General features: G+C 46.0%; 1 protein-coding gene across 1 annotated transcript; it reads right to left on the reverse strand.

Annotated features, from left to right (window-relative positions):
- Window positions 1-238: 238 nt before the first annotated feature.
- LOC145861696 (cytosolic phospholipase A2 gamma-like) lies at window positions 239-25349 on the reverse strand. Its single transcript, XM_082964576.1, has 16 exons — window positions 25255-25349; window positions 24564-24574; window positions 24142-24275; window positions 22583-22777; window positions 12196-12303; window positions 11798-11940; window positions 11126-11614; window positions 10865-10884; window positions 10625-10765; window positions 10447-10524; window positions 8594-8776; window positions 7937-8104; window positions 5531-5602; window positions 3577-3743; window positions 3020-3194; window positions 239-819 (listed from the first exon to the last, which is right to left on the reverse strand). Exons 1-16 carry the CDS (start codon window positions 25347-25349, stop codon window positions 587-589), a joined length of 2412 nt encoding a protein of 803 aa, XP_082820702.1. The 3' UTR covers window positions 239-586.
- Between the last annotated feature and the right edge of the window lie 46740 nt (window positions 25350-72089).

Genomic DNA, 72089 nt, shown 5'->3' on the forward strand with positions numbered 1-72089 from the left:
CTCTCCAGGAACAGTATCAAAAGGAAAAGTATAAATCATTTCAAATTCCTTATATTAAGCAACCCAGACGGCACCATTTTATTTTTCACAGATAGCCAGGGGCACACGGCAACACTCAGACATCAAACAAAGGATGTTTAGTGAGTCCTAATCAAAAAAGGGACAATCGCGCTCTCTCAGAAGCAGACAAACAAAGTGTGATGTGTCCGAACTCAAAAAGATGTCACATAAAACGTACTTAATTTGATAATATTTTTTTATTATTTTCACTGCATTAGGGATAACGTACACAGACGTTGCAACTTTCTCATGTGTGTAGGTACAAATCCTTTTAATTCAAGACAGCATTTGTAGGGAACACAGGTGAGCAACCCATGCAGGTGCTTCTAATCAGTCTGCCAGATCAGAGGCAGTAGGGAGGAACAAGATTGTCCTCTTGATAAGTGCGTGAATTAGACTTTTTCTGTTCTGCTAAGCGTTCAAAATGTAACAAGCTAATTTCAGCAGTCAGAGAAAATGTATGGAGTAAAAAGCATATTATTTTCTTTAGGAATGTCGTGAAGTAGAAGTCGTCAAGTAGAAGTCGTCAAATATTAGTAGTAAAGTACAGATACTTTACACCACTGATAAAAACTATTGAGCCACTGACTTGCGATTCTTTCTGCGTTGGACAGCCATAATGATCTGCTCCCAGGATCCTGTCTCTGTTGTTCCTCATGTTGGCCTGGGCCTTCTTCAGGAGGTGTTCGATCATAGGCGCACCGTAGTGCTGGTGCAACGTTGTGTACTTCTCACTCTCCTTCTTAATCTCCTCCTCGCCTAGGAAGAGAACAATGTACATGTCTTACATAACAAGTTACTAGCTAGACTTTGGGTTTGTTTGTAAATTCAATCTGGAGTGTCAGGGCGTTGTCAGCTTGTCCGTTCGTAAATTCAGAGCGTTTCGCTCTCAGAACAATTTAATTACGCTTTTTTGCCAACGTTTACTGACACCGGCCACATTCAATGGGTGTTGAGCCTTCAGAAATATATTTATTCTGTGCTCTGGCATAGTCAGATGAGAGTGCTCTGAAATCGGAGTACATAGCCAGAGTGAATGTACGAACACACCTGAAAAACTATACCACTTAGCTAAGTTTTTGAATGACGTGAATAATCAAGTCAACAAACATTGGGCAGTTAGTAGATGTCATAAAGTAAGCATACTGCATGTTTAATGTATTAGTAGCCAACTAACATTACAGTGGGTAGTTAACATACCCAGTACAAAGTGCTGTAATGAGATGCTATTCGGTTTGTAAGGTTAGCGTAGCTAACAAAATGTAACTTATGAAAAGTCATGACTTTATTACATTGCTGAACATTTTCTTAAGGACACACCTCAAATATGTCCACTCCTCCCATCTGAGTGCAAGCCAGCTGATGCTAGCAAGTGGTTGCAAAGCAACATTCATTTCTGGTAGACATGCGAAGCACTAGTACACTCAACTGAAAGGAAACCGTTCGTTTACAGTATGCTAAATTGAACTAATAGTTTATACACGTTAAGTATGTAGTATACAGTATGTTAGTATGGGTATTCGAACACAGCTTCTGTGTTTTTATATATATATATACAGTTTTCAGGTAAATTCGTAAGTGGCTGAATCTCACCGGATAAATCATCTGAGGGAGGGAAACAGCGCCCCTCTGTGTCAGTATGTGTAACTCATGCATCTGATGCTGTCTGGACCGAAAGAGTATAACATGTTGCAGCAGTAGATTTTGATTGAGTGATGCCAGCAAGCATTTTGGACTTCCTTAATCATGGTTTTAAATCATTAGCCTATCAGTATTGAGCTGATCTCAACTGTGGGTTATCCTAGTGCAGCAAAACGCACCCCAAGGGAGGCCAGTTTGGATTCACACCAATCAAATCCTTTCCTAAGCAAAATGTCATTTTCAGAAAACGTCTGTTTCTGGTCTGCTTGTGTTCGTGTGCTGCAGTAGCTAGCTTGCTAAATCGTCCCTTTCCTAAGCCATGGATGGAGATGGGGTTTTGACATAATTCTCTCTACAGGCCAAGGATTATGATGCTGATTCTGATGTAACCATAAATGAAAATGTTGTGCCACTGGCTTGACATGATTGAAGTTCAATAGTCTTGTTTTTGCAAATATTGCCACACGAGGGCGAGGCGTGCAAGCTGGTGACAGAACAAGGGGGAGTTCTTATAGAACGCCAGGAAGAAAAGCCTCTACATGTTGCTTATGAGTGCATTTCACAGTACTTTAGGATTATAATTGGATTTTAAGGTTTGTATGAATGTCCTGCTATTTCAATGATCGTTAGCATTCTAGATAACTGCTGCATCCAAAAGTTATTTTGCAAAGATCACAACCAAATATAATCTTAGCTACTGTTCAAGCAAGAATCAAAACATAATTTTAAGTGAATGAGAACCCCAAAATGTTATTTTGAAGTAATAAAAACAAATCTAGGCTATGTTGATTGGGCACAGATGGCGATGGCTTTAGCACTGCCGCCAAGAATCGCGCGCATCTGTAGGGTCTATATGTAGCCTAGCAGGCTAGGAAGTTAGGCAAGCAAGAATTTTATCTAGGTAGCCTATGACAACAAACACTAAAAGTGTACTGTTTGACAAAACCATAGACCGTTTTGGCAACATGAAAGAGGATGGTATTGGCGGTCAACTAGTCTACAAATAGGGTGAGTCAACATTTTTTGTTTTACTTGCTCACATACAGAAATTAATACCATGGACATCCACGTGATATTTAGCAACATTGGACTGAATTGTTTTTGGTATCTTTAAGTTTGTTTAGATTTACCATTGTGTTTTGTGTGGACCCCAGAAAGAGTAGCTGTAGCCAATGGGGTTCCTGATTAAAAATACTAAATACTAGTGACACCATAAAAAGCAGATAAACAAGACAGACATGACACGGTCACAATAGGGCGTAGTCAGAGAGACAAGTATAAAAGACAGATACTGACTACTATGATGACTACCACAGACCTTTGCAGTTCTGCAGGTTGAACAGGGGCATGTGCATGATGGTGGGCTGTTTAGGGCGTCGCCCCTCAAAAACGTAGCAGTCCTGAGGATGGTCTTTCTCCTTCCTCATACTCTCCTTCACTGGGGGAAAGGGGAGCTTCAGCTCATCCGCGTACTGTTTGGCACTAAACACCGTCTGTGAGGAGCATGATCAGTAGTAGGGTTATGTCAATGTCCTTCTCCAAACCAGCCCTTAGTCCCTAATTTATAGGCACTACTTCCTACTCCCTAGGCCAGGGGTGTGACTCATTCCACGGAGGGCCAAGTGGCTGCAGGTTTTTCAATTAAGACCTAGACAACCAGGTTAGGTGACTTCCTTACTAATTAGTGACCATTCATCAATCAAGTACAAGGCTGGAGCAAAAACCCACAGACACTCCCTCCGTGGAATGAGTTTGACACGTGCCCTAGTCACTACTCCCTAGAGAGTGAGCAAGAGAGGGGGTCAATACTACCTAGGCACTTCATGTTCTTCCGAAAAGCTTGAATAGGAATAAGCATTGTGTGAATGCGTTTGCCTCAAAGGGGTCTCCCTCGCTGAAGTCCAAGGAGATGATGAGGTCAACCTCCCTGGATGGGCGCAGGACGGGGGGGTAGGGAGAATTCATCTTTAACCCAGCATCTACCAGGTGAATCTTCTCTTTGGATGCCATGCTGCTCGGAACGTTAGTGTCTGGTGAGATAAAGAGAAAGACAGATGGGATATAGAGCGAGCGGGGGGCGAGAGAGAGAGAGCGAGCGAGCGGGGGGCGAGAGAGAGAGAGCGAGCGGGGGGCAAGAGAGAGAGAGCGAGCGGGGGGCGAGAGAGAGAGAGCGAGCGGGGGGCGAGAGAGAGAGAGCGAGCGGGGGGCGAGAGAGAGAGAGCGAGCGGGGGGCGAGAGAGAGAGAGCGAGCGGGGGGCGAGAGAGAGAGAGCGAGCGGGGAGCGAGAGAGAGAGAGCGAGCGGGGGGCGAGAGAGAGAGCGAGCGGGGGGAGAGAGAGCGGGGGGAGAGAGAGCGGGGGGAGAGAGAGCGGGGGGGAGAGAGAGCGAGCGGGGGGCGAGAGAGAGAGAGCGAGCGGGGGGCGAGAGAGAGAGCGAGCGGGGGGCGAGAGAGAGAGAGCGAGCGGGGGGAGAGAGAGCGGGGGGAGAGAGCGGGGGGGAGAGAGAGCGGGGGGGGGAGAGCGAGCGCGAGCGGGGGGGAGAGAGCGAGCGCGAGCGGGGGGGAGAGAGCGAGCGCGAGCGGGGGGGAGAGAGCGAGCGCGGGGGGGGGGGAGAGAGCGAGCGCGAGCGGGGGGGGGGGAGAGAGCGAGCGCGAGCGGGGGGGGGGAGAGAGCGAGCGCGAGCGGGGGGGGGGACAGAGCGAGCGCGAGCGGGGGGGGGAGAGAGCGAGCGCGAGCGGGGGGGGAGAGAGCGAGCGCGAGCGGGGGGGGGGAGAGAGCGAGCGCGAGCGGGGGGGGGGGAGAGAGCGAGCGCGAGCGGGGGGGGGAGAGAGCGAGCGCGAGGGGGAGAGAGAGCGAGCGCGAGCGGGGGGGGAGAGAGCGAGCGCGAGCGGGGGGGGGAGAGAGCGAGCGCGAGCGGGGGGGGGAGAGCGCGAGCGGGGGGGAAGAGCGCGAGCGGGGGGGAAGAGAGCGAGCGCGAGCGGGGGGAAGAGAGCGCGAGCGAGCGGGGGGAAGAGAGCGCGAGCGAGCGGGGGGAAGAGAGCGCGAGCGGGGGGGAGAGAGCGAGCGCGAGCGGGGGGGAGAGAGCGAGCGCGAGCGGGGGGGAGAGAGCGAGCGCGAGCGGGGGGGAGAGAGCGAGCGCGAGCGGGGGGGGAGCGAGCGCGAGCGGGGGGGGAGAGAGCGGGGGGGAGAGAGAGCGAGTGCGAGCAGGGGGGAGCGAGAGCAGGGGGGATAGAGAGAGAGCGAACGAGCGGGGGAGAGAGAGAGAGAGAGCGAGCGGGGGGGGCGATAGAGAGAGAGCGAGCGGGGGGGGCGAGAGAGAGAGAGGGAGGGGGGGGGGGGCGATAGAGAGAGCGAGCGGGGGGGATAGAGAGCGAGCGGGGTGGGGATAGAGAGCGAGCAGGGGGGGATAGAGAGCGAGCGAGCGGAGGGGGATAGAGAGAGAGCGAGCGGGGGGGATAGAGAGAGAGCGAGCGGGGGGGATAGAGAGAGCGAGAACCAAGAAAGTTGATATTTTGGAGGGAAACATAAGATCCTGATGACTGATACTAGTTATGTCATCATGTTAGGAAGAGGTCTGATGTTACTGTACCATATAACTTGAAGAGGAAGTTGCATGTGGTTCCCCATTCCCATTTAATGAGCAGAGGGAAAATGTTCTTTACAATCCACCAGTCTGGAGGAGACACACACACCAACTGTCAAACTATTCCTAACTGGTCAAAAAAATCTCAGTGATGGAGTGAGTATGTAGTCAGTTCTGTATCCTTCCTTTACTGGAACACACACAATTGTAATCATACTGGATAGAAAGGTAATGAAAAAAAACATTACTATCAAAGAACCAGGATGACACCATGACCGAGTTCTCCCTTTCTCCAATCGTCACCCTGTACTTCCCTTCATCTGGAGAGAACAAGAGAATAAACATTATCTCATGTCATTATGATGAGTTAGAGAGCGCAACTACATAGTACAATTAGCAGTATTAGGTGTTAATTGTGAGTGGTTAAGGTAAGGTTAAGCATTAACTTCAACAGTTGAGGTATTACAAATAAACTGACCCTAAAAAACAACTTCTCATTTAGACAACAGCGTGGCATTGATATGAGCCAGAAACATTTATTCTACTGTAAAAACCAACAACATAGCATAGTTTGTACCTGAGAATGTCACAACGTAAATGAAGATTGGGTTAATTTCAGTCCTGCGCACAGCTGGCAGCACACAAGTAATGATCAATTCGGAGTGCAGCTGCACGTGAACAAAGAGTAATGGCAGTGGTAAATGTGGTTTGATTTTGGATATCCCTAAGGGACTAGTTAGAGACCATCGGTAAATTACACAATGTACATGAGACAATATGTTAAAATTCTAATAGCTCCAAATTTCAATGACTTCAAAACCTCAAACCAACTATAAATTGTAGAAATTAATATTTAAAGCATTTATTGAGAACTAAAAAGTGTGCATTTGCCACATTTACATTTATTGATGGTCCCTAAGTAGCCCTGGCTATCCAAAGTCAAATCTATTTTGCCACGGTCACACACCACAATAATTGGTGAAATAATTTGGCTAACTCTTCCCACCTGCGATCACACACCCACATCAATTCACACCCGGAAACCAACTCACGTTTGAATTCAGTCATGGCAGCTAGGATTTCTTAATGAACCAAATCTAAAACCAGGCCAAATCAGGAAGTTCAGCCACCCTTTAACTTGGAGTGGTTAGGATTAGTGATGGGGAAACTAAGCTTCCTTAAGCATTGAGGCTTTCCAGCCAATTGTGTCGAGAAAAGGTTCATTACTCGGAGCTTCATTATCCGTTCACAATACACATTAGTGAACACATCTGCTGGTCAGCAATAAATAGCAACGTGTGATTATCAGAGGGTTTTTTCTCCACAGATTTTAGCGAAGCTCTGTGGCACAGCAGTAAATCATTGGCTTCAAATAGGTTCACTGTAATGGATGAAACGGATTGAGAAATCGTGTGTTTGATACCGTTCATGATGCCATTACCAAGCATTACAATAAGCCGTCCTCTGAGTTCTCCCTCCACCAGCCTCCCCTATTGGAGCTGTACTAGATACAGATGTCCACTGTTTATAACTACCTAGTACCATAAACCCTCTTACACTAAGACCATATTACCACATAACCATACTGCATTTTACATCCAGGTCCCCAAACCTTCTGTAAAAAACTCAGCTCCAAGGCATCAGCTCAGTGAACTAACAGGGTCTTGAGTCATGAAGCCAAAGTCAAGTAATAGAAGTGGTACTGTGGAAGTTAGTGTTACCTGAGCAGGTGCAGGGTCTAATGCCTCTAAGAATAAAAGTACTACATAGTGTTACCTGAGCAGGTGCAGGGTCTAATGCCTCTAAGAATCAAAGTACTACATAGTGTTACCTGAGTAGGTGCAGGGTCTAATGCCTCTAAGAATAAAAGTACTACATAGTGTTACCTGAGCAGGTGCAGGGTCTAATGCCTCTAAGAATAAAAGTACTACATAGTGTTACCTGAGCAGGTGCAGGGACTAATGCCTCTAAGAATAAAAGTACTACATAGTGTTACCTGAGCAGGTGCAGGGTCTAATACCTCTAAGAATAAAAGTACTACATAGTGTTACCTGAGCAGGTGCAGGGTCTAATACCTCTAAGAATAAAAGTACTACATAGTGTTACCTGAGCAGGTGCAGGGTCTAATACCTCTAAGAATAAAAGTACTACATAGTGTTACCTGAGCAGGTGCAGGGTCTAATACCTCTAAGAATAAAAGTACTACATGGTGTTACCTGAGCAGGTGCAGGGTCTAATGACTCTAAGTATAAAAGTACTACATAGTGTTACCTGAGCAGGTGCAGGGTCTAATACCTCTAAGAATAAAAGTACTACATAGTGTTACCTGAGCAGGTGCAGGGTCTAATGACTCTAAGTATAAAAGTACTACATAGTGTTACCTACCTATAAAGGGTTCTTCAGTTGTCTCTGTGGGAGAACCCTTTGAATATCCCTTTTGGTTTTGATGTAGAACCCTTTTAGGTTCCATGTAGAGCCTTTTCCACAGAAGGTTATACATGGAACTTAATGGGGTTCGACAGTACATGGACCCCATAAGGGTTCTTCAAAGTGTTCTCCCACACGGACAGCCAAATAACCTTTATATATCTCAGAGTGCAGGCTGTAGTTAAATGGGCTAACATGGTGTTGGAGTAATATAATGGCTTTGTTACCGTTGCAGATGCAGCATTTGTCCTTCCAGTCTTTTATCCAGCTGTCTGAGGTGAGGATGAGCTCCAGACTAATTGTCTCTATGAACTTCTTTCTCTCCACCAGGCTGGTTCTCTTCCAGCTCTCAGAGTCCATGTTCCACAGCATCTCACCCTTACTGCTCACATGACCTAGAGTCATTATGCACATTATCACACAGGTCATGATAATGGTGTTGTTGTGTGTGTGTGTGTGTGTGTGTGTGTGTGTGTGTGTGTGTGTGTGTGTGTGTGTGTGTGTGTGTGTGTGTGTGTGTGTGTGTGTGTGTGTGTGTGTGTGTGTGTGTGTGTGTGTGTGTGTGTGTGTGTGTGTGTGTGTGTGTGTGTGTGTGTGTGTGTGTGTGTGTGTGTGTGTGTGTGTGTGTGTGTGTGTGTGTGTGTGTGTGTGTGTGTGTGTGTGTGTGTGTGTGTGTGTGTGTGTGTGTGTGTGTGTGTGTGTGTGTGTAAGGTCCCGTGTGGCTCAGTTGGTAGAGCATGGTGTTTGCAACGCCAGGGTTGTGGGTTCGATTCCCACGGGGGACCAGTACGGAGAAAAAAAATTTATGCATTCACTACTGTAAGTCGCTCTGGATAAGAGCGTCTGCTAAATGACTAAAATGTAAGTGTGTGTGTCTGTCTCACCATTCAGTAGCTGTCCCAGTGTGGTGATGACTTCCCTTGTCTTCAGTGAATCTGGGTCCTCAGTGTACATGATCAGCTCAGACACACACCTCACCACTTGGGAGGGCACACACTCACACACCTCTACCTTCCTGCTTCCACCAACCATATTCATGTTCTCTTTCAACATCATGCTCTTGTGCCCTGCAGAACAGAACAGGTTGGTCACGTGTAGAAGAGGTGATTTGGAAACACAACCTCCTCTCATGATAAGTAGCCCTGGAGGAGACATGTAAAACTCATGTTGCCCTCGGACCTTGAGGATGTCCTCTTGGCCAATTCTATTCCAGCCATTACAATGAGCCTGACATCCTATAGCCACTCCCACCAGCCTCCTCTGGTCCATTTATCTCCCCACACAGACAGTCCCCCACACAGTAAGCAGTTGTTTTAACCATCCGACTGCCTGTGTCTGAGGAGATGAATGGACCGGAGGAGGCTGGTGGCCGGAGCTATAAGAGGACGGGCTCATTGTATTGGCTGGAACAGAGTAGGTGGAACGGAGTCAAATGTATTGTCTACTATTGTCCTGTAGTTTATTGTCTAATATTGTCCTGCATGTTTATTGTCTAGTATTGTCCTGAGGTTTATTGTCTAGTATAGTCCTGAGGTTAATTGTCTAGTAGTGTCCTGTAGTTTATTGTCTAGTATTGTCCTGTAGTTTATTGTCTAATATTGTCCTGCAGTTTATTGTCTAGTATTGTCCTGTAGTTTATTGTCTAGTATTGTCCTGTAGTTATTGTCTTGTAATGTCCTGTAGTTTATTGTCTAGTATTGTCCGGTAGTTTATTGTCTAGTATTGTTCTGTAGTTTATTGTCCAGTATTGTCTTGAAATGTATGGTCTACTATTGTCCTGTAGTTTGTTGTTTAGTAATGTCCTGTAGTTTATGGTCTAGTAGTGTCCTGTAGTTTATGGTCTAGTATTGTCCTGTAGTTTATTGTTTAGTATTGTCCTGTAGTTTATGGTCTAGTAATGTCCTGTAGTTTATTGTCTAGTATTGTCCTGTAGTTTATGGTCTAGTAATGTCCTGTAGTTTATTGTCTAGTATTGTCCTGTAGTTTATGGTCTAGTATTGTCCTGTAGTTTATTGTCTAGTATTGTCCTGTAGTTTATGGTCTAGTAGTGTCCTGTAGTTTATGGTCTAGTAGTGTCCTGTAGTTTATGGTCTAGTAATGTCCTGTAGTTTATGGTCTAGTATTGTCCTGTAGTTATTGTCTAGTATTGTCCTGTAGTTTATGGTCTAGTATTGTCTTGTAGTTTATTGTCTAGTATTGTCCTGTAGTTTATTGTCTAGTATTGTCCTGTAGTTTATGGTCTAGTATTGTCTTGTAGTTTATTGTCTAGTAATGTCCTGTAGTTTATTGTTTAGTATTGTTCGGTAGTTTATTGTCTACTATTGTTTTGGAGTATTGTTTTACGTTTTTGTTTTTGATTGAAGGTGATTCTCTTCGTTGTTGTTGTTTCTTTGTGTTTCTTTACTGGGTCTGTTCCTGGGTTGTATTGTTGTTATATTCTTTCTTATTGACTTATCTTTTGTATTTTGTCTCTCTATCGTTGTCTTTGATGGGTGTTTTATCATCTGGATGGGTGGGGGGAAGGGGAGGGGTGAAAGACTACCTTAGTGCAAGAAGTTAACCTGATTTTAAGACATTTTCGTCACCTAAAGATATGGTAAAGCAGAAAAAATAAACATTATTTTTCACAAATGAACTCAAAGGGAATCATTGTTTCAATGATCCGAAATACAAATTACAATTCTACACACTAGCCTTGCAGACTAACTATCGCGATGCACTGTAAACTGTAACTTACCTCCAAATAAGTCCCAGATCTTTTTTACTACCTCAGCTTTGTTTATCTGCCCATCTGCAATGGCACTCCCACAGATACCTGCCCAGCAACAACAAACAAACAACAATAAATTGATGTGTGTGTGCACGTTTTCTTGTGCATGTGTGTGAGTGCATGTGTGTGTCTATGCGTTCTCCACCTTGCAGGAGAACCATATCCATTTCCATGCTCTTCTCTGTCAGAATCCCGTCTTCAAACTGGCTCCTGAGACAGGAAGTGGGGACGAAAGCGCCCAATCCGGAGAAGCCGCTCTCGTGGGGGGTCATCTCAAACCACACCCCTACAGAAAACAGTGGGGGAGAATTGTCTGAAATGACACCCTATTCCCTATATAGTGCACTACTTCTAAACAGAGGCCGACTGGGACTAAGACTAATGCCTTGCTTGGTTTTTGGCCGTCTACAGTTGAGTGTTTGTTCATGTTGTATTCATTGTTTATATTGTTTGTATTGTTCTGGTTCTAAAACACTTTGAGACAATTGTCTTTGTAAAAAGCGCTATACAAATCCATTTCATTGATTGATGCTGCATTCACAGTGCACTCGGAACTCATTATTCAAAGATGACACCCAAGTTTTCCACTCTGAGAGTATCAGAATGAACCGGTAGGAAGCTCTATGGGAAAAAAGTTTATTTTAACTCAGAAGTTCTGAGTTTCCGAGTTTGCATGAATGCTGCATAACAGTCGCCTTTAGTGCAATGCTGTTTGTTGCGGTCGAGTTCTATGGCGCTGTAGATGGGGTAAGGGTTGGTGCTGTCCCTGTGAGCTTCTTCAGAGAGACGGCGAGTGTCCATCTGATACAAGAGAGAGAGAAAAAGGGGGAAGAGACAGGGAGAGATAATCAGCTCAACAGAGGCAGAGAAAGAGACATGCAGGCAGACAGACAGACACGGACACATACGCAAACACACACACATAAACCATACACTGATCTCCTTCATGAAATAGCAGGCAATGAAGGCGCCCCAGAAGTCAGTGAGGTTGAAGTCCTGGTCGCTGTCTTTGCGCAGTGTCAGCCAGTCCACAGCCTTCTTCAAGTCCACAGTAGGACCCTTCAGCTTCTCTATCACCTCATCACAGCGCTTATTCAGCGACCAATCTGGATCGCTGTACAGGGATGACATGCACCTGTGTGTGTGTGTGTGTGTGTGTGTGTGTGTGAGAGAGAGAGAGAGGGGTGGATGAGGGAGAGAGAGACACCTAATTTGTTTCAGCACATTCAAAATGAACTTTCCCACTAAGAATACGAGTAAATAAGTGTGTGTGTGTGTGTGTGTGTGTGTCTGTGTCTGTGTCTGTGTGTGTGTGTACCAGGTGGTGCCTGACACCCCACACATGTAGAGGAGGCTGCCCAGCAGGTTGTCCTGTACCAGCTGAAACAGAGATCCCAGCATGCCCACTGCTGCCCTCTCTCCTCCACCTGACCCCAGCAACGCTATGTTAGGAACATCCTCCTGAGAGATGGGGAGAGAGAGAGAGAGAGAGAGACAGACAGACACACAGACAGGCATCAAATCTAGAGAATTTCACATCAGTGTCCCATCATACGTTATATAAGAGAGAAGGGGGGCTGGGCTAACAGGTAGCTGGAGACATGAGGGGGGGATCCATATGTAGATGGATGTGGAGAGAGGGAGGAGTTAGAGAGAGAAAGAGAGCATGCACGAGAGAGAGAATGATCAAAAGAAAGAGGAAACTGGAGTACCCACTAGTTCACAGTAGATCTCCAGACTGTTCAGCCACTCCTTAATCAAAGTCTTCCTCGCCGTCACGTATTTTATCTCTTCATCATTGATGGAGTCAGACAGACGCACAGTCTGACAGAATGAACAAAAGACAGCAAAAATGTGTACAGGATATTATTTTATAATGATACCATTTGGTGAACTAAAGTGTTGATAGCTAAGGAAAGATATTTTATTCAATGTCTTTAATTGAGCCATAACACTTCTAAAGTAACATGGCATTTCATAAAAAGTTATTTTAAGATAAATAAAACGATCATAATTCTGACAGCTTATACTCTCACTTTGTCAGAAAATAATATTTTATTCCTTAATTCTGGATGCATATTTATATATATGTATTACAATACAGTGTGGTATGTTACAGACAAATGTCATCCTTATATTGTGTAAACATAAACATAATGAAGTAAGTTTCCTTTCATTATGATATAATTTGGTGAGCTTAGTATTGACAACAACAGAAAAGGGTTGTGTTCAATGTATATTTGAGCGATATCAGCTATGCATAGTATTTGACGAGAACCAAACATAATATTGTGTGGTTTATTTCAGACAAATGTCCTTCCCTATATTGTGATGATGAGTTTCTTACCTCAGGAATATCTGTATATATCAACATTGTTCTCTCTGAGTCCACTTAAACAGATCCTTTAAACACAAACCAATCCCTTGGTTTTTATGCATGTCATAGGGTCAGAAAACTCTCAATAAGATGTTATTTCTAGTAAAAAATAAAAATAAAAATAACATTACTGTGATAGTCCATTACTCTAAATTATCACATTTGTGGGCAAGAACCTATAGAACTCAATTGAAACCCAAAAACATTCTAATATATATTTTCTATGTCCTAAACACATCTATCAATGTGACTTCAAAACTAGAAGCCAAAGACTAGACTGATTTGAATAAAGGTCACCTGCTGTCACACGGGTCGTAAAAGGGAGACCAAGGCGCAGCGGGTATAGTGCTCATCTTCTTTATTTTAATGAGATAACACTTAACAAAATAACAAAAACGACAACCAACAGTTCCGTCAGGTACGGAGACAAAACGGAAAACAACCACCCACAAAACCCAAAGGAAAACAGGCTGCCTAAGTATGGCTTCCAATCAGAGGCAACAAAAAACTCCTGCCTCTGATTGGAAACCATACTCGGCCAAACATGGACAAATTAAACATAGAAATAGAAAACTAGAACCAAAATCCCCTAGAACAAAAAAAATCAAAACACACAAAACAAACACCCCCTGCCACGCCCTGACCATACTACAATGACAAAAGACCCCTTTACTGGTCAGGACGTGACACCTGCATCATTCTATTACACAACAATCAATCCCATTTATTTGTATAGCACTTTTTACAAAGACAGATTGTCACAAAGGGTTTTATAACAATTTGATATATATATAATCAATAAAATAATAAAACTAAACACAAACGCTACATGCAGTGTTTAGACAGAGAAGTCTTACCAGAGATGTATAGTGTAGTACAGCAGACTAGTCCCGTCTTAATCTTCACCTCCAGTTGATCTCCTCTTGATCTCCACACTCTAGTCCCATCCTCTGTCATCTCACATGCGCCGAATACAACAGGTGTAGACCTTACAGTGAAATGCTTACTTATGATCCCCTAACCAACAATGCAGGTTAAAAAAATACATACGGATAAGAATAATAAATAAAAGTAACAAGTCATTAAAGAGCAGCAGTAAAATAACAATAGCGAGACTATATACAGGGGGTACTGGTACAGAGTTAATTTGCAGGGGCACCGGTTAGTTGAGGTAATATGTATATGTAGGTAGAGTTATTAAAGTGACTATGCATAGATGATAACAACAGAGAGTAGCAGCAGTGTAAAAGAGGGGGGGGGGGGGGCAATGCAAATTGTCTTGGTAGCCATTTGATTAGATGTTCAGGAGTCTTATGGCTTGGGGGTAGAAGCTGTTTAGAAGCCTCTTGGACCTAGACTTGGCATTCCTGGACCCCTTGCCGTGCGGTAGCAGAGAGAACAGTCTATGACTAGGGTGGCTGGAGTCTGTAGGGGGTGGGTCCCAAAGACCCTCCCCATTATTGATTAAGGGGACCTTAAGATTCATATGTTTTGCTGCAGGCCTTATAATGAGATACTGTTGCTATGTGTCTAAAAACTCTGCCACTATACTTTGCACAAGCCATCTATATTAGTCTTTGTGGTTAAGCCCTGGCTGTTGCGAGGTTGTGCTTGCAGGCTAAGTCTGAGTCAGACTGAAACTAGATTAAAAAAAGTAACCACTGTCTGGTTTTTACATGTTGATCTTGTGTGACAGCAGACAATGCTAATGAATTCAGAGAAGCTACTGTACTAGGTTGCCTTATAAGGTAACCTCAGCTTATTGATACACACATACCTTGATGTAGGTGATCATACCACCAGGGAGTGATCACATGTATAAAATCAGCTGTGCCCTTAGGTGGGGTGCAGAACTTACTCTGAAACATGCGTTATGTTCCTGTTGTCAACTTCTGTCTGCACTTGCATTAAATAAAGGTTTGATATGATTTAATAGAAGATATTATCTGACTGCTGAATTTACCAATAAGCCAAAGATTGACAAGGAACCAACCCGACATTTGGCAAGCTTTAAACATATGAATCTTAAGGTCCCCTTAATCAATAATGAGGAGGGTCTTTTTACTGCGCAGATCGCACTACACTCTGTAGTGCCTTGCGGTCAGAGGCCGAGCAGTTGCCATGCTCTCGATGGTGCAGCTGTAGAATCTTTTGAGGATCTGAGGACCCATGACAAATCTTTTCAGTCTCCTGAGGGGGAATAGGGTTTGTCGTGCCCTCTTCACGACTGTCTTGGTGTGCTTGCACCATGTTAGTATGTTGATGATGTGGACACCAAGGAACTTGAAGCTCTCAACCTGCTCTACTGCAGCCCTGTCGATGAGAATGGGGGGGCGTGCTCGGCCCTCTTTTTCCTGTAGTCCACAATCATCTCATTTGTCTTGATCATGTTGAGGGAGAGGTTGTTGTCCTGGCACCACATGGCCAGGTCTCTGACCTCCTCCCTAGAGGCTGTCTTGTCGTTGTCGGTGATCAGGCCTACCACTGTTGTCATCGGCAAACTTAATGATGGTGTTGGAGTTGTGCCTGGCTGTGCAGTCATGAGTGAACAGGGAGTACAGGAGGGGACTGAGCACGCACCCCTGAGGGGCCCCTGTGTTGATGATCAGCGTGGCGGATGTGTTGTTACCTACCTTTACCACCTGGGGGCGGCCCGTCAAGAAGTCCAGGATCCATTTGCAGAGGGAGGTGTTTAGTCCCAGGGTCCTTAGCTTATTGATGAGCTTTGAGGGAACTATGGTGATGAAAGCTGAGCTGTAGTCAATGAATAGCATTCTAACATAGGTGTTCCTTTTGTCCAGGTGGGAAAGGGCAGTGTGGAGTGCAATAGAGATTCCATCGTCTGTGGATCTGATGGGGCGGTATGCAAATTGGAGTGGGTCTAGGGTTTCTGGGATAATGGTGTTGATGTGAGCCATGACCAGCCTTTCAAAGCACTTCATGGCTACAGATGTGAGTGCTACTGGTCGGTAGTTATTTTGGCAGGTTACCTTAGTGTTCTTGGGCACAGGGACTATGGTGGTCTGCTTAAAACATGTTGGTATTACAGACTCGGAAATGGAGAGGTTGAAAATGTCATTGATGTCATGGCTTCTGATTAGGGTACGTAAGGTCACTGTGGGGACAACGTCATTGATGCACTTATTGATGAAGCCAATGACTGATGTGGTGTACTCCTCAATGCCATTGGTGGAATCCCGGAACATATTCCATTCTATGCTAGCAAACTGTACTGTAGCTTAGCATCTGCTTCATCTGACCACTTTGTTATTGATCGAGTCACTGGTGCTTCCTGCTTTGCTTGTAAGCAGGAATCAGGAGGATAGAATTATGGTCAGATTTGCCAAATGGAGGGTAAGGGAGAGCTTTGTATGCGTCTCTGAGTGTGGAGTGAAGGTGGTCCAGATTTTCTGGTTGCACATTTAACATACTGAAAGAAATTTGGTCAAACGGATTTAAGTTTCCTGCATTAAAGTCCTCGGTTACTAGGAGCGCCGCCTCTGGGTGAGCGTTTTCTTGTTTGCTTGTGGCGGAATACAGCTCATTCAATGTGGTCTTAGTGCCAGCCTCAGTCTGTGGTGATACGTAGACAGCTACGAAAAATACAGATGAAAACTCTCTAGGTAGATAGTGTGGTCTACAGCTTATCATGAGATACTCTACCTCAGGTGAGCAACAGCTCGAGAATTCCTTAGATATTGTGCACCAGCTGTTATTTACAAAAATACATAGTCCGCCGCCCCTTGTCTTAACAGATGCCGCTGTTCTATCCTGCCGGTACAGCGTATAACCTGTTGGGTCTAGGGGGCAGCATTTGCACGTCTGGATAAAAAAAATGTACCCGATTTAATCTGGTTACTAATCCTACCCAGTAACTAGAATATGCATATACTTATTATATATGGATAGAAAACACTCTAAAGTTTCCAAAACTGTTTGAATGGTGTCTGTGAGTATAACAGAACTCATTTGGCAGGCAAAACCCTGAGACATTTTCTGACAGGAAGTGGATACCTGATGTGTTGTATTGACTTTAAACCTATCCCATTGAAAAACACAGGGGTTTAGGAATATTTTGGCACTTCCTATTGCTTCCACTAGATGTCACCAGCCTTTACAAAGTGTTTTGAGTCTTCTGGAGGGAGATCTGACCGAACAAGAGCCATGGAACGGTGATGTCCCATTAGACACCTGGCGCGCTACTTCATGTTGGGTACCCTCGTTCCAATACGTTATAAAAGAGTATGCATTCGTCCACCTTGAATATTATTCATGTTCTGGTTAAAAAAGGCCCTAATGATTTATGCTATACAACGTTTGACATGTTTGAACGAACGGAAATATATTTTTTCCCCTCGTTCATGACGAGAAGTCCGGCTGGCTTACATCATGTGCTAACGAGACGGAGATTTTTGGACATAAATGATGAGCTTTTTTGAACAAAACTACATTCGTTATGGACCTGTGATACCTGGAAGTGACATCTGATGAAGAGAATCAAAGGTAATGGATTATTTACATAGTATTTTCGATTTTAGATCTCCCCAACATGACGTCTAGTCTGTATCGCAACGCGTATTTTTCCGGGCGCAGTGCTCAGATTATTGCAAAGTGTGATTTCCCAGTAAGGTTATTTTTAAATCTGGCAAGTTGATTGCGTTCAAAAGATGTAAATCTATAATTCTTTAAATGACAATATAATATTTTACCAATGTTTTCTAATTTTAATTATTTAATTTGTGACGCTGACTTGACTGCCGGTTATTGGAGGGAAACGATTTCCTCAACATCAATGCCATAGTAAAACGCTGTTTTTGGATATAAATATCAACTTGATAGAACTAAAAATGCATGCATTGTCTAACATAATGTCCTAGGAGTGTCATCTGATGGAGATTGTAAAAGGTTAGTGCATCATTTTAGCTGGTTTTATGGTTTTGGTGACCCTGTCTTTGACTTGACAAAACATTACACACAACTCTTGTAAATGTACTGTCCTAACATACTCTAAATTTATGCTTTCGCCGTAAAACCTTTTTGAAATCGTAAAACGTGGTTAGATTAAGGAGATGTTTATCTTTCAAATGGTGTAACATAGTTGTATTTTTGAAAAATTTGAATTTTGACATTTATTTGGATTCAAATTTGCCGCTCTTGAAATGCACCTGCTGTTGATGGAGTGCACCACGGGTGGCACGCTAGCGTCCCACCTAGCCCCAAGAGGTTAACCAGTATGTTGATAATGTCGTAATGTCGTCTTTCAGCCACGACTCCTTGAAGCATAAGATATTACACTTTTGAATGTCCCGTTGGTAGTTTAATCTTCCACGTAGGTCATCAATTTTATTTTCCGAAGATTGCACATTTGCTAGTAGAATGGAATGAAGTGAGGGTTTATTCGATCGCCTACGAATTCTCACAAGGCAGCCCGTCCTCTGGCCCCTTTTTCTCCACCTTCTCTTCACGCAAATGATGGGGATCTGGGCCTGTTCCCGGGAAAGCAGTATATCATTCACATCGGGCTCGTTGGAATCGTTAACCTCTTGGGGCTAGGTGGGACGCTAGCGTGCCACCCGTGGTGCACTCCATCAACAGCAGGTGCATTTCAAGAGCGGCAAATTTGAATCCAAATAAATGTCAAAATTCAAATTTTTCAAAAATACAACTATGTTACACCATTTGAAAGATAAACATCTCCTTAATCTAACCACGTTTTACGATTTCAAAAAGGTTTTACGGCGAAAGCATAAATTTAGAGTATGTTAGGACAGTACATTTACAAGAGTTGTGTGTAATGTTTTGTCAAGTCAAAGACAGGGTCACCAAAACCATAAAACCAGCTAAAATGATGCACTAACCTTTTACAATCTCCATCAGATGACACTCCTAGGACATTATGTTAGACAATGCATGCATTTTTAGTTCTATCAAGTTCATATTTATATACAAAAACAGCGTTTTACTATGGCATTGATGTTGAGGAAATCGTTTCCCTCCAATAACCGGCAGTCAAGTCAGCGTCAGAAATTAAATAATTAAAATTAGAAAACATTGGTAAAATATTATATTGTCATTTAAAGAATTATAGATTTACATCTCTTGAACGCAATCAACTTGCCAGATTTAAAAATAACCTTACTGGGAAATCACACTTTGCAATAATCTGAGCACTGCGCCCGGAAAAATACGCGTTGCGATACAGACTAGACGTCATGTTGGGGAGATCTAAAATCGAAAATACTATGTAAATAATCCATTACCTTTGATTCTCTTCATCAGATGTCACTTCCAGGTATCACAGGTCCATAACGAATGTAGTTTTGTTCAAAAAAGCTCATCATTTATGTCCAAAAATCTCCGTCTCGTTAGCACATGATGTAAGCCAGCCGGACTTCTCGTCATGAACGAGGGGAAAAAATATATTTCCGTTCGTTCAAACATGTCAAACGTTGTATAGCATAAATCATTAGGGCCTTTTTTAACCAGAACATGAATAATATTCAAGGTGGACGAATGCATACTCTTTTATAACGTATTGGAACGAGGGTACCCAACATGAAGTAGCGCGCCAGGTGTCTAATGGGACATCACCGTTCCATGGCTCTTGTTCGGTCAGATCTCCCTCCAGAAGACTCAAAACACTTTGTAAAGGCTGGTGACATCTAGTGGAAGCAATAGGAAGTGCCAAAATATTCCTAAACCCCTGTGTTTTTCAATGGGATAGGTTTAAAGTCAATACAACACATCAGGTATCCACTTCCTGTCAGAAAATGTCTCAGGGTTTTGCCTGCCAAATGAGTTCTGTTATACTCACAGACACCATTCAAACAGTTTTGGAAACTTTAGAGTGTTTTCTATCCATATATAATAAGTATATGCATATTCTAGTTACTGGGTAGGATTAGTAACCAGATTAAATCGGGTACATTTTTTTTATCCAGACGTGCAAATGCTGCCCCCTAGACCCAACAGGTTAAAGGAGAAAAAGGATTCTACCAGGCCGTGGTGAGTTTTTGCAGTTCTGATGTCCAGAAGTTATTTTCGGTCATAAAAGACGTTAGCAGCAACATTATGTACAAAATAAGTTTTAAAAATGTTACTGTCACGTCCTGACCAGCAGAGGGAGTAGTTGTTTAGTATTTTGGTCACGACGTGGCAGAGTGATGTTTGTTTTGTTTGGTGGGTAGTTGTATTTGCACTGCTGTTTGTTTAGCCTGCAAATCTGTTAGCTGTCGTTCTGTTTCTTGTTTTGCGTGTGTGAGCCTGACAAGACTGTTTTGTTGTTCGTGAGTTCTTCGTTTATGTTATTTTGGTGTTCACTTTATTGAAAATAAATACAAGATGAGCATCCACATTCCTGCTGCGTTTTGATCCTCCATTCCCGACGACAACCGTTACAGTTACAAACAACGTAAAGAAATTAACAAAAACACAATTAGTTGGGAATACGTAAAACATCAGCCTTCTTCTCCGGTGCCATCTTATCAGTGACACTTCCTTGGGAAACCGGAGTGGTGCAATTTGTTTTAGGGCTTAATTGCTTCAACAGAAAAAGACCACTATAAGGTATGAAAGCAAAGTATCACTTAATAAAAGTGAAATAATTTTGTGATTCTCCAGTGAATAAAATAAACTTTGTCTCAAGTGGTTTTCCTGTTTAGACATCATCTTTTATTTTTCAAACAGTTTATTGGTAGTCCTATAAGAATGTGCATTCTGCATTGTCTTGTCTGTGTGCTTAGGGTCGTTGTACTGTTGGAAGGTGAACCTTCACCCCGGTCTGAGGTCCTGAGAGCTCTGGAGCAGGTTTTCATCAAGGATCTCTCTGTACATTGCTCCGTTCATTTTTGCCTCGATCCTGACTATTCTCCCAGTCCCTGCTGCTGAAAAACATCCCCACAGCATGATGCTGCCACCACCATGCTTCACCGTAGGGATGGTGCCAGGTTTCCTCCAGACGTGATGCTTGGCATTCAGGCCAAAGAGTTCAATCTTCATCAGACCAAAGAATCTTGTTTCTCATCGTCTGAGAGTCTTTAGGTGACTTGGCAAACTCCAAGCGGGTTGTCATGTGCATTTTACTGAGGAGTGGCTTCCATCTAGCCACTCTACCATAAAGGCCTGATTGGTGGAGTGCTGCAGAGACGGTTGCCCTTCTGGAAGGTTCTCCCATCTCCACATAGTAACTCTAGAGCTCTGTTAGAGTGAATGTCAGTGTAATATGCGTCGAAGGGAGTAGACCAAGGCGCATCGTGGTGAGTGCTCATCATGTATTTATTGTACTGAGAACACATAAACAAAGAAACAAAAACCGACAGCCAAACAGTGCTGTCAGGTAGCAACACTAAACAGAAATTAACCACCCACAAAACCCAAAGGAAAACAGGCTGCCTAAGTATGGCTCCCAATCAGAGACAACGATCTACAGCTGTCCCTGATTGAGAACCATACCCGGCCAAAACAAAGAAATACAAAACATAGAACAACGGACATAGAATGCCCACCCTAGTCACACCCTGGCCTAACCAAAATAGAGAATAAAACCCTCTCTATGGCCAGGGCGTGACAGTCAGGTTCTTGGTCACCTCCCTGACAAGGCCTTTCTCCCCCGATTGCTCAGTTTGGCCGGGCGGTCAGCTCTAGGAAGAGTCTTCTAAACTTCTTCCATTTAAGAATGATGGAGGCCACTGTGTTCTTGGGGACCTTCAATGCTGCAGAGATGTTTTGGTACCCTTCCCCAGATCTGTGTCTCTACACAATTCTGTCTCGGAGCTCTATTCCGTCGACCTCATGGCTTGGTTTTTGCTCTGACATGCACTGTCAACTGTGGGACCTTACAGTATATAGACAGGGGTGTGCCTTTCCAAATCATGTCCAATCAATTGAATTGACCACAGGTGTACTCCAAGTTGTAGAAACATCTCAAGGATGATCAATGGAAACAGGATGCACCTGAACTCAATTTCGAGTCTCATAGCAAAGGGTCTGAATACTTATGTAAATAAGGTATTAGTGTTTTTTATATTTAATACATTTGCAAACATTTCGAAAAACCAGTTTTGCTGCTTTGTCATTGTTGAGTATTGTGTGTAGATTGCTGAGGATTTTTATTTATTTATTCCATTTTAGAATAAGGCTGTAACGTAACAAAATGTGGAAAAGGTCAAGGGGTCTGAATACTTTCCGAGGGCACTATATCTTCATGTATCATGCTTGTGTGCCTGGGTCACAGGCAGTCCTAGGATGTTGATTACCCCTGGGGATGGAGGGAGGGAGGGATAGTGGTAAGAAAGAAAGAAAGAAAGAAAGAAAGAAAGAAAGAAAGAAAGAAAGAAAGAAAGAAAGAAAGAAAGAAAGAGAAAGAAAGAAAGAAAGAAAGAAAGAAAGAAAGAAAGAAAGAAAGAAAGAAAGAAAGAAAGAAAGAAAGAAAGAAAGAAAGAAAGAAAGAAAGAAAGAAAGAAAAGAAGGAGATGGAGATGGAAAAGAGCTTTGGGTTGTGTTGTATTCATTCATTTATTCATTCATGTTGTGTACAGACTTCATTCTCAGTCACACATTTTTTTCTGTGAATGAGATTGCCCAAATCTCCCACTGAATCAATGCGGGATTTGATTGCCTGAAAGTTTGAATACCTCAAGTTATGTTACAATTTTAGTTGATAGTTAGATTCATCTCCATTGATATTATCATGTGATACAGTATAGTCCCCCAGAGCCTCTGTCTCACCTGTGTAGGTGAAGTTGAAGGGTGTGAAGAGTGTTTGGGGGCCAGGTGAGGGTGTGTGGGGTACAGGATAACCCTATCTATACCCAGCAGCTCCTCTATGTCCTTCTGGAGCTTCTTGTTCTGCTTCAGGATGAAGGGAGAGGGCTTGGATGAGCTGGTCATCTCTACCAGGGCCAGGACTGGAGCACGCAGACACTGAAGTAGACACACATACACACACACACACAAACAAAGGGAGAGACACACACACACACACACACACACACAAAAGACACACACACACAAAAAGACACAAACACAGACACGCACACACAGACACACACACACACAGACACACACAAAGAAACACACACAGAGAGAGAGAGAGAGAGACACACACACACACAGACACACACACAGACACACACACACACAGACACACAGACACACACAAAGAAACACACAGACACACACACAGAGACACACACACAAACAGAGACACACACAAACAGAGACACACACACAGAGAGAGAGAGAGAGAGAGAGACACACACACACATACACAGAGAGAGAGACATACACACACACACACATATCAGACCAACAGAATGTATGTCCATGATTCCTGAGATAACACATCACAGACTGATGTAGTCAATCTATTGATTAGCCCACAGCATCATGATGAGGGGACCGTGACTCTAAACATACCAGATAGTAACAAGTGACTCTGAATCAACTGATCAAAGCATCATTATAGAGCTGTGATTAATAGAATACAGCCTGTCTGGAACCACAGATACAGTAGATGACTCTGACACAGGACTATGTGTGTTCTACAGTTGGTTGATGAAGGTCTTCAGCGTAGCGACACATGGGGCCAGTACTGAGGTAGTCGTCTTGACGAACAGAGCGGGGGGGCTACTAACAATCATGAGATACTACACCTACAAATAACACAAGATTTGACAGTGAATAACACACACGCACGAGGACACACACAAACGCACTAGACCTACATATACACCAACACACACACACACACACACACACACACACACACACACACAGAGTACTATTTACTTACCTGGCACGGCTTTATGCCCAAAAATGCCACTGAAGAATCACGGCATACGAATACTTCCACCGATGTCAGAACCCATCCTAATCACTGATGCTCCAGCCCCCAGTATAGTGCCCTCTCCACCTGGAGTCCACTGGAAAGGAGGAGAGAAGACAATGAGGGAAGAAGTAAACCTTGTCCGAGCCAGAACGACCCTTAGGGGCAGGAGCCCATCTCCTGTTTCTGTAGAGTGGGGTAGCTTGATATGATAAGAATTGAGAACGCTTAACATAACAGGCCTGAGCTACTTCCTGGTATCCTATTGCTATGACATCTATCTGTGTTGTTATTACATCAGCACAGTCGTAATACCGTTATAACACATATTGTCCCATGTTATAACCATGTTATTACATGTTATAAGCACTGTAATACCACCCCTGTGCTGCCACCTGGTGTCCTCTCCAGATCGTAGGTGTTGTTCCAGATGCTGTACAGGTGGTTGTGGGACTCAGACCACATGCAGAGCTTGCTGGAGTTGATCACACCCGGAGGAATGGCCTTGGCTGCTCTTCAGCAGGGCCACGGGAGGGGTGTCCCCCACGGAGAGCACCCCTCGCCGGGACACCAGACCAGCAGTGTTAGGTATGCCTGGAGGACAGAGCGAGAGGGGTGGGGGTTGGGGGGAGGAACGCACAGGGGAACATTTTAACTATGATAAAAAAACATGAAAATGAATACAAATATTTGGATAGTGCAATGGCTTGAGCCAGTTAAGTTCGTGCACTAAACTGGCAGATCATACAGATATTCAGACTAAGTAATAAGTATATTTGAATAGGGACAGATATACTTCACTGATACGTATCTAGTGGGAACATAAAAAAAATGGAATGTATTTGATGGTGTTAAGACCATGAGACCAGGGTACACATCTACAGGGCACACATCTACAGGGTACACATGTACAGGGTACACAGTGTAGAACAGGGACCCCCCCCCCCCCCAGCCATGTATTTAACATTAGCACACCTGATTCAACTTGTCAACTAATCATAAATCCCTTGACTACTTAAATCAGGTGTGCTAGTTCAGGGCTACAACAAGATTGTGAAAAGGCTGGTTTAGGTCAGTGTGTAGACCTACGTGAAAGCCTCTTTCACAGTGAGGGGATCAGCAGGGACAGTCTATCCTCCAGGACATCCTATCCTGGACTGTTAAACCTGGAGAGAGGGAGGAGTAGGAGAGGGGAGGGAAGAGAGGGAGGGGAGAAGAGAGAGAGGAGAGAGGGAGGGGAGAAGAGAGAGAGGAGAGAGGGAGGGAGAAGAGAGAGGAGAGAGGGAGGGGAGAAGAGAGAGGAGAGAGAGGGGAGAAGAGAGAGGAGAGAGAGAGGGGAGAAGAGAGAGGAGAGAGAGAAGGGAGAAGAGAGAGAGAGGGGAGGGGGAGGAGAGCGAGAGGGGAGGGGAGGAGGAGAGGAGAGAGAGGAGGGGAGGGGAGAGGAGAGAGAGAGGGGAGGGGGAGGAGAGAGAGAGAACATACACACTTAGTTTAGTGTCAGAACATAGTGGAGGATTTGGTGAGATGAGATTTGTAACCATATGTTATTCAACCAGTCTAGACTTGTACTTACCTGTGCTGCTCCATAACATTGAGCAGTGGGTTCCCCTCCTGAATCCTGTCCATGTAGGCCTGGACAACCTCCACACTAGATACCTGCACCAACATACAGTACAAACAGTTAGTGTGTGTAAGTGTGTTCCTGAACAAAGTTAATCTCCTACTGATTCAAAAACATGTTGAAATGTGTAGCTGCAGTAATCTCTGTGAAGGGTGACTCAAACACCAATGAGAGAGTGTGGTAGGGGGTCTCCAGAGGTCAAAGGTGACGTGAAAGGGATTTTTCACTTTCTCCCAGAGGAGGCTGCTGAGGGGAGGACGTGTCAGGGAAGTCAGGCGCAGGAGAAACCAAAGTGGTTAAACTGGAGTATTTATTACAAAAACAAACTCCAAAACCAACGTACAAAATAACCCGGGTAAAAATAACCCGTCGCACACCGATACATAATCCACACGTACATAACATAACAAACAATCACCGACAAGGATATGAGGGGAAACAGAGGGTTAAATACACATGTAATTAATGGGATTGGAAACAGGTGTGTAGGAAGACAAGACAAAACCAATGGAAAATGAAAAACTGATCAATGACGGCTAGAAGACCGGTGACGTCGACCGCCGAGCACCACCCGAACAAGGAGGGGCATCGACTTCGGTAGATGTTGTGACAGGATCCCCCCCCCCCCCGACGCGCGGCCCCATCAGCGCGTCAGCCAGAACCGGCTGATACCCCAACACACACTGAAAAGGAGAGAGGTTAATGGAGGAGTGGCGGAGTGAGTTCTGGGCCATCTCTGCCCAGGGCACGAACGCCGCCCACTCCGGATCCTGGCAATAAGACCTCAGAAACCTACCCACATCATGGTTTACTCTCTCCACCTGCCCGTTACTTTCAGGGTGAAAACCCGAGGTAACGCTGACCGAGACCCCCAGACGTTCCATGAACGCCTTCCAGACCCTTGATGTAAACTGGGGACCACGATCAGACACTATATCCTCAGGCACCCCGTAGTGCCGGAAGACGTGGGTAAACAGAGCCACCACAGTCTGTAGGGCCGTAGGGAGGCCGGGCAAAGGGAGGAGACAACAGGACTTAGAAAAACGATCCACAACGACCAGGATCGTGGTGTTACCTTGTGAAGGTGGAAGATCGGTTAGGAAATCCACCGACAAGTGCGACCACGGCCGTTGTGGAACGGGTAAGAGTTGTAACTTACCTCTGGGTAGGTCTAGGAGCGCTGGGCGCACACTGAGCTGGAGGAAACATAAACCCTCACGTCCTTAGCTAAAGTGGGCCACCAGTATTTCCCACTAAGACAGCGCATTGTCCGACCGATCCCAGGGTGACCAGAGGAGGGTGACGTGTGAGCCCAGTAGATCAATCGGTCGCGGACAGCGGACGGAACGTACAGACACCCGGCTGGACACTGAGGGGGAACGGGCTCTGCACGTGACGCCCACTCAATGTTCGCGTCCAGCTCCCATACTAACGGTGCCACCAAACAAGAGGCTGGGATTATGGGAGTAGGATCTATGGACCGCTCCTCTGTGTCATACAGCCGGGACAGTGAGTCTGCCTTAACGTTCTGGGAACCTGGTCTGTAAGTGAGGGTGAAAAAATGGGTGAAAACGGGTGATCGGTGAAAAACATGGCCCACCTTGCCTGGCGAGGATTCAGTCTCCATGCCTCCCGGATGTACTCCAGATTGCAGTGGTCAGTCCAGATGAGAAAGGGGTGTTTAGCCCCCTCAAGCCAATGTCTCCACACCTTCAAAGCCTTGACGACAGCTAACAACTCCCGGTCCACCACATCATAGTTTCGCTCCGCCGGGCTGAGCTTCTGTGAGAAGAAAGCACAGGGGCGGAGCTTAGGTGGCGTACCCGAGCGCTGAGAGAGCACAGCTCCTATCCCAGCCTCAGAAGCGTCCACCTCCACTATGAATTGCAAAGAAGGATCCGGATGAGCCAAAACAGGAACCGATGTAAACAGAGCCTTCAGTTGCCTAAAAGCCCTGTCCGCCCCAGCCGACCACTGCAACCACTGCAAACGCACCGGACCCCCCTTCAACAGTGAGGTAATGGGAGCAGCTACCTGACCAAAACCCCGGATAAACCTCCGGTAGTAATTGGCAAACCCTAAAAATCGCTGCACCTCTTTCACCATGGTGGGAGTCGGCCAATTACTCACTGCTGCAATGCGGTCACTCTCCATCTCCACTCCTGACGTGGATAGGCGGTACCCTAAAAAGGAGACGGACTGTTGAAAGAACAGGCATTTCTCATCCTTGACCTACAGGTCATGCTCCAACAAGCGACCAAGCATCTTGCGCACCAGGGACACATGCTCGGCGCGTGTAGCGGAGTATATCAGAATGTCATCGATATACACCACTACACCCTGCCCGTGCAGGTCCCTGAAAATCTCATCTACAAAAGATTGGAAGACTGATGGAGCATTCTTCAACCCGTACGGCATGACTAGGTACTCATAATGCCCTGAGGTGGTACTAAATGCTGTCTTCCACTCATCTCCCTTTCGGATACGCACCAGATTGTATGCACTCCTGAGATCCAGTTTAGTGAAGAAGCGCGCCCCATGCATTAACCCCACTGTGATTTATTGAGACCTCGATAAGCAATGCACAGGCGCACGACCTCCATCCTTCTTCTTCACAAAAAAGAAACTCGAGGAGACGGGTGAAATGGAGGACCTAATGTACCCCTGAGGCAGGGATTCGGAGATATATGTCTCCATAGCCACCATCTCCGCTTGCGACAGGGGATACACGTGACTCTTGGGAAGTGCAGCGTCTACCATGAGATTTATCGCACAATCCCCCTGTCGATGGGGTGGTAATTGAGTCGCCTTCCTTTTACAGAAGGGGAGAGCCAAATCGGCATATTAGGGGGGAATGCGCACGGTGGAGACTTGGTCTGGACTCTCCACCGTAGTAGCACCAACGGAAACCCCTACACACCTACCTGAGCACTCTCGCGACCACCCCGTGAGAGCCCTATGTGGCCAAGAAAAAGTGGGGTTATGACTAGTTAACCAGGGCAGGCCCAGCACCACGGGATACGCAGGAGTGTCAATAAGGAACAGACTAATCTTCTCCATATGACCCCCCTGCGTCACCATACTCAAAGGAGCTGTGGCCTCCCTGATCAACCCTGACCCTAATGGTCGACTATCTAAGGTGTGAACGGGGAAAGGCACTTCCACCGGTACAATAGGGATCCCTAAACTATGAGCAAACGTTTGATCAATACAATTCCCAGCCGCACCTGAATCTACTAGCGCCTTATGCTGGGAATGAGGGGGAAAAAAAATCAGGAAAAGTGACAGACACAAATATATGGGCAACAGAGGGCTCTGGATGAGAATGGTGCCTACTCACCTGGGGTGGCGCCAGAGCGCCCTGCCTGCTACCTCGATTCCCAGAAGAAGCTACCCGGCACCGACCAGCAGTGTGACCTCTGAGGTCACCGATGGTGCACGAGCGGGAACCCCCTCCGGTCTCCCTGTGCACCCTCTCTCCCGGCTCCATGGGTATAGGAGAGGGGGTGCGGGAGGATGGAACCACCAGACCCCGATCTGGACGTCCGCGAGCAGCCAGCAAATTATCCAGCCGGATGGACAGATCCACCAGCTGGTCGAAGGTGAGGGTGGTGTCTCTACAGGCCAGCTCCCGATGGACGTCCTCACGCAGACTGCAGCGATAATGGTCGATCAGGACCCCGTGATTCCATCCCGCAACGGCTGCAAGGGTCCTGAACTCCAAAGCAAAATCCAGGACGCTCCTCGTCTCCTGCCTCAGATGGTAGTGGCGCTCACCTGCCGCTCTGCCCTCGGGTGGGTGGTCGAAGACAGCCCGGAAACGGCGGATGAACTCCTCATAACGGTCCAACGCCGCATAATCCTCTGCCACACTCAGCGCTGGCCCATTCCAGGGCACGAGATGAGGGCGAAACGCTTCTCACGGTCTGATGGAACTGGGTGGACTGTGGCCAGATAAAGTTCTAATTGGAGCAGGAAACCCTGGCAGTTGGCAGCACTTCCGTCGTAACCCTGAGGCTAGACGGATGCCACCGGGTTCAGGTTGACACGGGGTGCTTCGGATCGACCCCGGTTGTGCTGGTGGAGGCGCTGGATGAAATCCCTGTCTCTCCCAGCGGTCCATATTCTGGACAACGCGATCCATGGCGGCGCATAGATGGTGTAGCTTCTCCGCATTCTCCTGGATGCGCTCCTCCACCTCCCTGTCCGGGGTATCTTCTCCTGCTGACTTCAATATGTTGGTCGGTGATTCTGTCATATCCGTGTTTGTAGGTGGCAGGGAAGTCAGGTGCAGGAGAAACCAAAATGGTTTAACTGGAGTATTTATTACAAAAAACAAACTCCAAAACCAACGTACAAAATAACCCGGGTAAAAATAACCCGTAGCACACCGATACATAATCCACAAGTACATAACATAACAAACAATCACCGACAAGAATATGAGGGGAAACAGAGGGTTAAATGCACATGTAATTAATGGGATTGGAAACAGGTGTGTAGGAAGACAAGACAAAACCAATGGAAAATGAAAAACTGATCAATGATGGCTAGAAGACCGGTGACGTCGACCGCTGAGCACCACCCAAACAAGGAGGGGCATCGACTTCGGCAGAAGTCGTGACAGGACGGCTCATAATATTGGGTAGAATGGAGTGAATGGAATAATATCAAACACATGGAAACCATGGAAACCATGTGTTTGGTGCAGTTGATACCATTCCACTGACTCCGCTCCTCCCCAATTAAGGTGGCACCAACCTCCTCCTTTCTCCCTTGTTTACATCCTCACAAACGACCAGACTAATTGCTTAACCACATGCCCTTCAGGTGCGGCCGCTTGCAGCAACCAGGATTTTTAATTTTATTTTTATTTCACCTTTATTTAATCAGGTAGGCCAGTTGAAAACAAGTTCTCATTTACAACTGCATCCTAGCCAAGATAAAGCAAAGCAGTGCGGCAAAAACAACAACACAGAGTTACACATTGGATAAACAAATGTACAGTCAATAACACAATAGAAAATACCTTGGATTACCTTGCAATGTCCATGAATTGTGAATGAAATACATTTTGATGGGGAGCACTGGTGCTGTAGTGGGAGGAGTTAGTGGGAGGAGCTATAGGAGGATGTGTTAACTGTAATGGCTGGAATGGAATTAATAGAACGGAGTCAAACGTGGTTTCTGTATGTTTGATGTGTTTGAAACCATTCTACCAACTCTGCTCCAGCCATTACCACGAGCCCGTCCTCCCCAATTAAGATGCCGCCAACCTCCTGTGTGTTGTAGGCTACTGAAATAAATGTTGGTATCTATCTAATAACTGCTATGGTTCTCAGTAGGCTGTTGGGCCTAGACTGGCAGACTATGGACGTTTTACGCACTATAAAAAGTCAAGCAGGCAGTTTCACAAGGAGAGCACAGCACAGGCTCAGTATGTAATGGACAGGTGCAGCCAGTCTAAACCAGGGTCCCCGTGCACGTTTTGGTTTTTGCCCTAGCACTACACAGCGATTAAAATAATCAAAGCTTGATGATGAGTTGATTATTTGAATCAGGGCAAAAATGTAAACGTGCACCCAGGGGGGGCCCCAGGACCAAGTTCGAGAAACCTTGGTCTAAAGTACTGCTCCCAGAGAGCAACGCAGTAGCCTATCATGCAGCAACACACTGTCCTTGCGTCCTCTCTCCTCGTCTCCTTCTCAAAACCCATTAGAAGAGAAGGTCAGAGTGGAGTGACCTCTGGCTTTCTCATCCAAGGGGTTTTGAGAATGAAACAAGGAGGGAGGAGTGTGGAATTGAGATCTTCCCACTCTTTTCCAACAACCGACTACCGGGCCCTCGCAGAACCATGGCTGTACTGCACCGGTACTGTTACAAGAGAGGACTCACAAATAGACATTCTGGAAAACCAGGTAAGAGGTAGGCTACGGACCTCTCTCCGACGAATACTTTGTGCGAGCTGCATCGCAGACAACATCAGAAGGGAGTTGGTGACCAGTGGAAATTAGGCGGATCCACCAGGCCGCCTAGGGAGCAAGGAGCTAAAAGAGCGCAAAGATCACCCCCATACACGCAATCCATGCCTGGGCCCATTCTAGGCAGGTCAGCGCCATGATCACAGGCACAGCTGCTGTCACCACCGCACAAGCTACTTGCTTTGACAGCAGGACACTGTCGCCATCTAACCAAAGATGGTGGGTAAAATGAAGATTACTCAGGCCGTTTACCATTGAACAAAAATCCACCAATGTGATATAATTTTTATTTTTTATTTAACCTTAAACTAGGCAAGTCAGTTAAGAACAAATTCTTATTTACAATGACGTCCTACCAAAAGGCAAAAGGCCTCCTGCGGGGACGGGGGCTGGGATTAAAAATACAAATAAATCAAATAAAAATATAGGACAAAACACACATCACAACAAAGAGAGACAACACAACACTACATAAAGAGAGACCTAAGACAACAACATAGCATGGCAGCAACACATGACAACACAGCATGGTAGCAACACAACATGACAACAACATGGTAGCAACACAACATGGCAGCAGAACAACATGGTGAAAACATTATTGGGCACAGACAACAGCACAAAGGGCAAGAAGGTAGATTCAACAATACAGCACGCAAAGCAGCCACAACTGTCTGTAAGAGTGTCCATGAGAAAGGATAGAAAGGATAGAAGCTGGATCTGGTTTATTTAGTTAATTGCCTGTATACGAACAAAGATTATGGATATACTGACAAGATACATGTCTCTCCACCCTAACAATGGGAGTCATTGTCCACAAAGCGGCACGGTGTGCTGTGTAGCTCCCCCCTATCATTTCTTTCAATTGCTGGACACATCTCATTATTGTAATGTTTTTTTGAATATTCCATGAGGGTTGTTGACGTCAACTGCCTGTATTCAATGGAGAACGACGCTATGCTACTAGCCTCATACCATGAACATGCATAGCGATCTCGAGACAACTCCGATATAAAGTGTTTTTTTCTCAAAGCTGACGGGATGTCATGTGTCCTACTTATATCAGTACACTCGTGACAACTTAAGCACTACGAAAGTTCTATTCGATCAAATAAACCTCACAGAGCAAATAAAAAATATGCCATTCGTTTTTTTGTGGACCAAATTTGGCATTCTCATTGACCTCCATACAAAAACGAATTTATTGGTGGGTGAAACAATGAAAAAAACACCCCCTGCTGGAGGGAGACAGATTATCCGCCGAAATGGGCCTCTCTCTTCCTCTTCCTCTCAGAAATGAACCAGAAACAAGAAGCCAGTGAGATGTCTCACTTCCTCTTCCATCTCTGATCTAACTCCAGGCATGCAACGTGAACGTGTTATGGTTCTATGATCTATATATGGGTCGCAGTTAGTGATGGGCATTCCGGCTCATTTCAGTGAGCCGTCTTGTTCGGCTCAGCTCACCAACAAGAGCCGACTCTTTTGGCTCCCAAACGGCTCTTTAAACAAAGATGTTATGTCTTTTTTCAAGTCAAACAGTTTGCGATAGTTTGACTATGATTGGTGTTAAAGCAATTCTAATTACATTTTTAAATGAAATCATACTCTACCTTAACCACAATGTATTTAAAAATGTATTGGTTTGTTATGAAAAAGAATGCTATTAAACATTTGCATTTAAAGTATAACTTCTTAATGTATGTAAACAAAGTGCATATAAATCTAACCATTCAAAACTAATACAATCTGAACAGCATAATAGAATATTGCACCATATCAAAGAAAAGTAAATAACAATTTGCAAAACTGCAGCATCCCACAAATTGAAATAATATGTATAAAAGGAGGATGCTATTACACATGTGCATTTAAAGTTAAACTTTTTTAATGTATATAAACAAAGTGCATATAAATGTAACAATTCAAAACGTATAAAATCTGAACAACATAATAATAGAATATTACATGTCAAAGAAAAATAAATAACAATGTGCAAAACTGCAGCATCCCACTTAAAACATTAAACTGGTCCCTCTTTTCTACATCTTCTTTACTGCCATGTTATAACCAGCAGCACACAGCAATGCTGACCATATTTTGCTTTTATGAGAGATTTGCATTCAGAAATGCAAGCTGCCTCACTTTCGAGGGGCTGATGCGGGTTTCTTCTCTCAGTAATTATTTGTCCCGTTTTCGAGAAGACCCTCTCAGAGGGAACGGATGTGGCCACTATGCAGAGTCTCCCTGTCATGACTTTAGTAAGCCGTGAGTAGACAGAGGCCTTGTTCTTCCACCAGCTCAGAGGATCTGCAGAGGGGCTCCTCCGAATAGGATCGGACCTTCATTATGGCATCTGCGAGGGATTCCTGCGTGCTGCATCCCCAGTTGCTCTCTCGTCAAACAGCATCCAAACAGCAGACATTTGTGGCACTACTGCTGGTGCTTCTGCTCCATCTGCTCCCTCTTCTTCCTGTTGCCCTGGTGCCTGAGCCAGCTGACAGCTGGGTCTGTCCCTCCCTGCTGCTGAGGTTATTCTTTCAAGAGCCTCATCAATCGCTCTGGCATCACCGAAGGCTAATTTCTTAAACCTGGGGTCAAGTGCAGCGGTTTCTGATAGCCATTCTGTGGTACTTTCTGTCCATTGATGAACATAGGGTGTCCATCAACTCTGTCACATGTCCTGTGGTTACATTTGCTTCTCTCTGGCGGCTGGCTGTGATTCGCTGCAGACCCTTACACAGGAGTATCATTTTTGAGGCTGTCACATAGCTGAAAAGAGAGAACAGTAACTTATTAGTTCAGGTTCATGTTTTGTCTACTGATACTACATTCTCATCTACTCCTCTATACATATATAATACTGGATTAAATAATGATGTAGTAATAACTGCTTACTGTACCTCTCTCCACTGATCTCCACAGTGACCTGCTCAAAGGGTTCCAGGACTCTGCACACCTCCTCCACCACCTCCCATTCCTCTTGGGTCAGAGCATCAACAGGTCCATTGACAATAGCCAGGGTAGAGATGATGGCATCATTTGACTCAAGAAACCGCTTCAACATATAAAATGTTGAATTCTACCTTGTAGTGCAGTCTTGTTTAGGCCTCAGCTCAGGCATCCCCATCTGGCATTGTGTAGACTTTAGTTTTTCAGCACCTACTGTGCTCCTGTGGAAGTATTCCACAGCTGCTTTCACTTTGTCCACAGTGGGCTTCACCACCTTCAGAGCATCTCTTACAATCAGGTTGATTGTGTGGGCAAGACATGGATGATGGGACCATTTTAAAATGTTCATGGCTTTGGTTATGTTAGCTGCATTGTCGCTAACACAACAGACCACTTTTCCATCTACTTGCCATTCTCTGGCCACTCTCAACAGTTCCTCTGCCAAGTTCTCTGAGGTGTGTCTGTCGCTGAACTCAAAGCAGTCCAGAAGACAGCTAGACGAAAAATCTTCAATGAAGTGACATGTAACCGACATGTAAGAAGTGGTTACCCTTGATGTCCAGCAGTCAGTGGTAAGGCAAACTGCAGTAGCTTTTTGGACTCTTTCCCGCACTGAAGCCTGTGTGCTCTCGTACAGTTATGGAATAAGTGATTTTGAAAAGGTTTTCCTGCTGGGAATTGTGTACATTGGATTTAGACTATTGCTATCATTTCTAAAACCTCTGTCCTCCACGATCGAAAATGGCTGGAAATCAGTGGCAATCATTTTAGCCAATGTAATATCAATTTGGCCTTGTTTTGCTACAGACATAAACTTTGCCATAAACTGGTTCATAGAAGACTGCGTTGCTGTGGGTCGTGGAGTAGGTCTACTTGACTGAGTGGATACATCTCCACGTGTGGAGGTGCTGGCTCCACCACCATCACTAGCAGGCCTGCTAGTTTCTCAAAGCTCCGCTACAGCTAGCTTCACAGTTGGGTGCACAGTTCGCATATGCCGGTGTAGGTTGTGCGTAGAACCGGCTTTATCCTGTTAGGGCTAGGGGGCAGTATTGACACGGCTGGATAAAAAACATACCCGATTTAATCTGGTTACCACTCCTACCCAGTAACTAGAATATGCATATACTTATTACATATGGATAGAAAACACCCTAAATTTTCTAAAACTGTTTGAATGGTGTCTGTGAGTATAACAGAACTCAAATGGCAGGTCAAAACCTGAGAGATTCCTTTACAGGAAGTGGCCTGTCTGACCATTTCTTGAACTTCTTTTCCATCTCTATCATTTACTAAGGATCTCTGCTCTAACGTGACACTTCCCACGTCGTCCATAGGCTCTCAGAGCCCGGGAAAAAACAGAATGTCGTCATTCCAGCCCCAGGCTGAAACACATTATCGCCTTTCTCAAGTGGCCGATCAAGGGACACTGGGCTTATGCGCATGACCCGACCGCCCCCGCCTTTGGGATTTTTTTCTCTGTTTGCCAAAAAGGAGATTCCCTGTCGGAATATTATCGCTTTTCTACGAGAAAAATGGCGTAAAAATTGATTTTAAACAGCGGTTGACATGCTTCGAAGTACGGTAATGGAATATTTAGAATTTTATTGTCACGAATTGCGGCATGCGCGCGACACTTCTTTACTATTTCGGATAGTGTCTGGAACGCACGAACAAAACGCCGCTATTCGGATATAACGATGGATTATTTTGGACCAAACCAACATTTGTTATTGAAGTAGCAGTCCTGGGTGTGCATTCTGACGAAGACAACAAAAGGTAATCAAACTTTTATAATAGTAAATATGATTATGGTGAGTGCTAAACTTGCCGGGTGTCTAAATAGCGAGCCCGTGATGCCTGGGCTATGTACTTAGAATATTGCAAAATGTGCTTTCACCAAAAAGCTATTTTAAAATCGGACATATCGAGTGCATAGAGGAGGTCTGTATCTATAATTCTTAAAATAATTGTTATGCTTTTTGTGAACGTTTATCGTGAGTAATTTAGTAAAATGTTAGCGAATTCCCCGGAAGTTTGCGGGGGGTATGCTAGTTCTGAACGTCACATGCTAATGTAAAAAGCTGGTTTTTGATATAAATATGAACTTGATTGAACAAAACATGCATGTATTGTATAACATAATGTCCTAGGGTTGTCATCTGATGAAGATCATCAAAGGTGAGTGCTGCATTTAGCTGTCTTCTGGGTTTTGGTGACATTATATGCTGGCTTGAAAAATGGGTGTCTGATTATTTCTGGCTTGGTACTCTGCTGACATAATCTAATGTTTTGCTTTCGTTGTAAAGCCTTTTTGAAATCGGACAGTGTGGTTAGATTAACGAGAGTCTTGTCTTTATATAGCTGTAAAATAGTCATATGTTTGAGAAATTGAAGTAATAGGATTTTTAAGGTTTTGAAAATCGCGCCACAGGCTGCCAGTGGCTGTTACGTAAGCGTCCCACCTAGCCCATAGAGGTTAAATGAGATTTTGTTTTGGCAAATTCTACACTGTGCTCTAACATTGTCTACATTATTAAAATGCATCCAAATGCTACTGTGCTTCCGACTCCTTTTCCAGCTGTTGTTTTCACTGCTGACCTTCCTCTCTCTCCTCAGCTGCTAAGTGTGCGACTGTGTGTGAGTTGGCTCGGCCCTCCCTCACGCATCTTTGGTTGACACTGCGTGTCTGATTGACAGAAACAACAGGTTTCTGTTAGTCTGAGCAGACAGTCAGAACAAATGTGTGTGCGCTTGAGCATTTAGGCCTATATTATTTTATTTATTTTTCTTTCTTTGACTTAGTTAATTCTATTCATTTAAATATTTTGATTCTTCATATTTTTTTATTTTTTATATTTTTTATAAATAGATTCGGCGCTTCTGATATGCAAGCCGGCTCCCAACATTCACCTACAAGAGCTCTTAGAGCCGACTAATTTTAGCTAACTACTGAATTTGAGCCATATTGGTATAGCCGTGGGAAGCTGTTTGGGGGTGGGGATGCCGCTAATACAGGAGTAGTAAAGGCCCAGTGCACTATTTTGGTGAAAGAAAAAATAAATCTATCATTTTTATTTTTTATTAATACTTTTTTTAAATTATGATTTTTCAGGTGCTGCACCTCTACTTCCTGCGGCTATGCATATTAGCATTGACATGAAATCAGTCAAAACACCTCAAAACAAGACATGGTATCAAGAACAAGATAAATGCCACATTCATGTGCTAGTCAAGTTCGACTTGCTAACTGGATGTAGTTATACATGTGCCGCGTTCAATGAATCAGCAAGTTGAAATGTCAGCATTTCCTAGTTCCGAATAGTATGTGAACATTTGAACGAGGCATAAACTAGCTGAACCCAGTCACTTACAATTCCCCACATGGCAGTTTCTTGTCATTGTTGGTAGCTAGCTGGCCAATCAGAATCACAACATTTTGAAGAGAGTGCGCATTGGTATCGTGACGTTTTCAGCTAACCCACCTATGAAGTGGCCAAGTGTGTGAACAATCATTGTAAAAGGCTCATGGTTAGAATTTGCTGCCGACTTCACAAGCATTGCTTCTCATAAAAATAAATAAATAGGCCTAGATGTCATTTTATATGAACCATACATTTGACCCCATAGCCTATGAAAATAAAAAGCACTGGATTGTAATGACAGGCGTGAACCCTAAACCTTCTGGCCCGTAGCCCCGTGGAAATAAACTGTGCCAGAAAAGCATGCTCAAGTGGCAGAGTCGATATCTGCAATTATAAACACGGCTCGCTACAGTGTTTAATATGAGTAAGCATAAGACAAGATTTGGTAACAGTAGCCTAGTCACTGCAGCCTAAAGTAAATATAAATACATTAGACTACTCCTGTCTATACAGAAATACATTAAATCATTCAAAAAACATCACCAGAGAGTAAGACTTAGCCACAGAGGATCATTAGCTTCTTTTAAAGCGGTGGATTGTTTCAAATCACAAGCATGTAGGTCTATATGCCTAGTTGGGAAGCCCGCAATTTGTGCGGAGCACTTGGCAATAGGCCCAGCTGATTACTGAGAAGCGGCTGTCAGTGAAAATAAATGCATCTTAAATATGTGTGAAGATAATGTGTCTTGAGTATTTTGAAATGTTGAGACAAGAAGGGGAGGTGTCACGTCCTGGCCAGTATAAGGGTTAATTGGTATTGTAGTTTGGTCAGGATGTGGCAGAGGGTATTGTTAAGGCTTGGTAATTGTGGAGGAGGAATGAGGCGCAGGAACCAGCGAACACAGGGTAGTGGTGTTTTTAATATACACTCACCAACAAAAAAACAAATGTTCCCACACACAGGGGAGAAAATACATGCGGCGTACAACAACGTCGACATGAACACAAGCCGTCACACAAGAAACAATCATTAATCCCGCACGAACAGGAGCGGGCCAGCTAAACTAAATAGCCCCTCTAATGGCTAATTGACCACAGGTGTCACAAAATAAAAAAAGGGAAAAGCAAAAGGGAATCGGTGGCAGCTAATAGGCCGGTGACGACGACCGCCGAGCGCCACCCGAGCAGGAGGGGGCGCCACCGTCGGTGGGAATCGTGACAGTACCCCCCTCCTGACGCGCGGCTCCCGCAGCGCGCCGACACCGGCCTCGAGGTCGACCCGGAGGGCGAGGGGCAGGGCGATCCGGACGGAGGTGGTGGAACTCCCTCAACATAGATGGGTCCAGGACGTCCGCCGCCGGCACCCAGCACCTCTCCTCCGGGCCGTACCCCTCCCAGTCCACGAGGTACTGTAGGCCCCTCGCCCGGCGTCGCGAGTCCAGAATGGCCCTTACGCTGTACGCCGGGGACCCCCCGATGTCCAGAGGGGGCGGAGGGACCTCCGGCACCTCATCTTCGTGAAGGGGACCAGCTACCACCGGCCTGAGGAGAGACACATGAAACGAGGGGTTAATACGGTAATAGGAAGGGAGTTGCAACCGATAACACACCTCGTTTATCCTCCTCAGGACTTTGAAGGGCCCCACACACTGCGGCCCCAGCTTCCGGCAGGGCACGCGGAGGGGCAGGTTCCGGGTCGAGAGCCAGACCCTGTCTCCCGGTGCGAACACGGGCGCCTCACTGCGGTGGCGGTCAGCACTCCTCTTCTGCCGCGCACTGGCCTCCTTTAGTGAGTCCTGGACGGCTCTCCAGGTCTCCTTGGAGTGCTGGACCCAGTCCTCCACCGCAGGAGCCTCGGTCTGACTCCGGTGCCATGGTGCCAGGACCGGCTGGTAACCTAACACACACTGAAAGGGTGATATGTTAGTAGAGGAGTGGCGAAGTGAGTTCTGGGCTAACTCAGCCCAGGGAATATACCTCGCCCACTCCCCTGGCCGGTCCTGGCAATACGACCTCAGGAACCTGCCCACCTCCTGGTTCACCCTCTCCGCCTGCCCATTGCTCTCGGGGTGATAACCGGAGGTCAAACTGACCGAGACCCCCAGCCGCTCCATAAACGCTCTCCAGACCCTGGATGTGAACTGGGAACCTCGATCAGAGACAATGTCCTCCGGCACCCCGTAGTGCCGGAAGACGTGGGTAAATAGGGCATCCGCAGTCTGCAGGGCCGTAGGGAGACCGGGCAATGGGAGGAGACGGCAGGACTTAGAGAACCGATCCACAACCACCAGAATCGCCGTGTTCCCCTGAGAGGGGGGAAGATCTGTCAGGAAGTCAATGGACAGGTGCGACCATGGTCGTTGTGGAACGGGGAGGGGCTGTAACTTCCCTCTTGGTAGATGCCTAGGAGCCTTACTCTGGGCACACACCGAACAGGAAGAGACATAGGCCCTCACGTCCTTAGCTAAGGTGGGCCACCAGTACTTCCCCCTTAGACTCCCCACTGTCCTCGCCTCACCAGGATGACCCGCAGTAGGTAGCGTGTGCGCCCACCGAATCAAACGATCACGAACACCGAGCGGCACATACATGCGCCCCACGGGCACCTGCGCAGGCGCAGGTTCCAACACCAATGCCCGCTCGATGTCCGCGTCCACCTCCCATACCACAGGTGCCACCAGCCTAGACGCTGGAATGATGGGAGTTGGATCGATGGGCCGGTCCTCCGTGTCATAGAGACGGGACAGCGCGTCGGCCTTAGTATTTAGGGAACCCGGTCTATAGGAGATGGTAAACCTAAACCGGGCGAAGAACATGGCCCACCTCGCCTGACGTGGATTCAGTCTCCTCGCTGCCCGGATGTACTCCAGGTTTCGGTGGTCGGTCCAGATGAGAAAGGGGTGTTTAGCCCCCTCAAGCCAGTGCCGCCACACCCTCAAAGCTTTAACCACTGCTAGCAACTCCCTGTCCCCCACATCGTAGTTACGCTCCGCCGAACTGAGCTTCTTCGAAAAGAAAGCGCAGGGGCGGAGTTTCAATGGCGCACCCGAGCGCTGTGATAGCACGGCACCCACCCCAGCCTCGGATGCGTCCACCTCCACTACGAACGCTAAAGACGGGTCCGGGTGCGCCAACACGGGTGCGTCGGTGAACAGCGTCTTCAATTTCTTGAAGGCTCCGTCCGCCTCCGTCGACCATCGCAAACGCACCGGCCCCCCCTTCAGCAGTGAGGTAATGGGAGCCGCTACCTGGCCAAAACCCCGGATAAACCTCCGGTAGTAATTGGCAAAGCCTAAAAACCGCTGCACCTCCTTCACCGTGGTTGGAGTCGGCCAATTACGCACGGCCTTAACGCGGTCACACTCCATCACCACCCCCGTGGTGGAAATGCGATAACCCAGAAAGGAGACGGCTCGTTTGGAAAACTCACACTTCTCAGCCTTAACGTATAGGTCATGCTTCAGCAGTCTACCAAGCACCTTGCGCACCAGGGACACATGCGCGGAGCGGGTGGCGGAATATATCAGAATGTCATCGATATATACAATCACGCCCTGCCCGTGCAGGTCCCTGAGAATCTCGTCAACAAAGGATTGAAAGACGGCTGGAGCATTTTTCAACCCATACGGCATGACGAGGTACTCATAATGGCCCGATGTGGTACTAAAGGCGGTTTTCCACTCGTCTCCCTTCTTGATACGCACCAGGTTATACGCGCTCCTGAGATCCAGTTTTGTGAAGAACTGCGCTCCGTGAAATGATTCCACCGCCGTAGCGATGAGAGGTAGTGGGTAACTAAACCCCACCGTAATAGCGTTTAGACCTCGGTAATCAATGCACGGACGCAGACCTCCCTCCTTTTTCTTCACAAAAAAGAAACTCGAGGAAGCGGGTGAGATGGAGGGCCGAATGTACCCCTGTCCCAGGGATTCCGTGACATATGTCTCCATAGCCGCCGTCTCCTCCTGTGACAAGGGGTACACGTGACTCCTGGGAAGCGCAGCGTTAACCTGGAGATCTATCGCACAATCCCCCTGTCGATGAGGTGGTAATTTAGTCGCCCTCTTTTTACAAAAAGCGATCGCCAAATCGGCGTATTCGGGGGGAATGCGCACGGTGGACACCTGGTCTGGACTCTCCACCGACGTGGCACCTATGGAAACTCCTAGGCACCTACCTGAACACTCCTCTGACCACCCCTGGAGAACCCCCTGTTTCCACGAAATACGGGGATTGTGACCAGCCAGCCAGGGGACCCCCAGCACCACCGGAAACGCAGGCGAGTCAATAAGGAAAAAACGAATGCGTTCCTTATGATTCCCCAGCGTTACCATGTCCAGTGGCACCGTAGACTCCCTGACTAGCCCTGACCCTAATGGTCGGCTATCTAGGGAGTGCACGGGGAAAGGAGAATCTATCGGCACCCGCGGAATGCCCAGCTTAATGGCAAGTCCACGGTCCATAAAATTCCCAGCTGCGCCTGAATCGACTAGCGCCCTATGCTGGGAAGAGGGAAAAAATTTAGTAAACAAAACAGGTAAAAACACATGACCAACAGGGGGTTCTGGGTGAATCTGGTGCTGACTCACCTGAGGTAACCGAGAAGTGTTCTGCCTACCATCTCGACTCCCAGACTGGCTCCTCCGGCACCGGTCGGCCGTGTGTCCTCTCCGACCACAGCTGGTGCAGGAGGAGCCACCTCCTCCGGTGCCCCTTGCCACGGCCCCCCCTACCTCCATAGGGGTAGGAGCGGGGGTGCACGGGGGTGGAACGGGCAGGACCCTCTCCGAACGCCCGCGGGCAGCCAGCAAGTTGTCCAGTCGTATGGACATATCTATCAGTTCGTCCAGGGACAGAGCTGTGTCCCGACAGGCCAGCTCCCTGCGGACGTCCGCCCGGAGACTGCAGCGGTAGTGGTCTATGAGGGCCCTGTCGTTCCACCCCGCCCCAGCAGCCAAGGTCCTGAAGTCCAGCGCGAAGTCCTGGGCACTCCTCGTCTCCTGCCTGAGGTGGAACAGCCGTTCACCCGCCGCTCTTCCTTCCGGAGGGTGGTCGAACACGGCCCGAAAGCGGCGGGTGAACTCCGGGTAGTGGTCCCTCGCCGAGTCTGGACCGTTCCAGACCGCATTAGCCCACTCCAGAGCTCTGCCCGTCAGGCAGGAAACGAGGGCACTCACGCTCTCCTCCCCCGTGGGAGCAGGTCTAACGGTGGCCAGGTACAGCTCAAGCTGGAGCAAAAACCCCTGGCACCCAGCCGCCGCCCCATCGTACTCCCTCGGGAGCGCCAGACGAAGCGCGCCAGAGCCAGACGTCATGGGAGGCGAAGATGGCTGTATCGGGGCAGGTGGAGGTGGAGAGAGGATACCACTTCTCTCCCATCTGTCCATCCTCTCCATCATCTGGTCCATTGCCGATCCGATGCAATGGAGGACTGTCGTGTGGTGGAGTACGCGTTCCTCCATCGAGGGCAGAGGAGTGGCCGCTGCTTCCGCTGATTCCATGCCTTCTATCGTGGTGCGGGATTCTGTTAAGGCTTGGTAATTGTGGAGGAGGAATGAGGCGCAGGAACCAGCGAACACAGGGTAGTGGTGTTTTTAATATACACTCACCAAAAAAAAACAAATGTTCCCACACACAGGGGAGAAAATACATGCGGCGTACAACAACGTCGACATGAACACAAGCCGTCACACAAGAAACAATCATTAATCCCGCACGAACAGGAGCGGGCCAGCTAAACTAAATAGCCCCTCTAATGGCTAATTGACCACAGGTGTCACAAAATAAAAAAAGGGAAAAGCAAAAGGGAATCGGTGGCAGCTAATAGGCCGGTGACGACGACCGCCGAGCGCCACCCGAGCAGGAGGGGGCGCCACCGTCGGTGGGAATCGTGACAGGTATTCGTTTTATGGTATTCAGGGTGGTGGTTTTTCTAAAAAGGGCATTTGATTTATGTATTCCGGGGTTTTTGGGCATTGTTCCTTGTTTATGTAATTCTATGTTTAGTCTAGGTAATCTGTTTTTATGTTGAGTTAATTGGGGTGGACTTCCAATTGAAGGCAGCTGTTTGGTGTTGCCTTTGATTGGAAGTCCTATATTAGTTGGGTGTGTTTGTCTGTGTATTTGTGGGAGATTGTTTCGTGTTTAGCATGTGTGAGCCTAACAGGACTGTTAGTATATCGTGAGTGCGTTTTGTTATTTTGTATATTCATTTTGAGTTTATTAAATGTTCAAAATGAACTATATCAACTCTGCTGCATATTGGTCTTCATTTTCCGACGATGATTTCGCCACATCCTCATCGGCAGACTCAGTAGCCTTGGTTTCTCAAACGATTGCGTCGCCTGGTTCACCAACTACTTCTCTGACAGAGTTCAGTGTGTCAAATCGGAGGGCCTACTGTCTGGACCTCTGGCAGTCTCTATGGGGGTACCACAGGGTTCAATTCTTGGGCCAACTCTTTTCTCTCTATACATAAATGATGTCGCTCTTGCTGCTGGTGAATCTCTGATCCACCTCTACGCAGATGACACCATTCTGTACACTTCTGGCCCTTCTTTGGACACTGTGTTAACAACCCTCCAGACGAGCTTCAATGCCATTCAACTCTCCTTCCGTGGTCTCCAACTGCTCCTAAACACAAGTAAAACTAAATGCATGCTCTTCAACCAATCGCTGCCTGCACCTGCCCGCCTGTCCAGCATCACTTCTCTGGACGGTTCTAACTTAGAATTTGTGGACAACTACAAATACCTAGGTGTCTGGTTAGACTGTAAACTCTCCTTCCAGACTCACATCAATCATCTCCAATCCAAAGTAAAATCTCGAATTGGCTTCCTATTTCGCAACAAAGCATCCTTCACTCATGCTGCCAAACATACCCTCGTAAAACTGACCATCCTACCAATCCTCGACTTCGGCGATGTCATTTACAAAATAGCTTCCAATACCCTACTCAACAAGCTGGATGCAGTCTATCACAGTGCCATCCGTTTTGTCACCAAAGCCCCATATACTACCCACCACTGCGACCTGTACGCTCTCGTTGGCTGGCCTTCGCTTCATAATCGTCGCCAAACACATTGGCTCCAGGTCATCTACAAGACCCTGCTAGGTAAAGTCCCCCCTTATCTCCGCTCACTGGTCACCATAGCAGCACCCACCTGTAGCACGCGCTCCAGCAGGTATATCTCTCTGGTCACCCCTAAAGCCAACTCCTCCTTTGGTCGTCTCTCCTTCCGGTTCTCTGCTGCCAATGACTGGAACGAACTACAAAAATCTCTGAAACTGGAAACACTTATCTCCCTCACTAGCTTTAAGCACCAGCTGTCAGAGCAGCTCACAGATCACTGCACCTGTACATAGCCCATCTATAATTTAGCCCAAACTACTACCTCTTCCCCTACTGTATTTATTTATTTTATTTATTTTGCTCCTTTGCACCATATTATTTATATTTTATCTCTGAACTTTCTTCAAACTACAAATCTACCATTCCAGTGTTTTTCTTGCTATACTTTATTTACTTTGCCACCATGGCATTTTTTTGCCTTTACCTCCCTTATCTCACATCATTTGCTCACATTGTATATAGTCTTATTTATTTATTTATTTATTTTATTTATTTATTTTTTCTACTGCATTCATTGATTGTATGTTGTTTTACTCCATGTGTAACTCTGTGTTTTTGTATGTTGTCGAACTGCTTTGCTTTATCTTGGCCAGGTCGCAATTGTAAATGAGAACTTGTTCTCAACTTGCCTACCTGGTTAAATAAAGGTGAAATAAATAAAATAAAAATATCGTCTGACGACGAAGAAATCCCTGACAGAATCTCCCACCAAACCAGGACCAAGCAGCAGAGGAAGGAGCAGAGGAATTTTGAATTGGACAAACGAGAGAGATGGACATGGGAGCAAGTTATGGCCGGAGAGGGCCCATGGAGAATGGCTGGTAAGGACCGGGAACGTTTCCGAGGATCACAACTGGAGTTGAAGCACAAGAGGCACCCCCAAGATTTTTTTGGGGGGGGGCACACGGGTAGTTTGGCTAGGCCTAGGAAGAGCCGGAAGCCAGCTACCCGTGGTTATATGGAGGAGCGTATGAGGTGGAGGGCGCCATGTTTCGCTGAAGAGCGCACTCTCACCCATACGCACGCACAGTCCGGTGCGCGTTATTCCAGGCCCTCGCAGGTGCCGTGCTAGAGCGGGCATCCAGCCTGGTAGGAGGATGCCTGCGCAGCGCATCTGGTCGCCGGTACGCCTCCGAGGACCAGGCTACCCAACTCCCGCTCTACGCACGGCTACCATCAGGCCCCTGCACAGCCCAGTCCGCCCTGTACAAGCACCCCGCTCGTACAGGGCTACTAGTTCCATTCAGCCAGGCCGGGTTGTGCAGGAGGTAAGATCAAGACCGCCTGTGCGCCTCCATAGCCCTGGTTTTCCAGTTCCTGTCTCTCGTGCGGACCCGGAAGTGCGTCAGCCCAGTCCGACTCGTCCTGTTCCCGCTCCCCGCACTAGCTCTGAGGTGCGTGCTCCCAGGCTGATACGTCCAGTACCAGCACCACGCACCAGGCTTCAAGTGCGTCATCCCAGTCCGACGTCGCCAGAACTGCCAGTCAGTCAGCAGTCACCAGAGCTGCCCTCCAGTCAACAGTCACCAGAGCTGCCCACCAGTCAACAGTCACCAGAGCTGCCAGAGTGGCCAGACTGCCCCGAGCTGCCAGAGTGGCCAGACTGCCCCGAGCTGCCAGAGTGGCCAGACTCCCCCGAGCTGCCAGAGTGGCCAGACTGCCCCGGGCCTGCCAGAGTGGCCAGACTGCCCCCCGGGACTGCCAGAGTGGCCAGACTGCCCCCCGGGCCTGCCAGAGTGGCCAGACTGCCCCCCGGGCCTGCCAGAGTGGCCAGACTGCCCCCCCGGGCCTGCCAGAGTGGCCAGACTGCCCCCCGGGCCTGCCAGAGTGGCCAGACTGCCCCCCGGGCCTACCAGAGTGGCCAGACTGCCCCCCGGGCCTGCCAGAGTGGCCCGACTGCCCCCCGGGCCTGCCAGAGTGGCCCGACTGCCCTCCGGGTCTGCCAGAGTGGCCCGACTGCCTGGAACGGCCAGAACCGGAGCCACCTCCAGATATAGGTGGGTTGGGGAGGTGGGGTGTAGCACAGTGCCGTCTTTGTTGTTGTTGTTGTTTGGGGTTGTTGTTTATTCTTAAGGTGCTTCCAGGGTTAGCACCTTTAGGGGGGGGGGGGGGGTACTGTCACGTCCTGGCCAGTATAAGGGTTAATTGGTATTGTAGTTTGGTCAGGACGTGGCAGAGGGTATTCGTTTTATGGTATTCAGGGTGGTGGTTTTTCTAAAAAGGGCATTTGATTTATGTATTCCGGAGTTTTTGGGCACTGTTCCTTGTTTATGTAATTCTATGTTTAGTCTAGGTAATCTGTTTCTATGTTGAGTTAATTGGGGTGGACTTCCAATTGAAGGCAGCTGTTTGGTGTTGCCTTTGATTGGAAGTCCTATATTAGTTGGGTGTGTTTGTCTGTGTATTTGTGGGAGATTGTTTCGTGTTTAGCATGTGTGAGCCTAACAGGACTGTCAGTATATCGTGAGTGCGTTTTGTTATTTTGTATATTCATTTTGAGTTTATTAAATGTTCAAAATGAACTATATCAACTCTGCTGCATATTGGTTTTCATTTTCCGACGATGATTTTGCCATATCGTCTGACGAAAGAAATCCCTGACAGGAGTGGTGTGTGGCGAAGATAGGCTATTGGCTGTCTCTCTCCAGAATGCACTCAGCTCTCTAGAATGCGCTGAGCTGTCTCCCACTAATTCTTGTGCATTCATTGTTTTATTGTGATAATTGTTTGCCTTTTGATCGTTTTTTTTTATACATTTCCCATTGCAAATGTCCCCAGTAGTATATTTACCATTAATCCCCATCATTTGGTTACATTAATTTATTTTAATGCAGGTGTTAGGCCTACAGTCATTTACCTCTCATTCTAGGAGTGGAAACATTTTTTGCAGAGTTCACAACCTCCAACACTTGTGAGAAACAAGTTTTGGTTTATTTCATATAATCATTTACGAGTTTTGTCAGTTGTTACATAGTATTTTGTTTGGAGCGCTCCATGTGAGCAATGAAAATATGTCTGGTTGCTCTGTCCTCTTGATGTTGAAGAAGCACGAGCACGTATAGAAGTAGACTGAGCACGTATAGAAGTAGACTGAGCACGTATAGAAGTAGACTGAGCACGTATAGAAGTAGGCTGAACACGTATAGAAGTAGGCTGAACATGTATAGAAATAGACTGAACACGTATAGAAGTAGACTGAACACGTATAGAAGTAGGCTGAGCACGTATAGAAGTAGGCTGAACATGTATAGAAGTAGACTGAGCACGTATAGAAGTAGACTGAACACGTATAGAAGTAGACTGTGAAAGTGCCCATTAGGGGATGGATGTCTGATTTCTGATTGTCTTAATTCACCACCACAAATAAGCTGAGATTCTCAGTAAGTATTTTCTCCACCTTACACTGTAAGTCAACTAAGTCCGTTTTTTTATCCATTGTAAGTGATTATAGTTCCTCACAGTATTTGACAAATCTTTCCAACAGTCCCCCCTTCGATAATTACCAGGCCTAAATGTCATGCTCTGAGGATCCCATATATCCAGTGGAAATTTCATAAAACACCTGAACACATTTCCCTTTGCATAAACAGCTGTATGTCTCTAGCTCACTTGGGAAAGGGCCCTGAATAGGCCAGTTGATACAATGTTGCAAGTTCGCTACTGACAGCTTCATAAATGCAGTCATTCTGCCAGAGCCAGTTGATTGAGTTGAAAGGCTACAATGTTGCACTTCACTACTGTTATCTCAAGTCAAGACAGATAGAAAGAGCCCAAGTCAAGACAGATAGAAAGAGCTCAAGTCAAGACAGAAAAAGCTCAAGTCAATTTTTCATCAGGATATTTTCAGTTTTTATTTGTTGGTTTACTGCAGGCTATTTTTACTTAATTGACAATTATAGGGCTACTGCTACATTGGCCTAGGCTATCTCTTAGTTCCATGCGCTCATTTCTTTAGCTGTCAATGGCTCACGGTGAATCAACGTGCCCATATGGCAGAGGCTGGTGCTCTCCCATCAGTGGAATTTTAACACTAAGATTTTTATCATTTTAATTCCGATTTGTATGATTAACCACGTGACAATGATTTTAAGAAACAAAATCTTTATTTTTGAAATTAAACTTTTTCACGAAAATTCACAAATGAAAATAATAACTTGCAAACAGATTGGTAGAGATGGTAGGATAAATTGTAAGCTCCCCAAACGTGAAACTCACGCGCTGCCTAGGAATAGACAGTTGTGAACAGAGCGCACATTTCCTTGTACTGTGTAACTACAAAGGATGTGTATGTAAGAGAGAGATAACAAGAGGGGTGTTGTCACGAAGATTGTGCCTATTAAAACCGAGCACAAATGGACATCTATGCGACCCATCGCAGAGAAAAGGGTTCACCTCAAAGCACCACTCACTGTGTTGCCTGTTAGACTAGGTCTAGTGGGCCTAAACATACGTGTTTGACATGGAAAGGAGCAGGCCTGCGATAGGAAGACGAGAGAATGAAATGTACATGTAGGTATAGTTATTAAAGTTGCTATGCATAGATAATAACAGAGTGTAGCAGAAGTGTAGTGGAGGGGGGGGGGCAATGCAAATAGTCTGACTAGCCATTTGATTAGCTGTTCAGGAGTCTTGTGGCTTTGTTGAAGCTGTAGAGAAGCCTTTTGGACCTAGACTAGTACTGCTTGCTGTGCTGTAGCAGAGATAACAGTCTATTACAAGGGTGGCTGCAGTCCTTGACAATTTTTAGAGCCTTCCTCTGACACCGTCTGGTTTAGAGGTCCTGGATGGCAGGAAGCTTTGCCCCAGTGATGTACTGGGCCGTTCGCACTACCCTCTGTAGTGCCTTGAGGTCGGAGGCCGAGCAGTTGCCATACCAGGCAGTGATGCAACCCGTCAGAATGTTCTCGATGGTGCAGCTGTAAAACCTTTTGAGGATCTGAGGACCCATGCCAAATCTTTTCAGTCTCCTGAGGGGGAATAGGTTTTGTCGTGCCCTCTTCACGACTGTCTTGGTGTGCTTGGACCATGTTAGTTTGTTGGTGATGTGGACACCAAGGAACTTGAAGTTCTCCACCTGCTCCACTACAGCCCTGTCGATGAGAATGGGGGTGTGCTCGGTCCTCCTTTTCCTGTGGTCCACAATCATCTCCTTTGTCTTGATCACGTTGAGGGAGAGGTTGTTGTCCTTGCACAACACGGTTTAGTCTCTGACCTCCTCCCTAGAGGCTGTCTCATTATTGTCAATGATCAGGCCTACCACTGTTGTGTCATCAGCAAACTTAACGATGGTGTTGGAGTCGTGCCTGGCCGTGCAGTCATGAGTGAACAGGGAGTACCGAAGAGGACTGAGCACGGACCCCTGAGGGGCCCCCGTGTTGAGGATCAGCGTTGCGGATGTGTTGTTACCTTCCCTTACCACCTGGGTGCGGCCCGTCAGGAAGTCCAGGATCCAGTTGCAGAGGGAGGTGTTTAGTCCAAGGGTCCTTAGCTTAGTGATGAGCTTTTAGAGCACTATGGTCTTGAACGCTAAGCTGTAGTCAATGAATAGCATTCTCACATAGGTGTTCCTTTTGTCCAGGTGGGAAAAGGCAGTGTGGAGTGAAATAGAGGTTGCATCATCTGTGGATCTGTTGGGGAGGTATGCAAATATGAGTGGGTCAAGAGTTTATGGGATAATGGTGTTGATGTGAGCCATGGCCAGCCTTTCAAAGCATTTCATGGCTATGGATGTGAGTGTTGTGGGTCGGTAGTCATTTAGGCAGGTTACCTTACTGTTCTTGGGCACAGGGACTATGGTGGTCTGCTTGAAACATGTTGGCATTACAGACTAGATCAGGGACAGGTTGAAAATGTCAGTGAGGACACTTGCCAGTTGGTCAGTGCATGCTCAGAGTACTCATCCTGGTAATCTGTCTGGCCCAGTGGCCTTGTGAATGTTGACCTGTTTAAAGGTCTTGCTCACATCGGATGCGGAGAGCATGGTCACACAGTCTTCCGGAACAGCTGATGCTCTCATGCAAGTCTCAGTGTTACTTGCCTCGAAGTGAGCATAGAAGTTATTTAGCTTGTCTGGTAGGCTCGAGTCACTGGGCAGCTCTCAGCTGTGCTTCCCGCTGTAATAGTTTTCAAGCCCTTCCACTTCCGACGAGCGTCGGAGCCAGTGTAGTACGATTCGATCTAAGTCCTGTATTGATGCTTTGCCTGTTTGATGGTTCGTCGCAGGGCATAGCGGGATTTCTTATAAGCTTCCAGGTTAAAGTCCCGCTCCTTGAAAGCAGCAGATCTACCCTTTAGCTCAGTGCGAATGTTGCCTGTAATCCATGGCTTCTGATTGGGGTATGTACGTACAGTTACTGTGGGGATGACGTCCTCGATGCACAGTGACTGACTCCTAAATGCCATCGTAAGAATCCGGGAACATATTCCAGTCTGTGCTAGCAAAACAGTCTTGTAGTTTAGCATCTGCTTCATCTGACCACTTTTTTATAGACCGCGTCACTGGTGCTTCCTGCTTTAATTTTTGCTTGTAAGCAGGAATCAGGAGGATAGAGTTATGGTCAGATTTGCCAAATGGAGGTCGAGGGACCGCTTAGCTGTTCAGTATGCCATGTTCCTTATTTGATATAGGTCTTATTCCCTTTTCGACAAGTTTAGAATTGTAAACAAATAGAAAATAGTGGAAAACTATTGCGAGCACTGCTCCAAAGTACTTGATATCCACCACAAGGGGGCGAGAAGAGAGCGGAGCGGGACAGAGGGAGAGAGAGAGACCCGATTTAGCTAAACTAAACTCTATACAGCAGAGCATGCCCAACTCCAAACCCCCACAACTGAATAGATAAGATCGTGAGAAAAACATGTCAATGTTTATCAATAATGCAACCAAAAATAGTTTTTCATAGTTTTTTTTGCAACACAAAATCTTTCAGTTTTACCATCTCACCAACAGGGGGTGCTGGAGGACCTTGTAATGTAAATGTAATGTACATACGTAAATCAAGTAAAGCACAAAAGCAAATACATGTACAGCGTAGTAGACAACTAATCATTATGGTGACACATTGCACACTCACAAATCCACACAAATCACTATATTTACTATGATCCTCTCCTGAATGAAATCCATGATGTCATCACTAGCTTGCGCCACAGGGTGGCATTATTTCTATGCATAAAAACACAGCGCAACCAACCCGTCAGTCAAACAGACAATAGGGGTATTCAGAGGTGTAGGGGAAACACCATTCGCACTGCAAGTCAGTGGGTTGCGAAAGGGTTTCCCAGCAGGATAAACCATGTAGTATGCCCCATGTAGGATACATTTTTATGCCTCTGTCTACAATCTGTTCATTTTGCTGCCTGTATTGCTGGCCATTTTCTTATGGGCTACATTTGGCTAAATTGCATAGGCCACAAATTTTTTAAGGTATGAAAAACGATGTTTTAATTCCCGTGAAACTAGGCCAAATCAATATCTGTCTCTCCTCCAGGGTGTACCACTAACCACCGTGTCCCCTCTAGTGACTGACCCTAGTGCCCTGTCTCTCCTCCAGGATGTACCACTAACCACCGTGTCCCCTCTAGTGACTGGTCCTAGTACCCTGTCTCTCCTCCAGGATGTACCACTAACCACCGTGTCCCCTCTAGTGACTGGTCCTAGTACCCTGTCTCTCCTCCAGGATGTACCACTAACCACCGTGTCCCCTCTAGTGACTGGTCCTAGTACCCTGTCTCTCCTCCAGGATGTACCACTAACCACCATGTCCCCTCTAGTGACTGGTCCTAGTGTCCTGTCTCTCCTCCAGGATGTACCACTAACCACCATGTCCCCTCTAGTGACTGGTCCTAGTGTCCTGTCTCTCCTCCAGGATGTACCACTAACCACCGTGTCCCCTCTAGTGACTGGCCCTAGTGCCCTGTCTCTCCTCCAGGATGTACCACTAACCACCGTGTCCCCTCTAGTGACTGGTCCTAGTGCCCTGTCTCTCCTCCAGGATGTACCACTAACCACAGTGTCCCCTCTAGTGACTGGTCCTAGTGCCCTGTCTCTCCTCCAGGATGTACCACTAACCACCGTGTCCCCTCTAGTGACTGGTCCTAGTGCCCTGTCTCTCCTCCAGGATGTACCACTAACCACAGTGTCCCCTCTAGTGACTGGTCCTAGTGTCCTGTCTCTCCTCCAGGATGTACCACTAACCACCGTGTCCCCTCTAGTGACTGGTCCTAGTGCCCTGTCTCTCCTCCAGGATGTACCACTAACCACCGTGTCCCCTCTAGTGACTGGTCCTAGTGCCCTGTCTCTCCTCCAGGATGTACCACTAACCACCGTGTCCCCTCTAGTGACTGGCCCTAGTGCCCTATCTCTCCTCCAGGATGTACCACTAACCACCGTGTCCCCTCTAGTGACTGACCCTAGTGCCCTGTCTCTCCTCCAGGATGTACCACTAACCACAGTGTGCCCTCTAGTAACTGACCCTAGTGCCCTGTCTCTCCTCCAGGGTGTACCACTAACCACAGTGTGCCCTCTAGTAACTGACCCTAGTGCCCTGTCTCTCCTCCAGGGTGTACTGGAGGAGAGGGGGGGTGTGGGGGTCGTGAAACAGCTGGTGAGATCCAAAAACCAGTTGGAGCCCCCTACCTCATGGACCCAGACAGCCAAAGACAAACAAGGGGAAAGTGAGTGTGGTCATTAGTACCTGCAGGAGGCGCGTAATGAGGTGTGTGTGTCCACAGTATGCTGCTGCACTGGTCGAGGAAATGAGACGTGAGATGCAGGCTATACTATAATGTGCAGTGTATGTAGTAGGCCTATCCACCTATATGTAGCCCTACCAGTATAGGCCTATACATATGCAGGCCCATTCACCTACATATAGGCCTATAGACCCACATGCATATTCACATTTAGTTATGCATACGTAGTCTAAAAGATCAACATGCCATAGTCAATGACCCTCAAACTCAACTCTGGACCTCGAAGCCAGTGTCACTACGTTTTTTCATTGTTCCCTCTAATCAGGAACTGATTGAGACCTGAGACACCAAAGCAAATCAAATCAAATGTATATATATATCTCTTCTTACATCAGCTGATATCTCAAAGTGCTGTACAGAAACCCAGCCTAAAACCCCAAACAGCAAGCAATGCAGGTGTAGAAGCATGGTGGCTAGGAAAAACTCCCTAGAAAGGCCAAAACCTAGGAAGAAACCTAGAGAGGAACCAGGCTATGAGGGGTGGCCAGTCCTCTTCTGGCTGTGCCGGGTGGAGATTATAACAGAATATGGCCAAGATGTTCAAATGTTCATAAATGACCAGCATGGTCAAATTATAATATTCACAGTTGTCGAGGGTGTAACAAGTCAGCACCGCAAGAGTAAATGTCAGTTGGCTTTTCATAGCCGATCATTGAGAGTATCTCTACCTCTCCTGCTATCTCTAGAGAGTTGAAAACAGCAGGTCTGGGACAGGTAGCACGTCCGGTGAACAGGTCAGGGTTCCATAGCCGCAGGCAGAACACCAGGTGGGTGCAATTAATATTCAGGTAGAACAGAAAACCAGCAGGTAGCACGTTTGTCGTAGTGATGAGACCAAAACGCAGCAGGTATGTGTATACTCATCTTCTTTATTAAAAGGAAAGAAGGCAAACCCAAAATAAACACGTATACAAAAAGAAACATACCGACAATAAACATTCCTGTATTGCTTGACGCTATACACGGAACAATCTCCCACAAATGACAAACACAACCTAATATATGGGACTCTCAATCAAAGGCAGTTAGACACACCTGCCTTCAATTGAGAGTCCCAACCCCAATTAGCCAAACATAGAAACAGGCACACTAGACTAAACATAGAATACATGAAAATCAAACAGTGCCCAAACACCCCGGAATACTTAAATCAAATGCCCCTTCAACAAACACACCACCCCGAACCACATAAAACGAATACCCTCTGCCACGTCCTGACCAAACTACAATAACAATTAACCCTTATACTGGCCAGGACGTGACAGCAGGCTCTGGACCTCGTAGGGTAAGAGTTGAATACCCCTGGTCTATGAGAACAAGAATAGTCTATGTGTCCGAAGCATATAGACCAGGGCTCTCAGATCCTGTTCCTGGAGAGCTACCCTCCTGTAGGTTCACTCCAACCCTGTTCCTGGAGAGCTACCGTCCTGTAGGTTTTCACTCCAACCCTGTTCCTGAAGAGCTACCCTCCTGTAGGTTTTCACTCCAACCCCAGTTGTAACTAAAATGATTCAGCTTATCAACTAGCTAATTATTAGAATTAGGTGTGCTAGATTAGGGTTGGAGCGAAAACCTACAGGACAGTAGCTCTCCAGGAACAGGGTTGGAGTGAAAACCTACAGGAGGGTAGCTCTCCAGGAACAGGGTTGGAGTGAAAACCTACAGGACGTTAGCTCTCCAGGAACAGGGTTGGAGTGAAAACCTACAGGAGGGTAGCTCTCAAGGAACAGGGTTGGAGTGAAAACCTACAGGACAGTAGCTCTCCAGGAAATGGGTTGGAGTGAAAACCTACAGGACGGTAGCTCTCCAGGAACAGGGTTGGAGTGAAAACCTACAGGAGGGTAGATCTCCAGGAACAGGGTTGGAGTGAAAACCTACAGGAAGTTAGCTCTCCAGGAACAGGGTTGGAGTGAAAACCTACAGGAGGGTAGCTCTCAAGGAACAGGGTTGGAGTGAAAACCTACAGGACAGTAGCTCTCCAGGAAATGGGTTGGAGTGAAAACCTACAGGACGGTAGCTCTCCAGGAACAGGGTTGGAGTGAAAACCTACAGGAGGGTAGCTCTCCAGGAACAGGGTTGGAGTGAAAACCTACAGGAGGGTAGCTCTCCAGGAACAGGGTTGGAGAGCCCTGATATAGACAGCAGAATCAATGACCCAGACATACTGTAGTAGCCAAATGATCTCCCATGCGTATTTGTTTGGATAAAGAACCATGGCTCACTACTGTGTGAGGTCAACACAATCACCGCCCCTCCATATCACACAGGCTGTCCCAAATGACACCCTTTTCCCTATGTAGTAGCCTATCCCTATAGGGCTCTGGTCTAAAGTAGGCTAGTGCATTATGTAGGGCAGGGTTTCCCAAACTAGTTCCTGGGACCCTCCCCTGGGTATATGTTTAGTTTCTTTCCCTAGCACTACACAGCTGATTCAAATAATCACATTTAAATGATGACTTGGTTATTTACATTTTAGATGTACATTTAAGTCATTTAGCAGATGTTCTTTTCCAAAGCGACTTACAGTTAGTGCATTCATCTTAAGATAACTAGGTGGGACAAACACATATTACAGGCATCGTGTCACGTCCTGACCAGTAAAAGGAGTTATTTGTCATTGTAGTTTGGTAAGGGCGTGGCAGGGGGTGTTTGTTTTGTGTGTTTTGGTGTTTTTGGTTTAGGTTCTGTTTTCTATTTCTATGTTTAAATCTAATTTTCTATTTCTATGTTGGGTTTTTGATAGGACCTCCAATTAGAAGCAGCTGGTTGTCGTTGTCTCTAATTGGAGGCTATATTTAGTTGAGGTTTGTTTCACTTGTGTTTTGTGAGTGGTTATTTCCTGTGTAGTCTGTGCACCTTATGGGACTGTTTCATCTTTTGTTTAAGTGTTAATTCTAATAAATTAAGAAGATGAGCACTTTACCTGCTGCGCCTTGGTCCTATCTATGACACATATAAAGTACCTTTTTCCTTAATAATGTAGCTATCATTAGCGTCAGAGCAGAAGGGGAGCGGGTCAAGTACAAATGCTTGTTCATTATTATTTTTTTTTGATATATAATTGGGGGGGGGTCAAGGTGAGGAGCTGGATTATTTAAGATACTGTTTGAAGAGGTTGGGTTTCAGATGTTGTCAGAAGATGGGCAGGGACTCTGCTGTCGTAGCTTCTAGGGGAAGCTGGTTCCACCATTAGGATGTCAAGACAGAGAAGAGCTTGTGTAGTGCTGGGACATCATCAATACATGAGCACCAGGGGGGCCCCAGGACAGAGAAGAGCTTGTGTAGTGCTAGGACAACATCAATACATGAGCACCAGGGGGGCCCCAGGACAGAGAAGAGCTTGTGTAGTGCTAGGACAACATCAATACATGAGCACCAGGGGGGCCCCAGGACAGAGAAGAGCTTGTGTAGTGCTGGGACAACATCAATACATGAGTACCAGGGGGGCCCAGGACAGAGTTTGGGAAATACTGATGTAGGGAATGGGGTGCCATTTAGGAGGAAAGCGCAGTCAACTCTTTTCTGAGACTGTCCTGTTGTCAAAATGAATATCATTTTAGGCTCAATAAATAAGTGAACAGCAGTGCTGAATAATACATGGAATATGTCATTATCTACAACAATGGTGTGACTTGAGTATTATGTTTCAGGCATAGTCACTGTAGAGTATGTGTGGATTAATCCAGGAGCAATTATCATTAAGATGTCTATGGTGGAAGAGCTGACCCGGACAGCGAGAAGCTTGTTAGGTTGAGATAGAGTGAGGCACCATACCTAGACTCTGAGCAGGGGCGCAACTTTGGTTTTAGATGTGGTGGGGACATAATAATTTGTATCATTATTTATTCTCTTATCCAGTCGGATAAACACTCCAAACAGCCTACCTGACCGATCGGAGGCATCCGCATGGTCCTAAAGCACACCGTTGACTCTTTTTGTATCACATTACAATGATAAAACTGGGGGGGACAAATATGCCATTTCAGAATGTGATGGGTACATGTCGCCCCCGTCCCCAGTGAAAGTTGTGGCCTTGACTCTGAGGATGCCCGCTAAACTGTCACCCTTATTGCTTGGGCTTAGATGACATCACCTAGCTGTGTTTAGCCTATTTGATAAGGTTGATCTGCCTTCTTCAGGCCCCCTTCAACTGATACAAGTAATGATCAACTGTTCTTGGGAAAGGGAAATTCAACTGAGTATTAGTGTAAGGGCGGAGTGGGAATGTAGTTTCAACACTGAACAGAATTGCTTAAGACTAAAAGCTAAGGTTTTACACATTGAATTTTGTAGTCGCCAACAGGAGACGTTTTAAAACTGGGTAGTTCAGATCAATAAAATTACTTTCTAAAGCCGTCAAAAATTACTGTGTCTTGTCTTGGCTATTGTATCGTTACCCGGCTTGAAGGAACATGCCTTTTGGCTCTAGGTAAAACTTTTTTTCCTTTAAGTTTAGATATGAATACACATTAACAGACACACAACAGCTCCTCCTCCTCCTCCTCCTCTTCCTCCTTCCTTTTCCAGAGAACCCTTCTACCTTATCAGCACACACCTCTGTTTCATTTCTTCCTTCCTCCTCCTCCTCCTCCTCCCTTTTACAGAGAACTCTTCTACCTTATCAGCACACACCTCTGTTTCATTTCTTCCTCCTCCCTATTCCAGAGAACTCTTCTAAAAGGCAAGGGGCATAACTAGTCAGTTGCATAACTGAATGCGTTCAACCAAAATGTGTCTTCTGCATTTAACCCAACCCCTCTGAATCAGAGAGGTGTGGGCTGCTACCTAAATCCATGTCCACAGTGCAGATGTTGTTGGGGGTTATCTGCCTTGCTCAACAGCAGAACAGCAGATTTTTCCACCTTGCCAGCTCGGGGATTCAAACCAGCGACCTTTTGGTTACTGTCCCAACGCTCTACCTTATCATCACACAATATCTGTTGTATTTGCTCCTCCCTCCTTTTCCTTAGCTATGTCATGACGTTGGCCTCTTTTGGTACAGGGAGGACAGTTGACCCCCTCCCTTTTGCACCACCACCCAACCTACCTTCCCCCCAATCCACCCTGTGTGTAAAGGGTTGTAAAAACTCTAAACTCTGAACAATTAAATGTAATTGCAAAAACGTATGACGATGAACAAGCACAAGCTCTTCAACAAAATCGTTTTCTACAGGAACAAAATCATATGCTACAGGAACAACTCGATTTAGCCAAAACTAAATACGATGATGTCCAAGCCAAACTAGATAAATCTGAAGAGTTATCTACAAACAGGAGCGCTCAACTTGACAACATGCATGCTGTTTTGTTGAATGTTACTCAAAATAACACGGTGCTCCTCAAAGCGCTGCAGACCAAAGACGATCAGTTAATGAACACAATGACAAAGTTGGATGATAAATCAGCAGAACTTATTGAAGTCGCTGACCAAATGAATGATGAGAGAACTCAGGTGATGAGGATGGAAATATTGATTTCTAAGCAAGCAGAGGAAATCTCATCACTGAATCTCTCACTCCGTACTCAAGACCTCTATCTGCAAACCATGACAGATAAGTTTGAGACCGAAAGGAGCAGGTGTGACACTCACGTGTCCAAAATCAGTACTCTAAGCGCTCAAGTGGACTCTGCAATGCAGCAGAATTCCACCCTTAGGTACCATCTGGAGGAAATCCAGAATGGTCACGCTCTACAGCGCGACTTCCCATCCAAGCAACCGGAGCCCTGTACTCACAGGAGTGAAGACAATAGGTTTCAGACCTTGCCTCCCTCATGTGTCCCTCAGTCTTCTCCTCTTGGCCCTTCGGCACTGAGTAATATGGCGCCTCTTGGCCAACAACAACAAGGCTTGGCTTCCTCTCTTGGCCTTTCGGCCCCAATCTCTCCACAGGATGAAGCCAACCCTCTCCGCCCGCTTGGCGCGGAATACCTTGACAAACTCGTCAAGAATTTCCCCACCTTGTTCCAGGTCAGCCAAACGATACTGAGACGTTCCTAGCTGACATAGAGGATGCGTTGGGTGGCTACCCGAATGCTACGGGTTCTGACAGGGTTTACCTGTTGAAGCGAACGTCGAATAGACACGTGACGAGGTTCATTCGTCTACAACAGCAACACGTGCTAAATGACTATGCTAAACTTGCCACAGCTTTGAAATTAGAATTCAATGGTTCTGCGACTCGCAAACACGATAGCTCACTGGCTAACACCGTCAAACAAGCTCGGAACGAACACCCACAAGCTTACTATCATAGGCTTCGTTCAGCTTACTTTGGCCTACTCACTGAAACAGGAATGGAAGAGCTGTTACCATTCAAACAAATGTTTCTGTCAAACATGTATCCCACCTTCATCACCTACTTGGGCCCTGCAGCCCACGTTGGCTTGCCTATCTTACAACTCAGAGAGCTTGCAAGCACAGCTTTTGAGGCATCAAAGGCTCACAACGCTAAGAGCCCTGAGCACTCGGTTTTGAAGTTTAACCAGGAGCACTCACTCCAGTTAGAGGGTGCATTATCAGGTATTGGAGCGTCGAGAGATGACGCACAACAACAGTTTCTACCACGAAACCATGATTCCAATAACCTCCGTGGTCGAAATAACTGTAAAGTACGTAGCCATCAACATGACTACCGCTACAATCGACCCGTTCGCTACGTTCCTGCACCCAACCCACAAAAAGTGTCAGAGCACAAGGGTAACAAATGGTTGAAGGACGATCAAAACGTAGACCAATGTTCTCCAGAAGTCCCACTACGGGAAGAACTTAAGCGAGAACAATTTGATAAAAGGGTAAAAGATAAGTCACAAGGACTAGACGGGGAATTACCGGACACCAGGTCCGCAGGAATTAACACCCATAGCATGGACGATAAAGTTCAAATTTCTCCCGCTCTCATTCAAGACCCTATCCAGGGCCCGCTTGATCAAGAAACAAGCCCCCGGGCTCTGTCTATAGACTCTGATACAAAAGTTGCGAAGAAAAAGGTCAAACGCTTCGTTAAAGCCAAGCCCACTCAAAATCGGAAAAGTCAATCTGCTTCCATCTTGAACAGACATGGCACATCACGTCGTTGCGAACGACCACTCCACTTTGTGGGGAATATGTCCACTAACAACAAATCTAAACGGCCATACCTGGAAACAGTCCTGGAGGACTGCTTAGCTTGTCATGCGCTAATTGATTCGGGTGCGACAATATCACTCATCTCTCAAACATTGTTTGATGATCTCAAAAGGGCTTTGAAGCCAACTAAACGTTGGTTAAAAGTGGAACGATGCGACACTAAACTTCAAGGGGTCACTCAGACTACCTCGCCTCTCACATTGAGAGTCATGCTGAAACTACACTTCCAGGACGTATCGCTCGTTCACCCTGTGTATGTTACCAGCCTCGAAACTGTAACCCTGCTACTTGGAGCAGACTTGATGGATCGGTTACTCCCATTGATGGATTGGAAAACCAACCAGGTATGGTCACAGGCCACAGTGCCTTCTCCACTGACCACACTGTCTTCCCCTAACGCTAGCTGCAACGCAGTCCTTCACGAGGGGTATCTGTCGAAAGCACCCCTTGGGAAAAAGACGTTTAGAAACCTCTTGGTACAAAATCCGATCCACGGAGATAGTACGATATCTCGACACATTCCATCAGCCAACCTGATTGACCATTCTTTTCATGATTTCGAGCCAGCTGTCTCTGTGAATAAGCAACTTCCCTCCTCCTTGCAGTCGTGCAATACCATAGTTGAGATGAACTTCTCTTGCCCTTTGGACACTTCCGCAAGCACTGCGGCCATCTCAGCAAGAAAAACATTGATGCGCAGAGTATACTCTGTTTCCGATGATACACCTTCCGCTTTGTTGGGGACTGTCACCCCTTACAATGACACTAATGGCGTCAGTCCAGCAACTGACCCGATGACTCCCACTGGTGAAACACTTTGCAATATCACAGACCGATATCCTCGTCTCAGTTCGCAGGTAATGAAGAGGTTGCCACACGCGGACGCGGTGGTGACCGACATGCCTCGACAGCCACTGAGCGTTTTCAAGCACAAACACCAGGAGATTTGGTTGAAAGGTTACAGCCACTCTCATAAAAACGCGGCCGCTGACAACTCGTACATAGGGTCCGACCTTTTCATTTGCGCATCGGACACCAATACCACCCGCTGGTGGGGGGGTCCCGAGGCACAAAGGGGGGGAATAGTAGCCCAGACCCATGATGAGCCTCATCGAGGCCGGTGGGGGGGTCAAGACTACGGACAACACCGTACGAGGCCGCCAGAGCATAAATCAAATCTAGTTGTAAACTCTCCTATGAGAACAGTGAGGAGCAGACAGGCCCCTAGACGGGGATTATCTTAGAACACATCTAAGATAGTACTGAGGTGTACCACACTGGTCGTAAAGGAAGTCCAGTGGACTTGTCCACCTCCAAAACAAATGGCATCAATAATCATTCTTTGCCATGCGTAGGTTCAACTACAATACAACTAGTAAAATGCTCCAATCATGTGTTCCGGTAGATAATATTTCAGAATAAATAGGATAACTGGTCCCCTTGAGTACCAGTACCAATACTAGCAACAGTCAGTCCAGCTACAATCAGTAAGAAGGTTAGAGACTTAACCAATCAAATTACCATTGACAACAGCAACATAGGAGTCACTCAGAGTGCAACACGTGGAGGGGAATCTCCAGTGCACTCTTCCAATGGTTAACACACATGTCACTAATAAATAGGACCCTCCATTCAGGAGTAAAATTATTAGAAGTCATGAACCATGATCACACCACGTATGACTGGTCCAATACTTAAAGAGTACTTCCGTCGTGAGGTTAGCTCCTCCGTGGATAACATAGCTATGAAATAGACTTCATACCTATCGCCACTACAAAAGTGGAAGAAACAGTGACTTGTAGAAAAACTACTACAGACTCCCTTGACACCAATTCTGACTGACCTCCAGGCATTGACCTGAAAATTACCTGACTACGTCAGACTCATTCTGAACAAGTTGTAATCTGCCCGGATACTTGGTTTTCTTCCCTTGACATGAGCGCTTGTGTAAGCATAAACGCACATGCACAACGGAACATCCAATTAGGATTTATGCTAGGACCACTTAAGGGCCCAAGAAATATACCAGCCTTAGTAAAGTTGAACATTTACTTCTAGGCCTTTGACTCTACAGCACTCACCAGTTTTCTTCCCAGAAGTCCATAGGTCATACCTGTAGACTGCCCAAAACTAGTGCATTACAGCTATAGACTTATCATATAGTTATCAACTTAGGATAGCGCCTAAGCAACACACCAAGTAGGAAAACCCTAGATATGGCATTAGAGACAATGCCATGATAATCATTTTGCCAGAACATTGGACGTATATAGAATACAGTCCAATTAGATGATTTTTTTGTGTGAGAACTATATTTTGTATATTTTTGTTTTGTTTATGCTTTCATTCCTTTTCGGTTCAGTTCCTTTGACACTTAGGAAGTGATAGAGCCATAAACAAAGTCCCCATACAACCATCACTTAGTGCCACAACGCCGCTCATTGGGGAATGAATGTAATTATATATATTTCATGAGTGTGTGTGCGTTGTTAACATCTGCCTAAGTTACTGCCCAGATCTTCCAGTCTGGACGACGGGTCCGGAACGGCGACCCCAAATCCGGACACCCACAGCCTATCCTTGTGGCGGCATGCCCGCTGTCAGAGAGACTACCAAGGTAAACCACCAGAGGGAGGGACCGCAACGGCGATCACCAACCAGGACATCCCCTGGCCCTTCCTGGGGTACTTTACAGCTTCCAGGGAACCTACCAAGGTACACCAATTGAGGAGACCGCAACGGCGATCACCAACCGGACATCAACTGCCCATCCTTGTGGTGGACGGCTCCGCTTTCAGAGAGCCTACCAAGTTCAACCACCAGAGAGGACTGCAACGATGATCTACCAATGGGACATCATGTGGTCATGATTTTATGTTGATTTGTAACTTGCAGGATAAACAAGATCCAAACCACCAGGGGGGTATGTCATGACGTTGGCCTCTTTTGGTACAGGGAGGACAGTTGACCCCCTCCCTTTTGCACCACCACCCAACCTACCTTCCCCCCAATCCACCCTGTGTGTAAAGGGTTGTAAAAACTCTAAAATTCCAGGAGAGTCTCTGGCCACATGGCCCATAGAGAGACACAGGAAATTCTTCCAACTCATAGAATTGGAGAGCCAAGCGACATTTTGTGTTCTGGAGAAGGTATGGAAGATTGGTGAAGAATCCAGCTACGAACTGATCCGCTTGGTACAATTTTGTGATACTCAGAAGAGACAATATAGCCATATTACCATAAAACTGTTTATATAATAGCATCATAATGGTTGTATAGAATGTATTAATAAGGATAAAGCTTTTGTAAGACATTGAGATGCTATGTACTGATGTAATGTGATAGAATTGTATTTCTGTAACCAAGTCTAGCTCAGTCATGGGCACGCCCCCAGGGACCCATACAGGACCAGGCGTCATTTGACAAGCCTGTTCGATGGGCACTATAAAACACCCCTTGATTTACATTTCCCCAGACCAGGCCCCCACTCGATGGCCACATAGGTTTTACCATCTAATTCCTCTACTGAAAGTGAACCATACCACGTGGTTAACTTTTAGACTATTGATACCGACAGAATAAGAATAAGTCTTTGATATTAATTATTAGTCTGCAGCTAAGTAAATTATATCATTGAACGCGAAGACCAACGAAACAACCATTCTATGACGACATTAATGAATGTCGCTCTGAAAGATCCATTCTAACCGAGAGAGAGAGAGAGAGAGAGAGAGAACGCGGAGAAAACTTCCCAACAGAACCGAACTCTCCAACAAAGAACGACGACACACTGAGCGTAAATATATATTGATTGCAATTGTTCCCGAATGAGTGAGCCTTCAATTGTCAATTGTTAATATTAATGACCTCTGTGTAACTTCTCAGCTGACCGTTTATGACCCATTGTTCAACAGGCCGACCTGCCTGTTTAGCCCACAAGGGCACATTCCTCTACCAATCCTTTGTGACGATAATTACTGTTTGTATGTTTTCTGTTAATTACTTAGTGTAGTAAATAAATGATTTTAAGACAATTGATGTATGGATGATTTTAGTAAAGACTGGGTTCGTGCAGATACAACAATTTACGACGTTTGGAATGAGACTGGACTCGAGGTAAAATACACCATTTAAACCAGAAGATAATCGGCCTATACTATAATAGAATATAATATTATAGTACAGGAAAGTTATATTAGGAAAATTATAGCTTAGTAATCTGAATATTCTCCTTGGTGCCCCGATCTCCTAGTTAATTACAATTAAACGATTAATCAGTTTAATCGCGTGATAATAATTACAGGGAGCTAATTGATAAACATATCTTCAGTTTAATGGTACCCCAAAGACACGACAGCTATCAACACTTTACTTCACCAGATGGTATCACCATGAAATAATATAATTTTTCTGTGTCACTCAATCAATGATGGAGAGAAAATACGTGACGGAGAGGAATCGACTGTGAACTAATGGGTAGTCCTGCCTTATCTTTTCACCACACAACACAATGATGACTAGGGTAAAGGTGTTATTTTATGGTTAAGACCAGGGTTGGGGTAAATTCCATTTCAATTTAGGATATTATTTCCATTACTTTTTACGTAAAACGTCACATATATGTAACTCTAATATATTATCAGTTATTATTATTTGTTCAAGTATCCAAGCAAATGATGAATCATCACATGATCTGTTTAGAAAAAGGTATTAATTTATGGAAGCAGAGAAATACACAAAGAGTAAGTAATACTTTCATAGTGCAAAAGTCAATCATGGCTGACTAGACATTCTTTATCCAAACAACATTTAGGCCAAGTGATTAAAAACAACAGGAGCTTTCAGTGCAGTAACCTACAGAAGAGCATGGCAGAGAAACAACAGACATTCAATCTTCAGTGAGAGGTGTTTGAACCATACATTTCCATTCAGTGAAAGGTGTTTGAACCATACATTTCCATTCAGTAAAAGGTGTTTGAACCATACATTTCCATTCAGTGAAAGGTGTTTGAACCATACATTTCCATTCAGTGAAAGGTGTTTGAACCATACATTTCCATTCAGTGAAAGGTGTTTGAACCATACATTTCCATGCAGTAAAAGGTGTTTGTACCATACATTTCCATTCAGTGAAAGGTGTTTGAACCATACATTTCCATTCAGTAAAAGATGTTTGAACCATACATTTCCATTCAGTAAAAGATGTTTGAACCATACATTTCCATTCAGTAAAAGATGTTTGAACCATACATTTCCATTCAGTGAAAGGTGTTTGAACCATACATTTCCATTCAGTGAAAGGTGTTTGAACCATACATTTCCATTCAGTGAAAGGTGTTTGAACCATACATTTCCATTCAGTGAAAGGTGTTTGAACCATACATTCCCATTCAGTGAAAGGTGTTTGAACCATACATTTCCATTCAGTGAAAGGTGTTTGAACCATGTCGTAGAATTACAACATTATGTTAATCACATTACTTTAATATTAAAATGTGTTCCTATATGAGTACTTCCATATAGTTTGCTCTTCTGAGGTTTAAAGCTGACAGTAGATTTACGATGGCTTGGTGCATTCCATTTTATCATTAGTGCCTATGTGCCTGTCTGTCGTTGCCAGGAAGAACCGATCTCCAGGGCTTAGGATCCTATGTTGCTGTAACGGCCGTCGTTGAAGAGAAAAGGGGACTAAAGCGCAGCAAGGTGAGTGTTCATATTAATGTTTTAATAATAAGAAACACTTCAAAACAAACAAGAAAATGAACGACAGCCAACAGTTCTGTCAGGTCACAAAATACTAAACAGAAAACATCTACACACAAAACCCAAAGGAAAAACAGGCTGCCTAAGTATGACTCCCAATCAGCAACAACAATATACAGCTGTTCCTGATTGGGAGCCATACCCGGCCGAAACAAAGCAATCCCAAACATAGAACCACAGACATAGAATTCTCACCCAAATCACACCCTGACCAAACCTAAATAGAGACATAAAAAGGCTCTCTCAGGTCAGGGTGTGACAGTACCCCCCCCCCCCCCCCCAAAGGTGCGGACTCCGGCCGCAAAACCTGAACCTATAGGGGAGGTTCTGTGTGGGCATTTCTCCGCGGTGGAGGCTCTGGAGCGGGACGCAGACCCCGCTCCAAAACTGGCTCACCCCACTTCACTGGCTCCTCTAGAGCGTGATCTCCTGCCGCCGACCACGGACTGGGGACCCTCGCAGCGGGCCTCGGACTGGAGGGCGGCTCTGGCTGCGCCCGTCTGGCGGGCGGCTCTGGCTGCGCCCGGCTGGCTGCGCCCGGCTGGCGGGCGGCTCTGGCTGCGCCCGGCTCGCGGGCGACTCTGGCTGCGCCCGGCTCGCGGGCGGCTCTGGCTGCGCACGGCTGGCGGGCGGCTCTGGCGGCTCCAGACTGGCTCTGGGCGCAGGCACAAGACTCACCAGGCTGGGGAGACATGCAGGAAGCCTGGTTCTGGGCGCAGGCACAGGATTCACCAGGCTGGGGAGACATGCAGGAGGCCTGGCTCTGAGCGCAGGCACAGGACTCACCAGGCTGGGAAGACATGCAGGAGGCCTGGTTCTGGGCGCAGGCACAGGATTCACACGGCTGGGGAGACATGCAGGAGGCCTGGCTCCTGGCTCCTTGATAACATGTAAACTGTGTTTATTGAAAACATAAATACATTTGCACAATCAGCACTTGTCTCAAATACATCATTAAAGTTGTTGGTTAGCTAGCGAATTTGAGCCATATTGGTACAGCCGGTCGGTAGCTGTTTGGGTGTGGGGATGCCACTAATACAGGCTGTACTGTAAAGGCCCCGCGTTCAATGAATTAGCAAGTTGGAAATGTCAGCGTTTCCTAGTTCCAATTAGTATGTGAACATTTGAAGGAGGCATAAATTAGCTGAAAGGAGTCACTTACGATTCCCCACATGGCAGTTTCTTGTTATTGTTGGTAGCTATCTGGCCAAGCATGAGTATCGGGACGTTTTCAGCTAACCCATATATGGAATGGCTAAGTGTGTGAACAATCATTTTAAAAGGTTGTTGGTTATCCTTTGCTGTCTACAAGCATTGCTTCTCATAAAAATAAATAGGCCTAGATGTTATAATATATGAACCATTCATTTGACCCCATAGCCTATGACAATGAAAGCACTGGATTGTAATGACAAGCGTGAACCCTCAACCTTCTGGCCCGTAGTCCGGCGGAAATAGACTGTGCCAGAAAAGCAAGCTCAAGTGGCAGAGTCGATATCTTCACTTATTAACCAGGCTCGCTACAGTGTTTAATATGAGTAAGCATAGGATAAGATTTGGTAACAGTAGCCTAGTTTCTGCAGCCTAAAGTAAATATAAATACATTAGACTACTCCTGTCTATACAGAAATACATTAAATCATTCAAAAAACATCACCAGAGAGTAAGACTTTGCCACAGAGGATCATTAGCTTCTTTTAAAGCGCTGGATTGTTTCAAATCATAAGTATGTATGTCTATATGCCTAGTTGGGAAGCCCGCAATTTGTGCGGAGCACTTGGCAATAGGCCCAGCTGATTACTGAGAAGCTGCTGTCAGTGAAAAGAAATGCATCTTAAATATGTGTGAAGATAATGTGTCTTGAGTATTTTGAAATGTTGAGACAAGAAGGGGAGGGGTGTGTGGCGAAGATAGGCTATTGGCTGTCTCTCTCCAGAATGCACTCAGCTCTCTAGAATGCGCTGAGCTGTCTCCCACTACTTATTGTGCATTCATTGTGATAATTGTTTGCCTTTGATAATTTTTTGCAATAAATTTCCCATTGCAAATGTCCCCAGTAGTATATTTACCGTTAATCCCCATCATTTGGTTACATTAATTTACGTTAATGCACGTGTTAGGCCTACAGACATTTAACGTTCTCATTCTAAGAGTGGAAACATTGTTTGCAGATTTCACAACCTGCTACACTTGTGATAAACAAGTTTTGGTTTATTTCATATAATCATTTACGAGTTTTGTCAATTGTTACATAGTATTTTGTTTGGAGCGCTCCATGTGAGCAATGAGCATATGTCTGGTTGCTCTGTCCTCTTAATGTTGACGAAGCACGAGCACGTATAGAAGTAGGCTGAACACGTATAGAAGTAGACTGAGCACGTATAGAAGTAGACTAAGCACGTATAGAAGTAGACTGAGCACGTATAGAAGTAGGCTGAGCACGTATATAAGTAGACTGAGCACGTATATAAGTAGACTGGGCACGTATAGAAGTAGCCTGAACACGTATAGAAGTAGCCTGAACACGTATAGAAGTAGGCTGAGCACGTATAGAAGTAGACTAACTGGTCTGCTGCGGCAAATGTAGGAAAGTGCCCATTTGGTGATGGATGTCTGATTTCTGATTGTCTTAATTCACCACCACTAATAAACTGAGCTTCTCAGTAATTATTTTCTCCACCTTACACTGTAAGTCAACTAAGTCAGTTTTTTTAATCCATTGTAAGTGATACTAGTTCCTCACAGTATTTGACAAATCTTTCCAACACTCCACCCTTGATAATTACCAGGCCTAAATGTCATGCTCTGAGGATCCCATATATCCAGTGGAAATTTCATAAAACACCTGAACACATTTCCCTTTGCAAAAACAGCTGTATGTCTCTAGCTCACTGGCAAGAGGGCCCTGAATAGGCCAGTTGATACAATGTTGCAAGTTCGCTACTGACAGCTTCATATATGCAGTCATTCTGCCAGACCCAGTTGATTGAGTTGAAAGGCTACAATGTTGCACTTCACTACTGTTAGCTCAAGTCAAGACAGATAGAAAGAGCCCAAGTAAATATTTCATCAAGATATTTTCTATTTTTATTTGTTGGATTACTGCAGGGTATTTTTACTTAGTTGACAATTATAGGCCTATTGCTACATTGGCCTAGGCTATCTCTTAGTTCCATGCGCTCATTTCTTTAGCTGTCAATGGCTCACGGTGAATCAACGTGCCCATATGGCAGAGGCTGGTGCTCTCCCATCAGTGGAATTTTAACACTAAGATTTGTATAATTTTAATTCCGATTTGTACTATTAACCACGTGACAATGATTTTAAGAAACGAAAACGTTATTATTGAAATTAAACTGTTTCACGAAAATTCGCAAATGAAAATAATAACTGGCAAACGGATTGGTAGAGATGGTAGGATAAATTGTAAGCTCCCCAAACTTGAAACTCACGCGCTGCCTAGGAATAGACAGTTGTGAACCGAGCGCACATTTATTTGTACTGTGTAACTACAAAGGATGTGTATGTGAGAGAGAGATAACAAGAGGGGTGTTGTCACTAAGACTGTGCCTATTAAATCTGAGCACAAATGGACAGCTATGCGATCTATCGCTGAGACAAATGTTCACCTCAATCCAGCACCAGCGGGTGGAAAGCACCACTCACTGTGTTGCCTGTTAGACTAGGTCTAGTGGGCCTAAACATACGTGTTTGACATGGAAAGGAGCAGGCCTGTGAGACGAAGGCGAAAGAATGAAATCAAAGTACATTTTATTTGTCACATGCGCCGAATACAACAGACCTTACAGTGAAATGCTTACTTACAAGCCCTTTACCAACGATGCAGTTAAGAAAAACCCTTCAAATTAAGAGATAAGAATAACAAATAATTTAAGAGCAGCAGTAAATAACAATAGTGGGGCTTTATACTGCGGTTACTGGTACAGAGTCAATGTGTCAATGTGCGGGGGTCACTGGTGTTGAGGTAATTATGTACATGTAGGTATTGTTATTAAAGTTGCTATGCATAGATAATAACAGAGTGTAGCAGCAGCGTGGGGGGGGGGGGGGGGCAATGCAAATAGTCTGAGTAGCCATTTGATTAGCTGTTCAGGAGTCTTGTGGCTTTGTTGAAGCTGTTGAGAAAGAAGCCTTTTGGACCTAGACTAGTACTGCTTGCCGTGCGGTAGCAGAGAGAACAGTCTATTACTAGGGTGGCTGCAGTCTTTGACAATTTTTACACCGTCTGGTACACAATTTCTGACACCGTCTGGTATAGAAGTCCCGGATGGCAGGAAGCTTTGCCCCAGTGATGTACTGGGCCGTTCGCACTACCCTCTGTAGTGCCTTGAGGTCGGAGGCCGAGCAGTTGCCATACCAGGCAGTGATGCAACCCGTCAGAATGTTCTCGATGGTGCAGCTGTAAAACCTTTTGAGGATCTGAGGACCCATGCCAAATCTTTTCAGTCTCCTGAGGGGGAATAGGTTTTGTCGTGCCCTCTTCACGACTGTCTTGGTGTGCTTGGACCATGTTAGTTTGTTGGTGATGTGGACGCCAAGGAACTTGAAGTTCTCAACCTGCTCCACTACAGCCCTGTCGATGAGAATGGGGGCGTGCTCGGTCCTCCTTTTCCTGTGGTCCACAATCATCTCCTTTGTCTTGATCATGTTGAGGGAGAGGTGGTTGTCCTTGCACAACACGGTTTTGTCTCTGACCTCCTCCCTATAGGCTGTCTCATCATTGTCGATGATCAGGCCTACCACTGTTGTGTCATCAGCAAACTTAATGATGGTGTTGGAGTCGTGCCTGGCCGTGCAGTCATGAGTGAACAGGGAGTACAGAAGGGGACTGAGCAGGCACCCCTGAGGGGCCCCTGTGTTGAGGATCAGCATGGCGGATGTGTTGTTACCTACCCTTACCACCTGGGGGCGGCCCGTCAAGAAGTCCAGGGTCCAGTTGCAGAGGGAGGTGTTTAGTCCAAGGGTCCTTAGCTTATTGATGAGTTTTGAGGGCACTATGGTGTTGAACGCTAAGCTGTAGTCAATGAATAGCATTCTCACATAGGTGTTCCTTTTGTCCAGGTGGGAAAGGGCAGTGTGGAGTGAAATAGAGGTTGCATCATCTGTGGATCTGTTGGGGAGGTATGCAAATTGGAGTGGGTCTAGAGTTTCTGGGATAATGGTGTTGATGTGAGCCATGGCCAGCCTTTCAAAGCATTTCATGGCTACGGATGTGAGTGCTGTGGGTCGATAGTCATTTAGGCAGGTTACCTTACTGTTCTTGGGCACAGGGACTATGGGGGTCTGCTTGAAACATGTTGGTATTACAGACTCAGACAGGGAGAGGTTGAAAATGTCAGTGAGGACACTTGCCAGTTGGTCAGTGCATGCTCAGAGTACACATCCTGGTAATCTGTCTGGCCCAGTGGCCTTGAGAATGTTGACCTGTTTAAAGGTCTTACTCACATCGACTGCGGAGAGCGGGGTCACACAGTCTTCCGGAAAAGCTGATGCTCTCAAGCATGTTTCAGTGTTACTTGCCTCAAAACGTGCATAGAAGTTATTTAGCTTGTCTGGTAGGCTCGAGTCACTGGGCAGCTCTCGGCTGTGCTTCCCCTTGTAGTCTGTAATAGTTTTCAAGCCCTGCCATATCCGACGAGCGTCGGAGCCAGTGTAGTACGATTCGATCTAAGTCCTGTATTGAAGCTTTGCCT

This window comes from Salmo salar, chromosome 18 (genome assembly GCF_965601325.2).
Source record: "Salmo salar chromosome 18, fSalSal1, whole genome shotgun sequence".
In the NCBI taxonomy this organism is placed as follows: domain Eukaryota; kingdom Metazoa; phylum Chordata; class Actinopteri; order Salmoniformes; family Salmonidae; genus Salmo; species Salmo salar.

Bases quoted from the DNA above. Each gene is read 5' to 3' on its own strand.
- LOC145861696 (XM_082964576.1), bottom strand. From the start codon at position 25,349: ATGTTGGTGCAGGTATCTAGTGTGGAGGTTGTCCAGGCCTACATGGAC. The intron at 10,885-11,125 runs GTTAAAATAAAC...ACTCAACTGTAG, and splicing joins CGGAAACTCAGAACTTCTGA to ACGGCCAAAAACCAAGCAAG. The intron at 10,766-10,864 runs GCATTAGTCTTA...TGTTTTCTGTAG, and splicing joins ACGGCCAAAAACCAAGCAAG to GGGTGTGGTTTGAGATGACC.